This window comes from Sceloporus occidentalis, unplaced genomic scaffold (assembly GCF_023333645.1).
Source record: "Sceloporus occidentalis isolate IW3139 unplaced genomic scaffold, rSceOcc1.0.p SCAF_2, whole genome shotgun sequence".
Taxonomy (NCBI): domain Eukaryota; kingdom Metazoa; phylum Chordata; class Lepidosauria; order Squamata; family Phrynosomatidae; genus Sceloporus; species Sceloporus occidentalis.
Window position 1 is genome coordinate 249,248,777 of NW_028316982.1, and position 60,948 is coordinate 249,309,724.

Consider the following 60,948-nt stretch of genomic DNA (forward strand, 5'->3'; position numbering starts at 1 on the left):
TAATCTGTTGAACATAAACGTTATTCACAAATTGGTTATATTTACAGCTTCTATAGGTGAGTGAGGATTTAAACTTTGATCTCCAGATTCCTAATCCAAGAATCAAACCACTAAAATGACTCTCAGTAATGAAATATTTTATTATTTCTTCATTTTATTATGTTTATTAATTAGTTTTATTGCACTTTGTTGTTGTCATTTCATTATTGTAAATTGTTTTAATAAAATAATAAATAAATAATAATAAAACTTTTATTTATATACCGCCGTTCCATTGATCAGGGCGGTGAACAACATGGTAAAAACAATACATACATAAGACAAATTAAAAACAATATAAAAACCCCCGGTCAGCCGTCCATCTTGCCGTCAGCGGAGAGAGGGAGGCCATCTGGGACTTCACTCGGGGAATGCAGTTTGAAATAGAAGAGTTTTTAAATCCCTTCTAAACTGGGCCAGGGAGGTGGCCGAGCGGAGCTCTGTGGGCAGCGTGTTCCAAAGGGTCAGGGCAACGATGGAGTATGTCCTCCTCATAGTAGAGGAGAGTTTGGCCCCAGGGACCCTAAGTAATTGCTGCCCAGAAGTTCTGAGGGTGCGGGGCGGAATGTATGGGGAGAGGCGGTCCTTCAGGTATCCTGGGCCCAAGCCATGTAGGGCTTTATAGGTAATCACCAACACCTTGTACTGTGCCCGGAAGCGAATAGGCAGCCAGTGCAGCTCTTTAAGCACTGGTGTAATATGGCTGGTCCTGGAAGTACCAGTGACCAGCCTGGCCGCCATATTCTGTACCAACTGTAGCTTCCGAGTGTGATACAAGGGTTGCCCCATGTAGAGCGCATTGCAGAAATTCAATCTAGAGGTTACCAGAGCATGAACCACCGTTTCAAGGTCCCTCTGGGCCAGGTATGGGCGCAGCTGGCGAATGAGCCGAAGCTGATAACAGGTGTTCCTGACCGTCGCATTCACCTGAGATGTTAGGTGAAGCGACGAATCAAGAAGCACCCCCAGACTGCGCATGGAGTCCTTCACAGGAAGCGTGATCCCGTTCAGGACAGGTGGAACCACCGCCATTCCTGGACCAGGGGAACCTATCACGAGTACCTCCGTTTTCTCTGGATTCAGGCTGAGTCGGTTTTTCCTCATCCAGCCCATTACTGACTCCAGGCATGCCACGAGAGGAGAGACGCCATCCTCGGTCACTGCATCAGTCGGAGACATAGAGAAGACTATCTGGGTATCATCAGCGTACTGATAACCCCGCGCCCCATGTCTCCGGATGATCTCTCCCAGCGGTTTCATGTAAATGTTAAATAGCATGGGAGACAGAATGGCTCCTTGAGGGACCCCGGTTGTGAGGGCCCTTTTATCGGAGCACACGTCTCCCAGCTGCACCATCTGGAACCTCCCAGAGAGGTGGGACCGGAACCACTGGAGCGCAGTGCCCCCGATTCCCACCTCTGCCAGGCGTTCCAGAAGGATACCATGGTCTATGGTATCGAAAGCCGCTGAGATGTCCAAGAGCACCAACAGGGACACGCTTCCCCTGTCGATGCCCAGACGGAGATCATCGAGCAAGGCGACCATGGTCGTCTCAACCCCGTAACCCGCCCGAAAGCCAGTTTGAAATGGGTCCAGATAATCCGTTTCATCCAAGACCGACTGAAGCTGGATTGCAACCGCCCTCTCGATCACCTTCCCCAAAAATGGCAGCAGCGAGACTGGCCGATAATTGTTATATACCAGGGGGTCGAGGGAGGGCTTTTTTAATAAAGGTTTTACAATGGCCAATTTTAACTCAGATGGAAATTGCCCTTCCCTCAGAGATGTATTAATAATCCGTCGCAGTAACAAAGTTACTGCCGGTCCCCCCTGCGCTGCTAGCCATGAGGGACAGAGATCGAGAGAGCAGGTTGTCTTCCGAACACTTCCGAGGATCTTGTCCACATCATTGGTACTTACCAACTCAAACTGATCCAGTTTAATGGAGTCCACGGAGGCTCTGGATGCCTCTACCCTAGGTTCTGCTCCAATGCCAGCGTTAAGACCTTCGCTTATCCGAGAGATTTTATCCGTGAAGAAGTTGTTAAATTGGTCACAGCAGGCCTTAGAAGGTTCAAGGATCTGGTTCGGGGCGGGAGGGAGCTGAGTTAGCTCCCTGACCACCCTGAACAACTCTGCTGGACGCGACTCCGCGGACGCGACACGAGCAGCATAGAGCGAGTTCTTAGCTGCTCGTATCACCTCTCCGTAGTCCTCCAAAAGGCGGTCTAGGAGAGTCTTGTCGGCTAAGCGTAGGTGTTTCCGCCAGCGGTGCTCTAGCCGTCGCAGAACCCGCTTTTGGGATTTTTTTTGTTATAAAATGATATGAATCAATCAAACAAAATGACCTAAATGTATACTGGGAGGATATCCTCTTAGCGATCAGGATGCTAACTTTGCATCTGAAATGCAGCTGTCAAAATAAACTAATTTTCTGTTGAAATAAAGGCTGAAGCCCTCTGGCTTGTACTGTTTTGGCTGGTCCAGGGATTCTTCATATTGCCTGTCAACTGAAAGACTAATGTTGCATATCCCTTTTCCCATTGTGTCTCAGAAGGATTCTGATTCTTCACTGCACAAAAGCTACAGTTGCCTATTTAGGTCAATTTTTAGTTTGAAAGTCTCAGATTCCTGGCTCAAATCCTTGGGAGTTTTCTGACAGCCTATAATTGGAAGCAGTGAGAGTGGTGAGCAAAGTAGTTTGATGGGCACCAAGATATATAAAAATAAAGAAGAGAATGAAGGGTACTGATCCAAATGGTGGGATATACCAAAGCAGATGGTTGTCTAGAGCTGACAAGAAGATTTGTCCCACCGTTCTTTTAACAGTTGCCTATTACACTATTTTTGTTTCACTAACATTTTCTCCATTGGGCCAACCAAAATGCAGAATTACATGCTGCAAGCTTTCGAACTTCCACTGGCTTCTTCATCAGGCAAGGTATTTAAAACCATACAGGAGGGGAAAAATTGAAGCTGTGTCATAGGCCTGCATTTTGCTGGGGGTTTTTTTGTCCTCAGTTCAGATGGTACAGAGGGGTATGACTTGCAGACTGGAAAACACCACCGAAAGTTCTCGTGATGCAAGCATGATAAATTCAGTGTCCTCCACCTGACATAAGGGGCCTGAGCATCACAAAGGATGGAGACATGTTGGGTTGAAAAGAAGCATCTTTTTTGTTTTGCAAATGGATGTTAAGTTTCCTGGACTTTGAGAATCTCCCAGTGACCACATGACCAGAAGGAGGAAGTTCCAGCCTTCAAGTAATACCCCTCAGTACCATCTGAACTGAGAACAAAAAACAACAGAATGTAGGCCTATGACTACCATCTTCACTCCCCCCCCCCAGTATGGTTTTTAACACCTTGCCTGATGAAGAAGCCAGTGGAGCTTTAAAAGCTTGCAGCATGTAATTGTGCATTTTGGTTGGTCCAATAAATGTGTGATTGTTTGGTGGATTTTTTATTTGCTATATGTCCATCCTTCTGGTAGAATGGTAGAAGATGAACTAGAGCAGTGATTCCCAATCTGTGGGTCAGGACCCCTTTGGGGGTTGAACAACCCTTTCACAGGGGTCACCTAAGACCATTGGAAAACACATATTTGCATGTAGCAATGAAAATAATTTTATGGTTGGGGGTCACCACAACATGAGCAACTATATTAAAGGGTTGCGGCATTAGGAAGGTTGGGAACCACTGAACTAGAGCTTTTTGGGACTGGATGTTTCCCAGAAAACAGTCCCCTTCATGGGACCCTGGGACATACCAAGAAGATCTGGGTACCCTGCAGGAAGCCCACTTCTGCTCCTTCTCTTGAGGCATGAAGAGTTCTGGTTCTGATTCAGAGGTGAATTTTGAGCAGATGCCTAGCCTTTTAGGGGCGACAGTATCTGGCATCCCATCAAAGAAGTGCCTGTTTATAGAAAAGCAGTCCTGACAGATAAAACAAGGACTCATGAACACGTCCACTCTTGCATTTAGAATTTCTTTTAGATGACTGAGGAGCTGTGGGAGCTCTGGTTTATAAGCCTCATTGTCAAACCAAAGAGCTGGCTGTTGGAACAATATTTGAATGTCACTTCCAGACCCTGTATGTATCTGGTACATCTATGTTTGCCTTCATACTTCCATTTCCTGGAAGTATCTCTAGATCTTGGTTTTGGATGACTTCTTGCCTGCTCAGTCCTTAAACTGTCTTTAGAACCGACTCTTTCTGCCTTCTTTTGGCTCTGTTTGAATCCTGCCTGCCCAGAGTGGACTGATACTGAGCTTCCTCCTCTTGAAGTCTAAACTTTGCATATGGCTTTCTTCTCCTCTGTTAGCAAACTATTCTTATGAAAACCTATGCTGGCCTTTCTCTCCTAAGCCAATATACTTATTTATTGCCTTTCTCCAAAAGCAGGAGCTGAAGGCTGCTCACACCAAGATTGACTTTAAAAAGAGATGCAGATGGGCCAAGAGGTTTTTCATTCTTGCTCTGTTTGAAGGGATGTCCAGTTTTAAGGATAAACAACCTTGAGAAGGAAGAGCATCAGGGATCTTAACTGTTCACAGCCTTCACTGATCACTTAGTCAGAACCATTCTGGTAATAATGTGTTGTATTTCTTTTAAAATTATCATAATGGTGTCTCACTTTGCATCTAGCAGATGCCAATTTTAAACCCACAGCCTCTTTTTTGTTGTTAGTATTCTTTCTTTGGGAGCACATTTTTCATTCTTCTTCTTCTTCAGTTCATAAGTGACCACCATAGCAGTCACTGATTCTGAGAAAAACCTTGGAACAGTTTTCTGGAAGACATGAAAACGAGTTCCTTGAATCCTTAGGGCTTTAGCTTGGTTGCCTAGGAAAGCAGTACTATGTGGGCAGGAGTCCAGGTTTCAAAGATCATCCTCCCTTCTTTTTTAGAGCTAGCTGAAAAGAGCCTGCCTTGAAGTTCTAGGAAATATGACTGGCCAGCTGTTTGTGCCTGTACTTAGGATTCAGAAGAAACTACCAGGGCAGTTCAAGTGCATTTTGGGCCAAAGCCACCCCAAACTGTTGTAATAGCTCTGATACCTAAGGTGGGGGTGGGAAATGGGTGTGTGGAGTTGTAGAATAAAGTAGCTCTCCAGGTGCTGATCCTTATGCTGCTTAAAAACCTAATCTGTCCATAAAAGAGAGGTAGTAGTAGGACTGAGGAAATCTCAAGGCTTGCAGAACTTTAGGTGGCAAAACTAAATGGTTGTAGTCCCAATTCTCCTCCTGCCCACCAAAACCAAAGGGAGTAAATTATGAGCAGTGGCAACTCTCAGAATGGTCTAACTATCATGGTCATGCTGGCTTGGGGATTTTGGAAACTATAGTTCAAAAAGTAACTTTTACAAGCTGTGGTGTGTTTTGGAGGATAGGTCAGAAAACTGCTGGGGAGCAATTTAAATGGACCCGAGTTTTCTGAGAGAATGCATAGTTAGATAAATGGGACCCTGAACAGGAGGTCTTTAGATCACATCATTTTGCTGCAGTTACCACATGGGCTGGACAGATATTCAGTACTCAGATATTTTAAAAGCAGCATGGCAAGAGCATAAAGATGGTAAATTCGTCAGTTTTGATTTCTTCTATTTGATTTTTTTTAATCTTAATTTTGTTCCATCCTGAACATGAAGACATTTGCAGTGGGTTTCCATGACCAACCAGGATTGACATGGTCGCCCCCAGCAAGTGTCACCTGAGGTAGATGCCTCACTCTGCCTAATGTTAGAGCTAGTCCTGGAGTATTTGCATGATTAGCTACACTCCTGCACAATAGCTACACCGACTAATAGTCCCTTTTCTGCACCAGTTACTTTTAACCTCCACCTGATGTTCTGGACTTCTGCTCCAAGGATCCATGCGGCTTCTAGAAGTTGAAGTTCAGAATATCCAAAGACCAATTAAATGTGCTTTGAGGGTTGGACTACCAATCTGGAGACAGGATTCAATTGCTTGGCCATGAAACCCACTGGGTGACCTTGGGCATGCCACATGCTCTCGGCTTCAAGGGAAAGCAATGAAAAATCTCCTCTGAACAAACCTTGCCAGGAAAACCCCATGATGGGGTTTCATATAGCAAGGCTTGTTTCATATAACCAAAATTCATGTATGAGAAAGGGAAGTGCAGTCCCCAAAGGTCTCCCAATACCACTAATTTTTTCTGGTCAAACAATTTATTTATTTATTTATTTATTTATTTCATTTTTAAACAAACAAAAAATCTCAGCAAAGTACATAAAGAGTGACTACAGTAGCATCTCAACCAAATGGCCGTACTATCACAGTGCCACTTGCTACTTTAGCTGGCACCATTCCCAAACATTTATTGACTCTAGTTTGTTTTACTTTGTTTATACAGTTGAATTTTTATAGTCTTGCAGAAAAGGCAAGTGGCAGTGGGCAGGACGGGTGGTGATCCAAGTCAGATAAAGAAGTTCATTATTTACATTATTTCCTTTTAACACAGCTTTAAATATGTTTTATTGACTCAGGAGATTAGATTAGTTTAAGTGTGCAGATTAAAAAAAAAAAGACAACCCAGCCAAACAAATATTAAAAATGAATGGCAGTGTTCAATACGTTACTTGAAAAATGCTGACCTGTTATAAACAGAAGCCTTACTCTGTGCATTACAATTCTGAATAAAAAGAGTACTTCTGAATGTCACACTAGTGTTTTAAGTCACAGGTCTACTTATGAGAGTGGGACAGGTATGTGGAAATATGGGACCAGTCAGCTTTGCTGACAATATTATTCAGATGAAAGAAACCCACATGAAGCAAGTAGTGATCCATTACCAAAACAGTTAAGCACTTTGACAGTCTCTCCATCATATAGTATTCTGGGATTAGTAGTTTGGTGAGGAATTTTCAATTCTCTTCTAGTCGACTCAACTGCACTCCTCTGAACCACAACATTAAAGCTCTCTATTAGAGGATTCAAGTCCCTCATAAGAATACATATCCCAGGATTTCATAGCACTGGAACCAAGGTAACTGAAGTGGTACCAGTGTGCTACAATGGGTTAGTGTGCCTAATACCACAATTGTGTTTTCTTGCCCTTAATATTAAAATCCCCCCATTAATTGTTTAGTGGAGAAGGTCTTTAGTGAATCCAGCTTCTGTTCCTTCCAAAACATTTGAATATTCATATTAAACTTTTCAAAATGGGCACACATAGTGGCAATTGTCTGAACAGAGAAGAGCCATACACGCAAGATCTATTTGCTCATGCAGTTCCTAGATAAATTGTATGTGCTTTTAAAGATGTATTGAGAAATCTTTTAGCGTGGCCTCCGTATCTTACGATTCACAAAGCTGTATACACCCACCTTCCATTCTTGGCACTTTTGCCAGATGTTTGGCAGTCCAGAACTGGACACAGCATTCTGCTTTATTATAGAAATAAAAAGACCTATTAAGATGTTTGATGGATTTGCTCTTTCTCCCTGTTTTGATCAGATTATAGTATATCTATCCACAATTTGCCCTGACTAATTTGATTACTTTAATTACAAAGCACCCACTACCTCTTAAAGAGACACATGCTTCCTTACAATGAATTTTTTCCCTTCTTGTCTCACAATTTGCTCTTCTTCCTGTTTGTTTTAATTGGAAATTCCTCTCTATTCTTCCTCCAGCTCTTAGAAGATGGCTAGGAGCATGTTATATTAATAACTCTTACATGACTCAGAACTGGTAACTCAGTTATTTCCTGGCCCTTCATGTTAAACTCGGCCTCCCTCCCTCCCATTGTACTGTGGCTTGAACTGTATTTTATCCAAAACAAAAAGGGAAAAACTTGGCCTCCCTCTGTGCGATGCTTCTCTCTGGTTGTTACCCGTGGGAAGGCAGGGAAACAATACACAAAGGACAACATTCAACTCTAGTTGAGTAACAAGTCTGAATTTCTCTTGCAGACAGTGAGTGTAGATGGCAGGGGAGAGGAACGACACTCAAAAGAAACCCAACGTATATCAAACATACTAGTAGAAGCATTCAGTTTTGCTTCAGCAAAAAACCCTTTTTGTTTCATCCATATCTTAGTGTTTTGTTTTCTATCCCTCCATTGCCAACTCTTTTTCTTTCTTACTGGTCCCTCTTTCCTTCCAACCTAGTATTGTCAGCCTTCCATATCCACAGATTCTGTATCCATGGATTGAACCATCCACAGCTTGAAAATAATTCCAAAATGTCGATCTTGATTTTGCCATTTTATATAAGGGACACCATTTTAGCTTGCCATTATATGTAATAGGACATGAGCATCCACAGATTTTGGTATCCATGGCGGGTCCTAGAGCAAACCCAGCAGATGCCAAGGGCCCACTGTACTTGATCAGCCCAGAGTAGATATCATTTTATGTACAGTTTCTCCTCTCTCATCCAACTCTCTTTTTCATCCTGGCTGAGCCTTTTCTTTCTCCTCTGGTGCGCATTCAAGCTCTCCCTCTCCTCAGTTCCCTATTCTTACCAAGCACCGGGAGTTTCTCTTCTTCCCTAGAGCTGCCACATACTAGTTCTTCAAACCCAAGCTAATTATCCAATGTTCTGGGTCACAAAGGTACTAACAAGAGTGTCACTGTTTTCTTTAGGGACCAGAGTACACCTGTCCCTCCAAATTTGGATTTGATTATTCACGGATTTTACTAGTATGTTCTCTCTAGGCATACCTAGCTCCCTGGGTGCAACTCTGGTGAACTCTAACCAACAGCCTGACCGAAGGACCTAGAGGTTCCTAGGGAGAACGCTCCACTAGGCCTTTGCAGCTCCTCCATGGCAGTTCCATGGCCAGTGTCTGCAGATGCTGACCAGAGTCGCATGTGGGGACCAATGTGTTTTATGTTGCCTTGGGTCTCTTTTGGGGAGAAAGGCAGGCTAGAAATGAAATAAAGTATCTAATTCGTGACCGCTTTGACTGCCCTGACTCAGTGCTAGGGAATTCTGGGAACTGTAGTTTTGGGAGACATTTAAGCCTTCTCTGTCAGAGAGAGCGCTCTGGTGCCACAATAACCTACAATTCCCATGATTCCATAGTGTTGCACCATGGCAACTGCAGTGGTATCAAACTGGACGACCGCCCTTTCCACCCCGCCATCGCCTCCCGCTCCTTTTTATAGCCGGGGCCCAACCACGTGACCGACCCTTGCCAAAGCTCCTCCCCTCCCTTTGCCCAAACATAACTAAGGGCAGCGGCGGCTTCGTCCGCCGTGGAGCGCCTGCGCCCCTTTCCGTGTCGCGCATGCGCAGTCGAGGAAAACCCACCGGAGGCGCCAACCATTCCCGACAGGGGCGGCGGAAAGAAATAAACCATAACACTCTGGGAAGCGGCCGCCATATTGCGGAGCTGTCAGCGCGTCTCGGAGGAGGAGAAGCGGAGGAGGCCCCGCAGCGCCTCCGGGCGAGGAACCGACGAGGAGCGGGGGCCCAGCGCTTCCCAGGTAGGAAGGGAAGAAGGGAGGAAGGAATTACGAGGGAAGGAGCCCAGGCAGAGGATGACTGGCCGCCGCCTCCTCCTCCTCCCACTTTGAGACCGCTTTAGCTGCCCTGGCTGCTCGGTGCAATGGGAATCCTGGGAATTGTAGTTTGTAAACGCCTCACAAAACTACAGTTCCCACAATTCCCTACTATTGAACCAGGGCAGCTAGAGCGCTCTCAAACTGGTTTATTTCTGCAGTGTGTTTGGGTCCTCCTTCGCTCTTGATTTGGGGTTTCGTGGAAGACGGACAGTAATAATAATAATAATAATAGGTATTATTATTATTATTATATTATTATATATTATTATATTACTATTAAATTGTTATAATATATATAATTTAATAATTATAATAATAACGTTTTATTATTATATTTTATTATTGAATTATTTTTAATTTTATATATATATATAATTTAATATTATTGTTATATTTTATTATATATTATTATATTATTATTAAATTATTATAATATATATAATTTAATAATTATAATAATATTTTATTTTTATATTTTTATTATAAAATTATTATTATAATATATATATATATCATTTAATATTATTATTATATTTTATTATTATTATTATTATTATTATTATTAAATTATATATATATATATAGTATCCTGCTCTTTCCCCCAAAACTGGGACTCAGAGCGGCTTCACAAAATTAAAAAATATATGATTAAAAACATAGAAAAAAAAGTACATTTAAAAAAAGAAATTAAGTTATTACAATATTAAAACAGATAGTTGTTAAAAGCATAAAACACATTTTAAAAAGATAAATCTTTCATATATTTACATACCATAACAAATATCTGAAATGATACAACAACATGGCGCAGCGGTTTGAGTGCTGGGACTCTGGAGGCCTGGGTTCGAATCCCGGCTCGGCCCTGGGGCCTCCCCACTGACCTTAGGCCAGTCACACTCTCTCAGCCTCAGAGAGCATGGTCATGGCAAACTCTCTGAAGAAGACATTCGGGGTAGCCGTGTTGGCCATTTGACAAACACAAACAAAAACCCATCAGTGATACCTTTATCGACTGACTGAAATGCACAATGTACTTGTATTGATGGCAATAGATTGAAATATTTAACATGCTCAGGAACAGCAAAATTATAGTACTGAAATATATTGAGAGCAATATGGTCGCCCGGATGACTTGAATGCACACATCAACAACAACAAAGTGGTTTGAGTGTTGGGATGTGACTCTGGAGACCAAGGTTCGATTCTTCACTCATGCCTAAAAGTGCTTTGGGTGACCTTGGGTGAGTCACGCTTTCTCAGCTTACAGCCATGGCAAACCCCCTCTGAAGAAAACTTGCCAAGGAAATTGCATGATAGGTTTGCCTTAGGGTCGCCAGGGGATGGAAACAACTTGAAGGCACACGAAACACATGGTTTTCAGTACAATTTAATTTTTAATGTGTCATGTTTTTAATTTTAAAATTTTAAATGTTTTTCCTTTACATTTTATATTTTCAAGCCCCTGTCATGGGTTTTCTTGGCAGGTTTCCTCTGAGAGGGTTTGCCATGGCCATCCTCCCTGAGGCTAAGGGTGTGAGACTTGCCCCAGGTCCCCCAGTGGGTTAGGGGTGCATCTGCATTGTAGAAATAATACTTTGTGTGCTTTCAAGTCATTTCCAGTGTATGACAACCCTAAGGCGGTGAACCTTTTGTGGGGTTTTCTTACATTTGCATTTTTAATGTTTTTATGTCATTTTTTTGTATGTACTCTTTTAAATTGGTTGGTAGTTGCCTTGAGTCCCTAAATCAGAAGAAAGGTGGGATAATAACAACAACAACAGGCCAGGCGTCATCTACTTTTATGCTTCACTCCCCTCACTTTCTCTTCTTTGGATTTCTTGGATGATTAAATTGAGGCTGACGTACTTTGGCCATGTAATGAGAAGACATGGATCACTGGCAAAGACAATAATGCTCGGGAAGGTGGAGGGTCGAAGAAGGAGTGGAAGAGCGCATGCCAGTTGGATGGATTCAATCAGGGGGAACATGGACCTGAGCTTGCAGGAACTAAGCAGAAAAGTGGAAGATAGGGGTTCTTGGAGATGTCTCTTCCACAGGGTCTCCATGAGTCAAGGTTGACTCAAGGGCAGATAACAACAGCAAACAAATGTGGGCTTAAAAAAACAAGCAGAAGGAAAGGTCTTAAGGCTGTCAGTGGGTTTATTCAGAAGCCCATTCACCTTGCCCAAGCAGAGTGGGACTTGCCTGTAAATTGAGGCTGGCTGAAGATGATGGGAGCAGTAGTCCACATCTCAAAGGTAGAACACTGGGAAAGATGGTGGTAGCTTTCCAGTACATCTTCTGTCATTGGAAGACAACTTGATAGTTTTTCAGAGATAAATTCCTCCAAGATGAGAAGATGATTTATAGGTGTGTTCCTCACCAGAGGTTCCTAACCTTTTCTATACCCCACACCCCTAGGAGATGTTTGATTAATGTTCACGCCCCCTACAAAAGGAAGCACCTTTGAGACTCACTGAAAGAAAGTAGTGGGTAGTATAAACTTCCTTGGACTTGAGCCTACTTCCTTGAGATGTATCTGAGAAAGTAGGCTCAAATCTATGAAAGCTCATGCTACCCACTTTCTTTCAGTAAGTCTCAAAGGTGCTACAAGATCCCTGTGCATACTGATTTTCCAGACTAAAATGGCTATGTATTTGACTCCCATTTGAAGAGGTAGAAGTCTGATTTCTAGTTTTTTTGAACCACCTGCAATACTTGCAGGTGAACAAATTTAATTTTTTTAAAAATAAGCTTTTGGCTCCGTTCCTAAAATGCAAATCTAAATTGAGCCATTATATACTGATTTTCCAGGCTAGCTTGGCTGTGTATTTGAATTCTCTGCAGGTGTAGTAAAAGTTTTATGGGTGGAGGGGAAGCAGTGCCAAGTGGGAGAAGGGGGAGGATGGACTACAAAAAGCATCTCCACCATGTGGCTTGTCTACTTGTTGCAAATGGGGACAAGTACACTGTTAACACGTTCTGCGTGTCAGCAGCTGCCAAACGTCTGCCCAGCCCCCTCCATCACATCTCTGGAGCTGGGAAGAGTCCAGAGATGCCGCTGGTAAGGGAGGAAGCAGTAAATGCTTGTGCTTTGGGGTCAAAAATGGCTGTTCAGGCTCCCTTCCCCCCCCCCCCCCTTTTTCCCCCCCCTTCTTCTTAATGTTTTGCTGGGTGGAGGCTGACATTTGAATAATACATCAAGGAGGCAGAGGATTTCTGAACTTGCTTCATGGTAGAATAAAAATCAAAAGCAATTGAATTAGAGCTGACTTGCATCCTGATATCCATATTAGTGTACTACATCAGTTGGCTAAGTAAAAGAGCTCTTTGTGGTTGCATGCTTTCATGGGTCCAAAACACATTGCAGAAATAATCCAGTTTGGAACCGCTTTAACTTCCCTGGCTCAATGCGTGGGAATTCTGAGAACTGCAGTTCTGTGAGGCATTGGGCCTTCTCTGTCAAAGAGCTTGGGTGCCACAATAAACTGGAATTCCTAGAATTGTGTGGCCCTAAGCCAGGGCAGTTAAAGCGGTCTCAAACTGGATTATTTCTGCAGTGTGTTTTGGACCATGGTCTTCATCCCTTTTCACCAGTTGGGAAGACACCAAAAGGTGGTTAGTGGGCAAAGCAAGGTGGGGAGGAAGCTGCACATACTTTTGTATTCTTTTTGCTGGCCTAATAATTGGTGAGCCAACGGTGTGGTGTAGTGGTTTGAGTGCTGGACTAGGACTCCAGGGGACTGATCCCTACTCAGACATGGTAACCCATTGGGTGACCTTGGGCAAATCATATTCTCTCAGCCCAGAGGGAGGCAATGGCAAAACCCCTCTGAACAAATCTTGCCAAGAAAACCTTGTGATAGGTTCACTTTAGGGTCACCATAAGCCATTCATTCATTCATTCATTCATTCATTCATTCATTCATTCATTCATTCAGAGTTTTTATTATTATTATTATTATTATTATTATTATTAACCTTTATTTATAAAGCACTGTAAATTTACAAGTTTTTGCTTGAGAGCAATTTACAAATTGTTAATTAGACAGTTCCATGCCCTCAGTCTTACAATCTAACAAAGGCATGAAACAAATGGCAGGGGGGAAGGTGATTGAGTCCAGCAATTCATCTTTCCCTCTGAGGACATGGCCATGGAAGATGAATGGAGCGAGGACCCTTCTTCTGTTTCTGGGCTAGGCATGATGGAGCTCTCAAATGAAAAATAATTTGAAGGCACACAACAACAACAACAACAACAACAACAACAACAACAACACTACATGAGCCAAGAATGTTGATTATGGTCAACTTGTCTACCTTTCCTTTTTGTATAACATTAAAATAATATATTTGGTTTGATGTTTTTATTTAAAACTTGTACACTTCTGAAAAATGCAATACAACAGAATATTAGCCTTTAGTATGCTTGAACACCCATTGGTTTAATCATGTGTTTATGATAAAAGCATCCAGAATAGACAAAGAATGTCTTTATGTGAAATGGCTCCAAAGATTGGTGCTGTCTATTGTTCAAAACAAATCTAGGTTTTATTGGTGTTTGGCTTAGTGAACACAATTACACGATTGTAAATTATTTGTCACTGCTTTCTGCAAATCTCATTATTATTATTATTATTATTATTATTATTATTATTAAGCTTTATTTATATAGCGCTGTAAATGTACACAGCACTGTACATGCAATCTTTTAATTAGTCGGTTCCCTGCCCTCAGGGTTACAATCTAAGAAGACATGATACAAAAGGGGAAGGGAGTGGAGGATGCAGCCAGATGCCTTCAGGGAAAGGCTCAGTTCCTTTGGGGAGGCCTGATGGGATTGGCCCACCCCTCTCTCCCTCAGAAGCCAGGATAGAGCCAGATGCCTTCTGGGATGGGCCCAGTTCCCTAGTGATAAGCTTCTCAACAAAGTAATTAAACTAAAAAAGTTAAGACTTGAGAACTTTGGCTGCAGTTTTCCACACAGGCTGCTTAAATCCAGTTGACTTCAGTGGCATTTAAGCAGCCTCTAGACATACAGCACTGTAATGTTAGAAACCAGGAACTCTGTAAGAACAACTCTGCAGCTTCAAACCATGGTCCAAAATAAATTACGTGTTACATGTGTAAATTTATTTAATATGTTAGAAACAGGAGCATGAATGGAGAAGTGTTCAAAAATTTCTGCAAGCTGTTTTTTCTCTCAAGGCAAAACACACCAACTGCAGTCTGCAGCGTCTCTTCTGGGAAGAAAACGGGGTTTGGGGATTTTTATTTTTCAAAGACCACAGTAAGGAGGGTTCCCTGCCTCCCAAATATTTAAAAACAAAAAACAGGCATATTAATATGCACTTTGTCTGCTAACATCCAGTAATTTGGAAAGGGTCTTCTGTCCAACTGTGGCCAGCAAGCTGCTTTTGGGAAGTCTACATGATGAGTATGGAGGCAGTAATCTTTTTATTGTTGTTTTCCCATTAGCAATTGATACTAAGAGTTATAGTGTCTCAAGTTATGGAGAACCTTGTTAGCTCTAATGCTGTTCGTAGACTATATTTTTTCTGATCCCTCTTAAATTCTTCAGTATATTCTGTGATAGTGAGTTTCTCACTGCTTTCAAAAGTTACCTGTACTATTTGTGTGTAAACGTAAGAGGAAGCTCTCTGATCACCTTTTCCATCGTGTTTATCAACCATAGCAAGTACATTAGCAATAGCAAGTACATTTCTGTACCACGTATCAGTGCACTTAAGCACTCCCTAAGCGGTTTACAATGTGTAAGCTAAATTCATATGAAACTATGTATTCCACACAATCATTTTTTAAGACAAAAAGCCTCATAGAATCCTAGAATCGAAAGAGACCAGAAGGATCATCCAGTCTAACCTCCTGCCATGCAGGAACTCTCACTCAAAGCATCCCCAACTGCTCAAATGCAGTAGCCAAGCTTTGTCCAGTCTAGGGCATTCCAGATATATTGGATAGTGCAGAAAGGTGGTAGAAGGAAAATCAAATCAGTTGAGTTGTGTTGGAGAAGAGTTCAAGGATACCATGGATGGCCAAAAAGATAAATATGGGTTCTAGAACAGATCAGGCCTGAATCCTCACTGGAAGCCAAAATTTAGGTTGTCATATTTTGGCCACATCATGAGATGAAATGACTCACTAGAAAGGACAATAATGCTAGGAAAAATGGAGGGCTGTAGAAAGAGAGAATGACCACGTACCATGTGGATAGATTCAGGTCCAAAATACACAGTAGAAATAATCTGGTTTGAAACTGCTTTAACTGCCTTGGCTCAGTGCTTGGGAATTCTAGGAACTGTAATTTTGTGAGACATTCAGTATTCTCTATCAGAGAGCTCTGGTGCTACAATAAACTACAATTCCCAGGATTCCTTAACATTGAGGCAGGACAGTTAACGTGGTCTCAAACTGGATTATTTCTGCAGTGTGTTTTGGACGTTAATGAAGGAGGCACGGTCAAGGAAATGACTGAAAGGCACACAACAACTTCTCATGACCATTTCGGTTTCAGTCTTTTTTCCTAATAGTATCTATCATGATTTCTTTTTTATTGGCATTTTGCAGTGAATTTATTGATCTGTTCACAAAGTTATTTACAGTCTTTTATATACATTAGAATGTTTTTGGGAAAAAATGATGTGCACAGCCTTCTAAGTATCTGAAAGACTTGTATGGTTATATTGGAGTTTTAACTTAGCTCAGTGTGAAGTTAATACTAAAGAATCTGAAGTCTTTTATTTCTGGTTCAAAGATTTTGATTTGGCATTAGGGATGAATTGCTGTCAATCTAAGTGACATCCTGTCCAACCGCGCTGCCATGCAGGAGTACACAGTCAAAGCATTACTGAAAGATAGTGATCTAGCCTCTGTTTAAAAACCCATAGAGAAGAAGACGCCACCACACTCTGAGGGATTGTGTTCCACTGTCAAACAGCTCTTTGTGTATGTCATAGAGTTGTGTTGCTTAATGCTTGTGATGATGGGTAGGTGACTTATTCTGACTATGTGTTTGACCGAACTTGGAAGAATCAATAGCATAACTACACATTTAAACTTCTGAAGTACTGTATACATATTTCAGTTCTTGCTACCTGAAGTTTTTGTGTTACTTCTAAACTTGCAGCTGTCAAGGGAGTACTGCTTCATAACTTCATTACTAGTAGCAGCTTTATTTGTAATGATGCAGTATTGATTTTATTTTTAAAGACATAATTTGCAAGCTCAAGGTTGACTGTTCTCCTCACATAAGCTGGAATCCTACCTGAAATCATAATAGAAAAATATAGAGAGGCAAATGGCACATCTCCTTGAAAATGCATTCCAGTGAGATACCTTAGTCTATTGCAGTCTTTTTCAACCTTGTTGCCCTGGAGGAATCCTTGAAATAATTTTCAGGGCTCAGGGAATCCCCTGCATAAAAATTATTATAGTTACATTGTTGTTTTCAAACACAATCTCTCAAGAAACACCAAGCAACCTCTTGTGGAATCCTAAGGTTCTAGTGAAACCCTGGTCTTCTGCATCAAAAGAACATATTGCAGTACCATAATTTAGTTTATGGAGAAAGTTACCATAAATTATGGTTCATTTTGTTTGAGGCCTGAAGTTTTCTTCCTCAGTTTATAAGTGAATGTATCTTTGAGTATGCAAGTCTGTATCCACTGATGTCATTGTGCTTGTTGCACTTGGTGATGGTCCAAGTGCAAGGACTGTTGTGTGAGACTGAAGTTGTGGTTTGTGGTGGTGGCGTAATGAAGTACAACTACAGTAGCAGAAACTTTTACTGTGGTAGCGTTGTCCTGGATTTAGGCCAAGGAGAGAAGTTGTGAATAGTAAGGCCAGGTGTAAAAATGTACAGAGCAGTTGCAGAACATATCCTTTGGCCATCTGGTTCCACCATTTACATTTTTTTTCATTATCTCTGTGTATTTACCAGCTGAGGATAACACTTCATGTATCTGATGAAGTGATGCATAGTTCATGAAAATTCAATAACTCTTTTAGTCTCCAAGGTACCAGAATACAGTACTGTATTTTTTTGGTTCAGATAATAAAATTAACTACTCCTTTGAAACTCTTTTTAAAGAAGGTGTGTGTATTTTGGAGTTCTAAACCCACTCTCTTAGGTACTGGTAAATCAATTTATGGCCTCTCAGAGTTTCTTAGTTCTATATGTATTTTTATTATAGAGGTTTTGGATGGTATCCTGCTTTCAGGAAAATTAATCTAGGCTAGGTGAAGCAATCTTTCATCAATTACTGTAATTGCCTTGTGGGTTTGGAGGTCTTAGCAAAACAAATTGACACTTGCTAATGTAAACAGAAACTGGAACACTTGAAGTATAAAGCATCCTGTGTTATCTTTTGTATACAATTGGTTCTTGATAAATTATACTCTGGAAACCTCTCTGAGAAACTAGCTTTTTGTTCTATCTTGTATTTAATACTTAAATAAGTGTGAAATATGAAGGAATGAGATAGGCAAGGTAGTTAATACTGGGTTTTATTTGTTATTATGATTAAGTGGAAGCAGCCCTGTGAATTTTTAAAGGGAAAAATAAAGTTTATACATGTTAAGAATAATATTATACTTATTGCTGAAGTAATCAGTGTAGATTTCCTGATGTTTAAACTTCCATGGCCTTTGCATTTAACCCAGGGATGGACAATTTTGTGAGCAGAATAGGTTTGTAGTGGTTCCCTCCCTGAACTATACCTACTCCTGTTATGTCACTAAATTTCAGCAAAAAAGTCAACCGTGCAGCAGCAGCAAAAAAAGGCCCCAATATACCTTTAAGTACAGTGTTTAGGGAACTTTATCCCTGATCTTAAGTTGTTTAGAATTTGTGAGTCTATTGATATACTTGAAAACAAGGCATATGCATCTGTACATGTTATTCAGATAAAAATATGGCTTCGTGGGGTTGTCATATTGTCATTGGAGAGGGCAATTGTCACAGTAACAGACAGGGGCGGCATGTTGCCAGCCTATTATTTAATGTTTATATAGACATTTCTACATTTAAACGAACTTTTAGTATGGTACTGTTTCTTCACTTAATTGACACTGACATCAAAGCAAAAATTTAGGGCCAGGTGGTAAGTGACAGACCTGGCATTTCTCCTAAGACGCTTAATTTGGAGAGGTACATGTTTCTGAATGTTTTATACTAGTTGAGTCTCTCCTTCATTTGGAATCCCCAAATCCGAAATATTCCAGCAGGCAAAACCTGTTTTATGGGTGGCTGAGATAGTGACAACTTTGCTTTTTGATGGTTCAGTGTAAACAAACTTTGTTTCAGGCACACAATTATTACAAATACAGGTTGAGTCTCCCTTATCCAGAATCCCAAAACCCAGAATGTTCCAAAAGCCAAAGGGTTTTGTTTTTTTGTTGTTTTTTTTTGCATCTGTGGCTAAGATTTCTGAAAATTTTACATTTCTATTAATATCTATTAGTATATGTCATTGTTACTGCCATTTACTGATTACTGTAACATAGCTTATGTAGGGTTGCCTTTGAAGAGTACTTGGAAAGTCAATTGGTCCGAAATGCTGTGGCTGGACTGTTGACTGGGTCTGTTTACAGAAACAAATGACTTCCTTGTTATGACAGCTTAACTGTCCAGTGGTGTATTTCCAGGCAAAATTTCAAAGTTCAAACTCCCTATAAACCTCATTACAGCTTAAATCCAGGCTATCTGAAGGACTCTATTATTAAATATGAGCCGGCCCTAGCTTTGTGATCTTTCAAAGATATGAGATGTGTTTTCTTGGTGATTGCTCCCTGGTTCTGACAGTCTCTAAAAAGGGTGCCTATGTTGTCTTCCTTCTGGCTGTCATAGGTTGTTGTGTGCATTCAAGTGATTTTTGACTTATGGTGACCCTGGAGTGGAGTTTCTTGGCAAGATTTGTTCAAGGGAGGTTTGCCTGTGTCTTCTTCTCAGGTTGAGAGAGTGTCACTTGCCCAAGGTCACCCATTGGGTATCCATGTTCTCCAGAGTCATAGTCCCATGCTCAAATACTACATAGTGCTGGTAAAGGGGTGTGTGTGTGTGTGTGTGTGTGTGTGTGTGTGTTTGTGTGTTGTTGTTTTTAAATCAGCCAGGCTTTTAGCAGTGATCTGGCTGCTGAGAAAATACTTGCTACTAAAAAGGTATGAGATTTTCTTTAATTATTTTAAATGGGCTTCTTAAATGTATTACATTTTTATAGTTAATCTTGTTTTTATTTTAATTTTGTTCCTTTAATATCATTGTGAACTGCCTTGGATTCCTGCTTCAGGAAAAAGCTGGGCTATAGATCTAATAAATAAATAAATAAAGTATAAATGAGTCAGTTACCTGACAAGTAGAAGGTAAAACAGATGTATTTATGAAAAATTACTGTTTTTACAGAACTGAACAAGATTGAGTCCTGCTGATGATTTAACTGAGCAAGAAGCACAGAAGAGGGGGGGAAAATGCCGAAACCAGTAAGTAGTCCCTTTTGAATCCTTGAAGTACCTTCAGATCATCCTGTGTACTAGTAGTAGAGATAACTAGATCTGGATATCTCTTCTCTAAATAGACTGATATGTCAATGATATAACACTTCCCAAACAAGATTGCGGTTTCAAACCTCTGAATTGGGAGTTGGGTAGGGCAGTGGTACTCATAGCTTTTACCCTTGGAAACCCCTTTAGATTTACATGCGGACATAGCTCCCCCCCACGTAGTACAGCCTGCCCTCCCCAACAATGGGCTTGCCATCTGTGGATTTAAGCATCCCTGGGCTGCAAGCCCCATTGCTCTTAATGGCTGTGCATGCATGTGCAGAGCAGCCGCGTACACATGATGCCTTTCAAAATCTGCAGGATTTAAGGTCCAGCTGTTCTTTTCATCTGCTGGGGTGTGTGTGGTGGAATGGAAACTCTGTGGGTAGTAAGGGCCAACAGTATACCAATAAAAATATTTTGTTTATTTAGGTGTGTATTTTCATTCGCACATTCATGTACATTCATATTTGTATTTTATAATGAAATAAGGTCATTTAAATAAATTCAATATTTAATTCAATGCAAGTTTAAATTTTACACACAAAAAAGTTTGGAAAGAGGGGGAGGAAGAGGGATCAGGGCCTACTGGTCTCACGCTTCCATTGAGCAACTCTGACTCTGGGGTCCAGCCCCATAGTTTGAGAACCACTGGGGTAGGGCATGAAGATACTGTTTTCTTGAAGACAGAAATGCAGAAACCTAATGGGGATAAACGAAGCATATTGAGCGGTTAGGCTAGTCTAGTGACCCAGGTCTTTGCATGGAACTACATCATCTTTTACTTTGTTTAGCCTGCATTGATAGTACTTGGACACTGATTGCACACTGGTGAGGAATGCATTATTTAGTGCTGCAGCTGAGAAGTACATTATTCAGTGCTGTTGCTAAATGGCAAAAAAGAGATGTATAAGTAAGGGGAGCAGCCTCTGGCTGCTCCAGCCTCACTTGGCCCTGGTCATCTTGGGACTGCAATAACCGGACAGCGTGGTCCTGAAGCTGGCCACTGCTGCGGTTCTCAACAGGCCACCGGCAAGAAGCGGCTTTTTGCTGCTCTTTTTCTGGCTGGCTTCCATCTGCTTTAGAAGGCCGCGGAACAGATTCTGGCTGATCTGGGAGCATGTGTCATGTGTGTGCCATACCCCTGAAGTGACAGGAAGCTGCACTTTTTGGCCTGCGTATTTTGGGCCAAAATAGCCTGTGCACTACCTCTCCCTTGAACTCATCAAATGATTTTATCCTTTGAGTCTTTCCGTCTTACTGGTATTATAGGAAGGGGCTGGGCTGTAGCCAGAGACACAAATGAACTTCAAGAACTGGCACTAACTCCCAAGGCATAGGGTAGAGGGAAGGTGTTATTTAGCAGCCTTATTCCAAAGAAATAGTGAGAGAGGAAACATGACTTAGGCCCGTTACAAACGGGCCAAAAGTATGTGCCACGCACGTACTAGGGTTAGAAAGGGGCGTCCTTTCTGGATGCCCCTAAACCTAGTACGCGCTCGGCGCATACAAAATAGTGGCGCCTGTTCTACACGGGCACCGCCATTTTGACGCTGCGGATGCCTAGCGTCCGCACGTAGTGGCGCGGTAATAACGTCACGAGTGTGTCATTGGCGCCTTGAAATGTCTTTACCGCGTCGCAAAAAGAAGCCCCTTTGGGGGGCTTCTTTTTTGGCCGCTGGGAAGCCTCGCCGTCTGCAGGCTGAGGCTTCCCGATGGCAGAAACGGAGATGCCGACAGACTGCCCTTTTTGGGCGGTCTGTAAAGCACCTTAGAATATTACTTTTCCTCATCCTTCTGGGACTCATTCAGATGGTGGAGATGATGTGTGATGTCTCCACATCAGGGGACAGATACATCACCTACTGAGAAAAAGAACTGGAAGTATGAAACTGGAATATGTAGCCATGCTACTGCTTCTATGAAGTTTCAGAAGTAGTCATAGGGAAAGCAGCCAAGCAGTTTTTTTTAAAGAAGTAGATGAAGACATTGCTAATATATTTGTCAGGAGTATTGTTAACATTTCCATCTTAGCATGGTGAGAACCATAGAATTATCTAATAAATAAATATGAAGATAGCTGTGTGGTAAGTGTATGTTTTGCATAATTTTCTAATTCAAGTTCTCAATTTTTGATCCTACACATGTTTTGCACTACAACTCCCAGAAGGCCTAGTCAAGCCTAGTCAGTGGTCAGGAATTTTGAAGTCTGAAACATTTCAAAGACCGAAGTTTGAGAATCACTATTTTGCATTATTCCCCTCTGCCAAGGTTTTCATAGGAGATGAAGCTATCCCTTATAGAGACTCCGTGCATGTTCTGTAACTCTTACTGAAAAACTGGTATTCTGTCACTGCTGTACTTCTTTGGAGTGCTCACCCCTGCACTGTTTCCCAAGATGCATTTTTGTTACTCTGCTGGTTCCATGCCCATGTGGCTTAAAAAAAGAATATACCATGCCTATGGCCTTGAATCACCCTGTCTGACTACTGCAGTTTCATTTTCTATATATTTAAAAGACATCTGAACAATATTATTGTCTGGCTGTATAAAGATACATTTGTTCTCCCTGTAGAAATAAAGAACTCTTGCTGTCAGAGAGAGGACAGGCTTGTTTTGTTTTTTCTTATTTAAGTGCATATCCAAAAATAATGAGGTAGTCTGAGGACACAAAATAGAGTACTAACCCTATTTAGAGAAAAGCATGCATTCAACATGATGAACTGCAACAAGATCTATGAATGCAGATTCTTGATTCCAATAAAACTTGTAGTTAAGAGCAACAGTACTAAGAATGCCAGAGGGCAATGGCATCTTTAACTTCCATGAGTTTGATGTGCGGGGCAGCTACAGTATATACATGGGGCACGTTTTACAGTGCTGGCATCAAATTTACAGTATTTTTCTGCTTTGTCCTTTATTTATAATTTTACCTAGCCTTTTACTAGCATTTTTAGTGCTTAGCCTATCACCTTCAGTATAGTTTTACCTCTTCATTGTTATCACCACCATAGACTGTAATATATTTTTCGAAATATTAAGGATTCAATTCTTCCACATACTGATTACCATTATACTCAGAAATATTTTTAACTGGCAGAGTTCAGTCTGCTGGTTTCAAACATATAGTATGGATTTTAACTTCTATTTCTTGTTCTTTATTTTCATTTCCCTGAGACAAAGGCTTGGATTATTAGATAAACTAAAGAAGTCCAGAGAGGGAAATTATCCCCTTCCTGACCATCTGCACTCCAAGAAAGCCCCTCTAGAACAATGTGGGATGGATCAAGTGAATCTGCTGGGTAAAGGAGGGCTGGTTACAGACCGCCTCTTTGGGGTGGGCTGCACCCGCCCCTTTCCCTGGTGTATCGGGGCCTTAGCTGCCAGAACGGCAGCTGCTGAGGCCCCAATCCGCCGCTTTTCAGGCTGCGGGGAAGCGGCAAAAGGCTCCTTCCCCGCAGCCTGAAAAGGGGTGTCCTTGGGGCTTCAAGCCCCAAGGACACCCTGCGGTGGTGGGGAGGAGGAGAAAGGGGCCGCTTAGCCCCTTTCTCCTTTGGTCCGTCTGAAGGCTGCGCCCAGCGGACCAAACCAGGAAGGAACTCCGAAGCGGAGCTCCTTCCTGCTCTGCGCTAAGGGCGCATTATGCGCCCTGGTGCGGAGCGAGAACGTCACATCCGCGCCGCCCCATATAGAGGAGGCACGGTCGTGACGTCCTCATGGCGGCGGCTGTGCGGAATGGCCGCTGCCATTTTGTGCGCGCAGAGCGCGCACTAGGGTTAGGGGGGTGCAGAAGCACCGCCCCTTTCTAACCCTAGTACGCGCTCCGCGTGTACTTTCGTGCCCGTCTGTAACGGGCCGAGGATTGCTCCAAACTGGGCAGACTTTCCTGGATTTGGGGCAGTTCCTTGCCTCTCATTGGATGCTACATTCTGTAACAGAGCTCTCTCCCCCCCCCCCCGGGCTTTGGGCAGCACAGGTGGGCATGAGTGGAAGAGGGGAACTGAATTTTTTTTTGGGGGGGGGGGTTTAGATAGTTTAGGATTCTTGCTACTGAATCTTCTGTACCAGTACAGACATCAAGGCACCAGGGTAAGCACTGATGAAGAGCCAGACCCAGCAATCAATGATGTTTGTAGCAATCTATTCCATTATTCATAAGCAAATTATATAAAATGTTCTCTTAATTATATTTTGGAGATTTTCAGGCTGTTGCTCAAATGACATACTTTAACAGTATTCTCAGAACCACAGGAATACTAACAACTAAGTCAGTTGAATTTAGGAACAGGCATCTGAATTCAACAAAACTGTATTCAATAACAGATGCAAAACAGTGGGTCCAGTATCTTTCTTTGCCTCTGCCCAATTTGGGACATCCCCCTTTACTGAGGACCACACTTCATCCACTCTACAAGGCCCCCTAATTCTTTGTAGCATTTTCAGTGGGAGGATGTCAGAAGGAGGGGATGAGGAAGTCTAGCCTTGTTGCATGCATCTAAATCAGAGTCCAGTCCTGTATTTTGCATAGTTCATTGATATCAATCAGACCAGATAAGAATTGCCCTTTTGTTAGGCCTCTCTAAACTTTGGAGAACATAGTTGTTTAGAAAAGTACATGCATATATATTTGAAAATATGAAAATTATGGCCCATGGTTGATTGTGCTAGATCTAGTAGTTCTAGTTAAAAGAGAAAACCATTGGCAAATATAAGGGGTGGAAATATTTACTTAATCAAATTGACTAGATGCTCATGGATTTCTATTGTTTTCAGTGTAATACTGTAGAAACAAAAGCTAACAATGGAACAGCTGAGATTCTTGTTCAGTTCTGGTTCTTTCTGCATCCTTTTTGTGATACATTCTAGACTAGTCATCACATATGTATAGTTTGGTTATAAATCCAGGCTGGTGCAGACTCCTTTAATGAAAAACAAATCTCCTAATTGTAGTTGAATAGACACGGTGTCATAATTAGCAAACACTGCAGTATTGATGTTCTACAAAATAAACTTTCTGATTGCATGCTTAATCTCTGCCAACTTAAATTTCTTATTCAGATCAAGTCTGAAGCTTATTTGCCTCCAGTAATGAGATCTGCTGTTTTAATATGGCATTTTGTGGTTGCATTTTAGAGCTGTTGCATTAGCATGCAAATCTAAAGCAGTATGACTAAAATTCAAAGGAGTTCAGTTGTACAGCAGGCATCTAAATCTTTCCCTGGGCAAAATGGGTAGGAGGGTCAGCTGAACACAGCCTGACAAGCAGAATTTTCAATTAGAGAATTTAAAGAGCAGTCTCTAATATACCATGAGTGTTGCATTTGGGGGAAACAAGGGAGGCTTTCAAATCTTAGGTCCCTTAGGGGTCGCTTAGGACGTATATGGATGGGCACTATAAGACCAGCAGGCTATATGTCTAATTCCTGTGGTCTGGTTAGAACCATGCAAAGTGTTTGCATCTTCCATTGCTGTGTGTAATTCTGGCAGGAAGGGGGTTTGCCTCCTATGCGTATACAAGATCTTTTTTTCTATGATTATTTAAGCCACCTGGAGTCCCTGTTGTGGGAGAAAGGCAAGGTAACCATAATAATGATGGAAACATGTGTTTCCAATAGATAATAGTTGAAACAGATCATGTAGATACAAAATCATACGTGTTTCCAGCAGAGTGGCTAGAGAAAGAGGGATCTTACTATATTTACAAGTGGGGCAGAACCTTGATACTTCATGTAGAGCACTGGTGATATGAGGCCGTATATTTGACTTCTGCATTTATAAAGCAAGCCTTTATTCCCAACAAACTCTGAGGCAAGTAAACTCTAGTGGACTATGGCTAATTTGGACTCTGCCACTAGTCATGAGGTGTAATATTTGAATCCTGCTGAGAAGAATTTTCCCATCTCATTCTTACTAGGCTTTCTCATTTACTGGTCTGGGTTCACTTGGTATTCTGACAAAAAATAATGAAATTGTACATAGATTTTTTTTGTTTGTCTATTCTTATAGGGATGAGACATCCTTTTTCAGTGTATTCATAAGACATAAACATGATCCTTTTTAGTGCCATCTCCACTTTATGGATTAAAATTACATGCAACTTTTCTCAGAGGTAAAGCAGAGCTGTTGTTTGAAGATGAGAGTGCTAAGTACAAAATCATGTCTCCAGTGCATGTAGGAGCACAAGGGTTAGAACAGCAAGTAGAATCGGTGGAAGCTAATGCAGCAGTAAATGTAAAATCTATTTTATATGCTGCCTTTATTTTACAAGCATTCTGATGATGAAATTAGGCCATTGTTTAAACTGGCTTACATCATATCTGAAGTGGCATAACCGTATTAAGGTAGATCTTGAACAGAAGAAAATTTCTGTGTGGCAAAAGACCTCCTAACTCTTAAGGTTGCTAGAAGATATATACAGGGCTGTTGATTTTCTTTTCAAAACTGTTTTTTTAGTTAGAATGTACAAGATTAATGGAAGCTATATTTTTATAGCCTGTAAGGAAGAGAGACTCTCTGGCCTGTTACAGACTGCCAAAATAAAGCTGCTTCGGGTCTCTTTGGAGGTATGCTGTTTAAATGATGCATGCATCCTAAGAATCCGGAAGCTGCACCAAAGCTGCACTCCAGTGCTTATGAATGGAGTGTGGCTTTGGCGCGACTGCTGGACTCTTAGGACCCATGCACCATTTAAATAGCATACCGCCAAAGAGACCCGAAGCAGCTTTATTTTGGCAGTCTGTACCAGGCCTCTCTCTCTCTCTCTCTCTCTCTCTCTCTCTCTCTCTCTCCTGTATAAGCTCTCAGAAGAATAATGTGCTTTTTCAGAGGTTTATAGTTCTGCGTTGGTTTTTGAAGATTTTCAGGCAACATTAGGACACAAAATTGGAGAAATGGAGGCACTTGGTGAATTTGACTGAAAGGAGTTTTGCAATTTGGGTGCCACCACAGAGAAAGAGTGTGTGTGTGTGTGTGTGCGTGCCTTTTTAAATGATACTTTCTTTTGAACTTCAGATGGCAGAGGCACCTGTGTTGAAAGCTCTGTAACAAATGGGCACGATCATTCATATTCCACAATATAGCAATAAATACTATGGTTCCTATCCATTTAGGGCTTCAAAGAATGAGGTGTAAAACACACTGCAGAAATACCGTCACCCCTCTGTTTTTGTGGGGGATCTGTTCTGCCCCCCCTGCAAAAATAAAAAAATTGCCAATATTCACGGCCCATTGCTTGAATGGCAGCCCGTACTCTGGGGCATGTGTTCCATTTTGTCCCCCTCCATTTGCTGCCCATGAACGGGTGAGGGACGTGGATTCCATGTCCACGAAAACAGGGGCGACTGTAATCCAGTTTGAGAGTGCTTTAACCGCCCTGCCTCAATGCTAGGGAATTCTGGGAACTGTAGTTTTATGAAACATTTAGCCTTCTCTATCAGAGAGTTCTGGTGTCACAATAAACTACAATTATCCATAATTGTGGCGCAGAACACCTTGTTAACCAGATCTACTCTTATGCAATTGAATGCTTGTCCTTTGGTGAAAACATAAGCAATCCCTCTGAAGAATCCTGACAATCCAAATAGAGCATAAGGGTAACCTGCATTGTAGCACATTTTGCTGTTATAGTCGATCCTCCATATCCATGGATTCTGCTTCCATGGATTCAACCATCCATTGCTTGAAAACAGTTTTTTAAAATCCCCCAAAACAAACCATTTTGCTATTTCGTATAAGGGACATCATTTTACTACATCATTTTATATAATGAGACTTGAGCATTCAGGCATTTTGGTATCCACGGAGGGCTCTGGAACCAAGCCTCAGTGAATTGAAAGGCCCCACTGCATTCACTTTGCTAAAAAAACAATTATAGTTTCTTCTCTATGAATATTATGCAGTTGTTTCATTTTATTTGGTTTAATATAACAAAAAGTGTGTGTGTAGGGGGGGAGTGCGTTTAAATTGTCAATGTTTAGGTGACCACTGTGTAGAAATGTGATCAGCCAAAGAGTCTATGTGTGTTTTTATATAAAAATGTTGCAAGAATAGTGTGTATATACCGTACTTATCAAAAGAAAAAATAATATAGAAAGAAATTAAGATCGAACACTGTGGTTTAACTGCTGCGAAAGCAGAATTTGCTAGAGTTTTTGGATTTCTACCGTCTACTAAATTGACAAATACTTCTAATTTCTTAGTTTACTAAAGAGGTTTGTTATTTGTATTTTTAAAACTAACCCACTATAATATGTTGTGGGTAGTTCTTCTACTGACTCATCCACACAAAAACAATGGCATATGTTTGAGGCACCTTCTTGTATCACAAAGGGTATTAATTACAAATACAAAAGACTTGAGGCGCTCCTTAGAGAGATCTTGGATAGATCAATTAAATAAGTTTCCAGATGGTGGTGACATTTAATCATTGTATACAAGGTTGCAATTTAGTTGCCAGCAAATATAAATCTTTGTGCAAAAACTACCAGTTTTAATTAGATTAGTTTCCTTTTAGTTACAGGGAATGTAAGAAAAGCAGTGCCATTAGCTATAGCTTGTTATTTCATTCTGCATGAAGAAAAAAGATTCATTTTTATATTTTATATTTTTGTTTTGTGCAGATTAATGTGAGGGTTACCACGATGGATGCAGAGTTGGAATTTGCCATCCAGCCCAACACTACAGGAAAACAACTTTTTGATCAGGTAACTTCTTTTTACTGTGGCATAATTCAGATATAACAGCAAACCATGGTTAGGAGGAAAAACAAATACAGACATGTATGGTTTCCTCTTTAAGCAGCAACAAACTGCAATTTTACATTTTAACCATTAGTTTAACATTTTTTACAGCGTAGTATGGCTTTTGAAAACTAATCTGCGATAAATCCTGGTTTGTGAAAAGACTATTTTGCCCAATATAAACAAAATGTAAAACTGTTATTTATTGTATTATGTATCATTTTAATGATGTAATCCTGCCTCGATCCATGGGAGAGGCAGAGATATAAATAAACTTTATTATTTATTTATTTATTTATTTATTTATTTATTTATTTATTTATTTATTGCAAATTGAGACCAGAACTTTCCTATCTCTTTCATTATACATGAAATGTGCGAGAAAGGAGTGTGTGGGCCCAAGGGAGTCTAAGCTTACCTATTTGTCCTTGTAATAGCAAACCACAGTTTGTCTTATTTATATTAATAATGACTGTGTGTGTGTGACATGAACCATGGGGATGCACACCTGATGGTGTTTAGATTTGTCAAATGGGTTAATTGTATTGAGGTGACAGTGACTACATAGCAGACATTGTTAATCATCATGGACAAAGCCATGTCACATCTGACATACTCATTTTTCCAGAGGGCTTTTAGGAAATTTCATGTGGATCAGGGGCACAGTGAGGAAAACATACCAGGCACCTGGGCACTACTGCCATCATACTGACTAGGAATGTATACGTGTGTGTGTCACTTTTGTATGTTTTCAGTTGCAAATCCATTCTGTCCCAGTTTTGGTTGTGTTTGAAAGTAAAGTTCACAAAAAATGTTTAAATAATATATATTTCCCAAAAATATGAAGGCTTTGAAATGAGAATTGATTTTTCAGAATCATATAGCGTAAAGGTTAACTAGATACCAGCCCAGAAAGTGCAGATTAGCTTGGTTAGCCCGACAAAAACTTCCACTTCTGATATCCATTAACATCAAAAGAAAATTAAACAAATTTATGGAGAACAGGCTGTTAATAGCTAATAGTGGTTAGTAGTTACGATAGTTATACATTACATCTGGGATCAGAGGTATTAAAATTCTGAATACGAGTTTCTTGGAAAAGAAAAGGGGAGGAGAACTATTGCCCTTCTGCTGCACATGAAAAGGCCTTCAGGGGAAGCCCTTCTCCTGATTTCACAACCCTGACAGACATTTAGTGGGAATGAGAGAGGGGGTCTTCTGCATGGCTGCTCCCAGAATCTGGAACTCTTTCCTTACAGAGGCTAGGTTGTCTACTACTATGCTTTTAGTGTGCTGTACTACTTTTATTCTTTGCTTTTAAATGAATTTTATTCTGTTGACAGTTTAATGCTGTTCTGTATGTTTTTAGCCACCTGTGTTTTTAATTTGTAATTCTCTCTATTTGGAAGCTTCCTTGAGCCCCAGCTTTGGGGAAAAGGTGAGATGTAAATAAAGGGATGGATGGATTGGATGGATGGACAAGCAAACATCTGGTTGCTCACTGTGGGAAATGGCATACTGGAATAGGTGGGTTTTTCATCTAATCCAGCAGGGCTGCTTTTGTGCTAAAAAGAGGTGGAGAAGAAAAACATTTATTAGTTCTGTTACATGATTAATAGTGGTGTATTTCTTCTTTTTAAGGTTGTAAAAACAGTTGGTCTACGGGAAGTCTGGTTTTTTGGACTACAATATGTGGATAGCAAAGGATATACAACTTGGTTGAAGTTGAATAAAAAGGTAATATATGGTGTGTATTCAGTTCATACATTCTCTGGCTAGCTGAAGGAGCAATCCATAACTACTTGGTTACTCCCTCATCCCAGTTGAACAAGGCAGGCAACTCAAGGTTCTCATTCAGTCCATTGATTCCTCTCTTTCATCAAAGGTTTTTATTTTCGTGCCTTGCCAGCTGGTCAAGTTTTCTATCTCGGTTCTTCTTTCTTAATATCCTTCTCTAAAATAAAATATAAAATATGGTTAGTGTTTTGGTTATCTGATGTAAAGATTTGATTTTATATGGTATTATTTTTTTTTTCATTTCTGAAAATGTACAGTAATTGCAAAATTTAGATTTTACTTTTACTTAGAAGCAGAGACACTGTACCAGGCTAGGCTGGGTGCACAAGTTGTTTGATTCAAGATAATGGTGAAGTTACTTCCATCTTAGTTCCATGTTTCAGTCTTAACAGTTATATTGGGTTGGAATTTCATCCATGCATTTTTCATTTAAGCAATACTTTGCTTTAGAACTGCCATGTCACAAGTCAAGCTAGTTTAGATACAGATATGGGCCCATTTTTGTATTTTAGGTTTTATGGTGACCAGCAGTTGTTGTTTTTAATTTTCTGCACAGTTAAATATATTTCCAGGGTGACTGATCCTGTTTCAATGTTGCTTCCCCCGATTGATATTCTTATATTTACGGAAAATACATTCAGCTGATACTTGAAATTGTTTGATTCTTCTGGATTGCCTTCCTTTGGGGAACTCAGTAATATTTGGTACTGGATATTGTCCTATGTTCTATCATTGCCCAAAAAGATGATCTGTGCAGAAAGGGGTGTAGGCAGTGGTGGGCATGCTTCAGATCTTTTCTGTGTATTGGAAGGAAAAGAAGCAACATATGAGCAGATGCTCAGTCTACTTTCCTGGGGGACAGGTATCTTTGTCAGCCCTTTACTTGCTGTGAGTGGATGAGTTATGGAAAGAAGGGTGTGCGAAAATATCCTTCATTAATACTCTATAAATTGTTCCCTCTAATAACAATGTTATCTGGCAGGTGTAGCTGAAATGGGCCGACCAAGAATAATAATAATAAAATTTATTTATGTTTCCCCGCCTCTCCTGGTGCATCGAAGCGGGGTTACAGACTAAATAAAAACACAGAGTGTTTACATAAAAATTCAATTAAAAACAGCTAAAAACAATAAAATATCCAACATCATACAATAACAAGAGCATCATACACCGACAGGGCATGTCATTCATATCAGGGGGGTATTCATATCAGGTGGGGTATGCTCGGCTAAAAAGCTCGGTTTTAACCGCTTTTCTAAATGTCTCTAGCAAGGTCGCTGAGCGGATCTCCTCAGGAAGACTGTTCTAGAGTCTCGGAGCCATTGTTGAAAATGCTCTTTGTGAAGTAGCAACATACTTAGAGGTTGCTATCTCCAATAGGTTCTTACCTGATGTTCTAAGAGTGCAGGGCGGATTATATAGGGAGATGCGGTCCCATAGGTAACTCGGGCCCAAGCCATGTAGGGCTTTATAGGTAATAACCAACACCTTGTACTCTGCCCGGAAGCAAATAAGGAGCCAGTGAAGATCTTTTTAAGATAGGTGTAATATGGTTGAACCTTGATGAGCCGGTGACCAATCTGGCTCCCATATTCTGCACTAACTGAAGCTTCCGAGCTTGGTGCAAGGGTAGCCCCATGTAAAGCGCATTACAGAAATCTAGACGAGAGGTTACCAGAGCGTGTACCACCGTTTCAAGGTCCCTTTGACCCAGGTAGGGTTGCAGTTGGCGTATCAACCGAAGTTGATAGCAAGCACTTCTGGCTGTCGCATCTCCCTGAGATGTCAATTGCAGGGACGAGTCCAGAAGTACTCCTAAACTGTGAACTTTGTCCTTCAGGGGAAATATGACCCTGTCCAGGACAGGTTGGCAAATTTCCTTCCTTAGGCCCGAGGAACCTATCACAAGTACTTCCGTTTTCTCTGGGTTCAGTCTGAATTTGTTTTCCCTCATCCAGCCCATTAGTGGGGTGTATCCACATGCTCAGCCCCCCTCCCCAAGCTTTGCAAAGGTATAACAAGTATGGAGAGGAGTAAGGACACCCCTCCTTTAAAAAAAAATCAATAGTCAACTTAGGAGCCCTAGCGCTAAGGTCTGATGAAAATAAAAAAGTGCCGGGGGTGGTGGAATGGAATAACTTATAAGACATTTTCTTTGAAGAGTGCATAACTGTTTGGAACCCTGAAGAGAAGCCCTCCATATGGTAACATTTTGTTGCAAGTTCCTTTTGGTGTGCCGTCATGAGAAAATATTTTACTACAGTCTTAAATACAACTATTTCCTTGTTTGTAGGGCTAGTAAACACTTTGGTACAGAATTAGTTTTTATCTCTTAGCACTGTTCTTCATTAACATCTCAATGCTGTATAAATGGGAGCTTGCCAGATGTATGTTAATACACTTGAAAAGTCTGGTATATGTAATGCTCATTAGCTCAGCAGTGTTTGACAAGCCCATGCAAAAATTATTTCTTCTAGTAACTTTTAGAAGTGGACTGTGTTTCTGGTATATCGTTATGAATTCGTGTTTGACTTCATGAAAAAAATCTAATACATATCCCATCTTCTAGGTAGAGTCAAGGCTTCAGGACTGCATTTGTATAATGAAAAATTGGAGTGACACAAGAATACAATAAAGACTTTAAGTGGTTTTATGTAGCCTCTGAAACCTGTCATGTTTTCCTAATTCCTAATTAATTATTTAGATGTCTGTGTGAATCACAAGTCCTTCAATGTTGTGCCTTCTAGAGTTGAATTACATGTAATAACCAGTAACTAGATTGCTTTTTCTGATACTCTTATATGTTCTTTACCTTTCTAAAATTCCTATTTCAGGTAACACAGCAAGATGTAAGGAAAGAAAATCCACTTCAGTTCAAGTTCAGGGCCAAGTTTTTTCCTGAGGACGTATCTGAAGAATTGATTCAAGAAATAACTCAGAGACTTTTTTTCCTGCAAGTCAAAGAAGCCATTTTAAATGATGAAATTTATTGTCCACCTGAAACTGCTGTTCTGCTAGCTTCTTATGCTGTACAAGCTAAGTATGGTGATTACAATAAGGAAATACATAAGCTAGGATATTTGGCCAATGACAGACTTCTTCCCCAACGGTAAGCACAAGTTTGTCAAAGTCTGTGGGGTTCATCAGTTGAATGTTAAAGCATGCTTAATGGTCTAAGTAAAACAAGGTTAATGTTAACATGTCACAACAAGACAGATTTCAATACACCATTACTATATCTTTAAGAGCATACCTTGTTAACTGAGGCAGCTTCACACATAACTACAAGTCATATTTTAGCACTTCATGGCTTGTTGTGAGATGTAAAGCTGCTTCCATTAACAAGTCACAAACTGCAATCTGAACCTGTGTTTCGTTGCTGTCTTACAAACTCTGGCTTGTTTAAGCAGTGGCTTGTCATGACTTCTCAACCTGCAACTATGGCTTATCCGTGCCATGTTTGTCCAGCTACCCTCCCCAAAACAAAAGGAGTAGAAGAGAAATAGGGAAGATAAGCCACCATTTGGTTGTCTGCCATATAGTTGGTGGCTTAAAGAACAAATAATGGTTAACAGAAAGCATAGTTGATTGTAACAAAGGAATGTCTACATAGTCTGTTGGTAATTAAACCAAGGAAAAAACTCAAGCTACTCAGTGTTAAAGCAAAATTTCCTGTTTATAACATTTTATTTGATAATTGGCAGTAAGTACAAAAACATCATTCATTCTCTTGATGACTAAATGAGTAATCCACTCACAGGTGGGTTATTCCCCATGCCAGTTGGCCAGGGCAGGATTCCAAAATTCTGGTACAAACATTACAAATGGGCTGTTAAAACTGATGCATGCATCTGTTGAAGTACACTGGAGTCAGTGGAAATGTTTGCCATATAAATGTGTTAGTCCTTAGGATGCTAATGTTGCAAATGTTTTTACTGCAACTAATTAACATGGGTACATGCTACAAATTTAACTGATGGTGTCATGATAATTCCAACTGTTGTGGCCACAAAGAATATAAGCATAGTTGATCTCAAATATAAGCCGTTGTTGTTGGCTACACAGTCTCTTTGTTCAAGGAGCTATTTTCTTTAATAATGAGATAAAATTAGCCCTTTTGACTAGAAACTTAAATGGAAGGTGAAAAGAGTATCAATCCAGTTATCAGGAGGCAATCCCATTCCAGTGTTGCACCTTAAGCAAAGAACTAAGGGTAATGGCTTCTGTTGCAATCACTGGTAGCATTATTTTTATCATTCTTATGTCATTAAATTTCTTTGCATTTCTGAAGGAAAGTTTGACAATCAGTTATATAGATCAGCAGCATTTACTTTTATTTACCGGTTCTATTATTGTTTGTGGTATTAATTTTGTTTAAACAGTTGTAAGTACCCTGTTGTAGAATGTGATATGACAACTTCCTAATTAAAATAGTTAAGATAGGATGGATGAGAAGTCCAGAGTCTCATTGTAGCTGAAACCATAAAATAGACTAGGCAGAGGTTTATTTCATCAGTACCATTTTCCAAGGTTTAAAAGCCAGCTAATGTCCTTCAAGACTATTTGCAGCTGTTTATTGAAATGGTTTTTTTAAAAAAAAACACACAACTATTTCAACTTCTCCTTTTATTTCTTGCTTTAAATGCTACTGTTCCAGTTTACTACTGGGTTCCATATACTCTGAAAGCTCTTCCACATCCCTCTATTGGTCATGTTGTCGCAGACTAGGTTTTGCATAAAACTCAGCATATACTTTTAATGATGACCTTTATTTTCCCAGTGTGCTGGAACAACATAAATTGACAAAAGAACAGTGGGAAGAGAGGATACAGAACTGGCATGAAGAACATAGGGGAATGTTAAGGTAAAGACATTTTGTGAATTTATTAGGGAAGTGAGCACCACTAAAACTAGTGGAACTTATTTTTAAACAAACATGCATGGGATTGCCTTGGAGATCCCATTGAAATTGGTGGATGTTTGTATCTAGGTTGTCAGTGTGCATTCATTAATTTTCATTTGGACTTAGTGCATGCAGTTTTGAGCTCATGGCCACTTCTGTTATTACAATAAAGGTAGACTTGTGCTTTATCTTTGTGTTCTCTTCATTATCAGGGAAGATTCCATGATGGAATATCTAAAAATTGCACAAGATTTGGAAATGTATGGAGTCAACTATTTTGAAATTAAGAACAAAAAGGGAACTGAGTTATGGCTTGGTGTCGATGCATTGGGTTTAAATATTTATGAGCATGAGGACAAGTAAGTAGAGCAGAACATATTTCAATACCCTCAAATACTTTTCAGAGATCTCCCTCCTCAATAATATTTTTCTTAGTAGTAAGGCCAGCATGTTGTTTTTAAAATTTGACCTAGGAAGAGAATCTGAGGTGAAGAAATTAATCTAATGGTGGAGACGGCCCTGGTTTTTTCCCTTCCATTCTTGTTTAGTTTGTGTTTTAAAAAATCAGTTGATGAGCAAGGCATCTGTCTTTTTATCCTTAATACTATATTTGTACCGTTGGGTTTTTTTTTTTTTTTTTTTTTTTTGACAAAGTGTATGTATGTGTGCTGTTTTACTAAGAATCTTCTGTCCTTACTAAAGGTTGACACCCAAGATCGGCTTCCCTTGGAGTGAAATCAGAAATATTTCATTTAATGACAAAAAATTTGTGATAAAGCCCATCGACAAAAAAGCACCTGTAAGTAAATCTTGTTTAAGCCAGAGAGTGACATAGGTTTGCCCGTTATGCACTTCTCTGATTCTTACTATTCTCAAGTATTTCATGCCTGTCTTTCCTAGTAGGTTTGGAAATAGTTCCATGCCACCCTTTCCCACACTCTTTTGTTGATTGCCAGTCTATTTTGAATTAAAATATTAAAACATAAGTTTGCTTCTTTGAAGCAGAAAATTGTAGGCTGGTGCAAATTCTAATTTGAGCTTCATTTAGTCTTGAAATAAAGAAAGGAAGCATTGAAGGTGAGTCTAGGCTAAGTTTAGTCCACCATCCTCTTTTCAAGGTTGTCTCTGAAATGCCTCTGGGAGAGCTTAAATAGGCATGGAAATGGTGCTCATTCTGTGTTTCTCCCAAGTATCAGGAGCTTTTGTGCAAGCTATTTCTACAAAGGGGAATACTGTTTATTAACGGTGGCTTTAAAAAAAGAGTTATACAGATTCATAGATGGCAAATGGAGCAATCCACCACGTACTGATTGGCACATGGGAATAACCCCCTATGTTGTGGATTGCTCTTCCTGCCATTCCAGAATGAACCTCTCCTTCTCAGTCAGAAGGACAGGAAAACAGAGAAAGGATATTTGATTAAGTGAATGTGTGCATGCATGGTGGGAATTAAAAGAAGGGACCTGCAGCTACTGTGGTCATTTGACCAGGCATGAACTGATATGGTGAACATGTGCATACATAGAAATACCCCATTGCACTGATTTGACTATGTGATAGAAGTCCCATGTGGCTTTCCAAGGGATCAATAAAGGAATCAAACTGGGGCAGGATACTACACTGTGGAGCTGGGATACAGCCCTCGTGTAGATTCAGTACAACTGATTAGCAAACTAAAAATCCTGAATTGTAGTATTATATGGGGGTAAAAGTTCTCCACATGCTAAACATTTAAAATGTGTTTACTCTTACTACCTTTAATTGAAATTCCCCAAACACTTTGGCCAGGTGCTCTTGATCCCAACCTAGTTGTCCCTTTCTGTATGCATATTACCTATTTCCACATTTCTTTCTGAAATGGGATGAATAACTGCAGCTGATATTTTAAAACATAGTGTACACCATAATTTATCAGTGCTTCTTTTAATTCTTTACATTCAACTTGCTTTTCCATTGTCGCTATGTTGATATTTTTGAGAACTTTCCACTATGACTTTAGATTTTTTTTGGTACATAGTTACACATCTAATTTAAATTTTGCAGTATATGAGAATGGGGTTTCTTTTTCTCTACATAACTTCCCAGTTTTGTTTAGAGATTTGTTTGGACCTTTCCCCAATCTGGTTGGACCCTTGTTATACGCTGGGGTTTGGTTCCAAGATCCCTGTGTATAACAAAATCCGTGGATGCTCAAGTCCCATTAAATATAATGGCATAGCAAAATGGCGTCCCTTATAAAAAATGGAAAATCAAGGTTTGATATTTGAAATTTATACTTGTTTGAAACATTTTCAAACCATGGATGCTTGAATCCGTCTATAAAAAATCTGTGTATAAGAAGGGCCGACTGTAATTTGATGTCTTCTGTAAACTTGACCATGCATCTCATCATAGCTAATTCCAGATGATTTGAGTTATTTCATTAGTGAGTGGCTAATGAAGATTGTTTCATTAGTGGGTGGCTAGCATGTCAGATATTGGAATCTCATTTAGCAAGCTAGAGTATCAGCGTTATTTGTAAATCTGTGTATTTTTAGAACATAAATGGGATTTCAATAACTTCAAATATTTTTTATTAGGATTTTGTTTTTTATGCACCACGCCTGAGAATTAATAAGCGGATATTGGCACTGTGTATGGGAAACCACGAGCTATACATGAGGAGGAGAAAGCCAGATACAATTGAAGTACAACAGATGAAGGCCCAAGCTAGAGAAGAAAAACACCAAAAACAGTTGGAGAGGTATGATATTGACATTGGTCTGTGAACAGGGACTGGAAAATTATTGGATTTTAGAACTGGTTTTATAGTCCTGTTCTCCCAAAAATAGTACAACATAGGAATTTGAAGTAGACCTAAGGAGGAAAAATATGACAGTCTTTGACTGTTTTTAGAGACAATGCACTGAAAACAGTACCCGCAGTGCAAAATATTGTTGTGTTGTGTTGTATATATAGAGAGAAGGAATATTCGTTAAGGTTCCTTGGTTTTCTTTGACCCTGGCACAACAAAATCTGTCCTCCTGTAAAGTTCAGCAAGAGCAAGTTACTCGCTTTAATTGGAATCTGGACGCTTTTGGATGAAACAAAATGCTTGTACTGGTTATTATTATCATTATTATTAACATTTATTTATAGAGCGCTGTAAAATTTGCACAGCGCTTTACGTAGTAAAGATCAAATCAAATTAAAAAAAGCCTCCTAAGTGGTGCACAGTCTAATACAGCAACATTACAAGATTAAAAACATCTCTAAAATAATACTAACTAGTATAAAAGGAAGACAAAGAAACAACAAATTAACAGCCAGTGATTTGGAATGCCTCCTGGAACAAAAGTGTCTTCAACTCAGCCTTGAAATTAGCCAAAGAAATAATGGTATTCACACACTTTGTCTCAGAGAATGGCGGTGGCAAACCCTCTCTGAAGAAACTTGCCAAGAAAGCCCCATTATAGGCTTGCCTTACGATCGCCATAAGTCAGAAAGAACTTGAAGGCCCACAACAACAAGCTGGCATGTTAGCCACAGTGATTTCAGATGAACCTGTACTAGATAAACTGAATATTAATCCTAGAATTACCAACTGTCAATGTGCAAACAGTTTACTAGTTCAGCTTCACAGCTGAATCAGGCCATTTGGTGATCTTCAACTAAAATGTTTATTATTCCCTTTTGTTTTGGTTTCTACCTTGGTATTTATCTTAGTGGCTTGTATTTTTTAGAATAAATTTGGATATTTGGATAAGTGGATTTACTCAGGGACTGTAATTTAAAATGAATATAACTTGTACCACTGCTTCGTATATATCTATTTCTCTTTAATTTAGAGCACAGCTAGAGAATGAGAAAAAGAAAAGGGAAATAGCAGAAAAAGAAAAGGAAAGAATAGAACGTGAAAAAGAGGAATTGATGGAACGGCTAAGACAAATTGAAGAACAGACAATGAAGGCGCAAAAAGGTGAGTCCTTGCTTCATGTTTATTTGTCTTAATAACGTGTAGAATGCATTGAAGAGGGGAAAAACATTGTGTGTTATGTGTCTAATGAATTTATACCTAAATTGAATTGCTAGTTCCAACTAGAGTAGATACTGAATTAATTTGCTGAATGTTAAATTAACACTTATGTAAATCCCATTGCTTTGATGGATCGATTCTAGTTTGGATCAGACTTCGATATCGTTCTGCATGATAGAAGGCTGACTGCCAGTTTAATAACACAGATTTGATGTGCATTCATTTTTTTTAAATTACAGCCTTTTGTCTTTGTGTCTGAGCTCAGTTTGTGCACAATGGTCTAAACTAAGGCTTCATGTGATTTTGAGGAAAATGTGAATTTTCAGTGTCTAATTGTAATTTTGGATGTAATTGTAATTTTCTACTTCTAACAAAAGTAGAAACACAGACCAAAATCAAATTTTGTTGGGCAATGGTAAATATGACATCATGTTCTGCTACTAGGTGTGCATTAAATTTTAATTTTTGAACTACAGTCAACCCTCCTTTTTCTTTGGGGATCCGTTCTGGACCCCCTTGCAAAAACGTAGTTTCGCCTATTGGCTTGAATATAGATGTGGGGGTGTGCAGGTGCTTGCTATGGGATGCAGCCTATTCTCCATCTATTCGTCTTTTAATCTCGTTTGTACAGGTCAGATATTTAAAATAAGAATAGAAATCTATATGGAAAAATCACCTCCAAGAGAAAGAAAAGGAATGACAAAGCATGAAAGAAATGTAATGAATATAAACCCACGTGCTCCATATTCCAGTGCTCTGGAAAAGTACCATTAAATTTACTCCCAGGGCATTTCTAATCTTTAAAAATAAAGGGTTCACATTGTTAAATGCAGTGACTTCTGGCTTCTTTGTAGGATTTCATACCTAGTTTTAGTGATACACCTGTTTTTTAAAATTTTAGTTTCTGAATTATAGCCCAACCTATGATATGACTTATCAAGAGTTGCTTTAAAAACAGTGTCATTTTAAAGACATTAGAATTGGACAAAGGACTGTTTGATATATTTAAAAAATGATTCTTTAGATCAAACTTAGGGGGGGATACCCAACCGCACCTTGAGGCACCGACGCACTCCCTAAAAAGAAGCCGCGTAGAGCGGCTTCTTTTTAGGAGCACCATAATGGGGTCATGTGCCATGACAATGATGCTTCCGGTGAGTGCTGTTTGGGTGCATGGACACTCACGTGTCATTGTCGTGTACCCTGTGTGGGCGGGGCTGTGGCAAGATGGTACATAGGCGCCACTAGTAGGGCTGGGCCCGTATGGACACCCAGCCCTCTGGAGCCTTAATTTTGGCTTCAGGCCACCGCAAAGCGGTGGTCTGTACCGGGCCTTATTCTCAAGATTTAGAAATCTCTTTAATAATTTGCTTTAAAGCACCGAGGGTAGTAATTGTCTAATCTGTGCTGATTTTGTGATGTGCTACTGTGCTGCAAGAAATAGGCAATGTAATTAAAGGTACTTGCAGACCCAAAGCACTTGCCCATAGAGGTCAAACACAAGAAGGCAAATGCAAAACCATACTTCGCTGATACAGACTTACTGGCTAGCTGTAGTTTTGCCCAAATCAGGCAATCTCGGAAGCAACTGGAGTGGTTGAAGTGAAACAACTGAAACAATCTATCAAGGTTCCAAAAACATGTAGCAGTGGGAAAGCGTAGGTATCTGAACACGCTTTCTCACCACCACCACCCTGATGTAAGTGCATAGTTACTGACTTTAAAACTAGGTACAGTTCTCTGAAAACTGGAAATATTTATACATTTATTCTTCTGAAGGAAACATAACTTGGAAAAATTATTCCCAAACTGCCAGGACTCCCAAGCCACCATTGTTGCTGGCTACGCTGAGGGAGTGGTGTGGTAGTAAGCAATTCTGGGGCTTGTAGTCCAAAACTGCAAGGAACAGGAGAAGGTGTCTTATATTTGATCACTATATATATCCATTTAGCTTATTCCTGTCTACTGAGTGACAGTGGCTGTTCTGGCTCACAAGCAAATTACCTATCCTATCCTTGGCCCACTGATCCTTTTAACTGGACATGCTGGGGAACCTGAAACTTCGTGTCTGGAAAGCTTATGCTGTATTGCTGAGGGTTTTTTTCCCCTCATAAGCTATCTTTGCTGTCCATGTGCATTTACCTCACATTCAGCCACCTTGAATGTCATTTGTTTGGTGACTTGACTTGCCCTTGGGCTCTCTGTTGGTTTTATACCTCCCCTTCAGATATAATTTTTAACAGTGGGAGATCTGTCTGTGCAAAATTTATGGCAAGCCAAGCAGAAAATTGTTTTAAGGGCTGTGCCTGTGGCATTATTTCAGATGAACAAAATCACTAGCAGAAGAATAAAGAAGTCACACACTAAAATAGTCAACTGTACTGCAGTGCAAAACTGGCATTAAATTATAATCTTATGTATTTCAGTTGCTGTACAAACAGGTCTTAGCTAATCTTATTGAATCAAAATTTGCTCTTTATCTTGGAAAGTAACGTGAGACTCTTAATCTATGCCGTCTTGGTAATCTGCAATTGCTGATAATGTTAGAAAGCAATGTGAGACTCTTAAATTATGTCTTCTTGAATTTTTTCAATCTATTTTATTGAAAATTTAGGCCATTCCTTGGCAGTTGTAGCTCTTTGTCTTTATATACCACAGTTTGCAAGATTAATCTGCATAAATTGAAAATATGGTTTTGTCTTTGAGATTTTTGGGTCATCATGTATAAATATCTGTACAGAACTAGAAGAGCAAACTAGAAGAGCTCTTGAGCTGGACCAAGAACGAAAGAAAGCAAAAGAGGAAGCAGAACGCCTGGAGAAAGACCGTAGAGCTGCAGAAGAAGCAAAAGCTGCTCTGGCAAAACAGGCTGCTGATCAGATGAAGAATCAGGAGCAGCTAGTAAGAAGTTACACACAAAATTTGAATATGTAGTATCTAGGAGAGCTGGTTAAAACTGATATATCCAAGATGCAAACCAGTTGATTAACTGGTTCAAGTCCATAATGCTATGGTGTCACCTGAGCAGGAAAATACAGTATAGTGTCATTATTGAATCGGATACTGAGATGTACACTGGGCAGCAAAGGGTGAAAAAGGAGTGCTATTTTTCCTCATATTTGAATCTATAATCTCCTGTGTAGCAATATGAGATTCATAACCTTAATTTATGTTAGACCACTATCTCAGTGATGGTATCCTTAGTATGTGCTAGTGACATTTCCCTGGGTCCATTGGGAAGCTCTTCCCAGTGAAACATTCCTAGCTCTTTTTCTTCTGAGCTAGTCAGAAAAGTTATTATTTTGCAAATAAATGTTAAACTTTAATCTTTATCTTATTTGCTGAGTGATTCTACACATTATACACAGCTTCTTTGAAAATAGTCACTTCATATTTTGTTAAAATGGGTAAATTAAATGACTTATACAGATATCATGCCAAATAAAAACATTCAGCAACCAGCAAAATAAAAACACCTGCCCAAACACCTGAGAAAATAGTCCATTCTATTTAATGTTATGTTATTTTTAAATAAAAGAAAATAATACCACATAATAATATTTTATAGCACAAAATATTATTATGTGGTATTATTTTCTTTTATTTAAAAAATAACATACCATAAAATAGAATGGATTATTTTCTCAGGTGTTTGGGCAGGTGTTTTCATTTTGCTGGTTGCTGAATGTTTTTATTTGGCATGATATCTGTATAAGTCATTTAATTTACCCATTTTAACAAAATATGAAGTGACTATTTTCAAAGAAGCTGTGTATAATGTGTAGAATCACTCAGCAAAATTATGGATCCTTCCATTTAATGCAGATGTAAGGTTGGCACAAAGCTGTTAACTTTTTCTTCTTGTTTCTTAGGCAGCAGAGCTTGCTGAATTCACTGCTAAGATTGCACTTTTGGAAGAGGCCAAGAAAAAGAAGGAAGAAGAAGCCTCAGAATGGCAACACAAAGTAATCCCTCTGTGCATGAAAACTGGGTTTTATGAACCGTATGCCAGAATTTTCAACAAGGCATTTCTCAGCAATACTGAGATACTGAGCTCAATCCAGAGTTAGTCATACATACGAGTTGGTCTGTTGAAATCAAAATGACTTAAGTTGGTTGTCAGCTTGACAATAGATATAATTAAAGTTGGACTGAATCCTTGGTATACTGGGGGGGGGGGGGGAGATAACGTAATACATGAGATAGTCAATTGCTAGGATTGAAGTATGCCTCTCCCCACTGTGCCCCAATTTTCCTTCACTTTTTTGTGAGGAAGGAAATTACTAAAAATACCCTCTGTACAGACCACTGAAGGCAAATTTCGCCATGTTTGGAGCCTCGCTGGATTGTTTTAGGTTTAGGGGAAGCTTAAAAAACCAACAACCCAGTGAGTAAACAAGAGATTGCCTAGTTTATTTCTTGATAGAAAAAAAATGCCTCTCCAGGGCTTAAAACATCTTGTGGTTGGGGGCAAAGGCATCCTAGGGGGGACATCTTAAATTTCAAAATAAATTCTCCCAAATAATGGAGGGCCCTGATAGTATCACAAAAACCTTGGACTGAGCTTTCCTATCCCTGGTTCAAAATTTCTGCTGCCCTGTTTTTACTTACACTACTTATCCCCCTTAACAGAAGTACCATATTAGGGTCTGCATCTTCTTCTCAAGCAGCAAGTAGTATGACCAAGTGCATTATGGATTCAGAATCCAGTTCAAAGACATGCTTGGGTACCTTCAGGAGCTTATACGTACCCAAATAATTGCCTATTCTTTGTTTCTCTGAAATCCCAGAAAAGTGTTACCCCCCCTCCAAAAAAAAAAAGCCCACTGTTTTTTTAAGTTATTTTGATAGGCCAGAGGAAGGGGGAGGTGCAGCATAGAGCAGTAATATCTGTTGGCCTCTGCTGAACTAATATTTTACAAAGGGCTTTTTGAGGTGAAGAGCTGCTCAGGTTGGCATCTGATTTATTCTTGAGACTGCTTGTCAAAGTGATCATATGCGTATAGTCTATATAGCCAGCAAATGTGTTAGAAGTTCAAGTCTAGTCACTCCATTCTAAATGTACAGCTTCTTGGTCAGCTTTTAGTTGTTTGTGATGCATGGGTATTAAATAATCTTTATTACTACTCTTAGGCTTTTGCAGCACAAGAAGATCTAGAAAAGACCAAAGAAGAACTGAAGACTGTGATGTCAGCTCCTCCCCCACCTCCTCCTCCCCCTCCCCCTCCTCCGCCTGTTGTTCCACCAACAGAAAATGAACATGATGAACAGGATGAGAATCATGCCGAAGCTAGTGCAGAATTGGCCTCTGATGATGCTGTGAATCACAGAACCGAGGAAGAGCGTGTAACGGAAACACAGAAGAATGAACGTGTTAAAAAACAGCTCCAGGTATTGAAGGCTTACTGTCACCTATCATAATAGGTGGCAGATAATTGTGCTCCTATTGGGGTGTGGTATACCCTCCTCAGGAGGATCTTCTTTTCAATTCTTGCATATAGGATCCTAGATAGGCTTACATATATTTCCCAGAACTACCATCTAGGGGTGGTGTGTGTGTGTGTGTGTGTGTGTGTGTGTGTGTGTGTGTGTGTGTGTGTTAGAGAGAGAGAGAGAGAGAGAGAGAGAGAGAGAGAATGTGTTCCTGTTGAGTATGCAGAAGAAGTTCTTCAGTTCATTGGGTTGGGGCTGTAACACATGCAGATAATAGTATGTACTTTCACACATCTGAACATCTCTCTTATAATTAAAAAATAATTTCATGTGGTGGTCACGGTTAAAACAAAATGCAATGGGAGATCTTAATTCAGTTTATCACTAGTGCTGTATTATGAAATGGAATTATTTGGGGATTGTATGGTAGTCTAGGAATATGGCAGTCCATGCAATTTGGCATTTAGTGCAGCATGCTCAGTGGAACATTACATGAAAATTCATATTACAAGTTGTACTTGTTCTATCTGAACAGTGCCCACTAAGTCAACACTTTGAAATCTAAGATCAAATTATATTTTTATTGACTCTCTTAGACTATACTGTTTTGCTGACTTTACTTTTTAAAGGTCTTTAGGCCTTTTAAATAATGCATGTAAAAGCACTGTTTATTTTGGAAGGGCATCAAAACCAATAAGTGAGTTTTCTGGAAATGTTGTATGAACAAGCATTTTGTTCTCAAGTTGTAGTCTGTACTGAGAAATAGAGCATTATTTCATATTGCATATAGAAGTTAATTGATCCACCCCAACAGGGAAATTACCTCCCCCCCCCAACAAACCCCAAATAACTTAGTGCTCCCATTATTATTATTATTATTATTATTATTATTATTATTATGTTCTACCACAGAATTACTTGAGCCATGGATTTGGCAAGCTGACAGAGTACAAAGAATTAATACAAACTCTGCTTTTTGTTTTACACCATCAGTTCCTTTTGGCTAGTAAAGCCTCCATAGAATATGTAAAAGAGGAATTATATAACCATAGGTGACTCTTCAAAAACAGCATAAGGTTAAAAACAGCCTTAGACTGACTTGTTAAAATCCTTGAATAGCTAGGGAGTTACTATCCTTTTCCCCTCTGCATAAATGTATTTGTTTTATGTATAAATTCAGGCTGTATGGTTGGATGCTTTTAGGGCAGTGGTAGACATCATTTGGCCCTCATGTCGGACTGCAATTCCCAGCATTCCTTACTATTGACTAAGCTGGTTGGGGCTGCTGAAACCTTTAGTACAACAACATGTGGAGGGTTTCATGATTCCCACCCCTGCATAAGGGTATAGACCAAGTTAACTTTGTTTAGCAAATAAAATGTTGAACATCACGGCTAGAAGAGGCAATATCTAAATTCCCACCAATCTTGCTCAACAGGCCCTGAGTTCTGAGTTGGCCCAAGCCAGAGATGAAACGAAGAAAACCCAGAATGATGTCCTTCATGCAGAGAATGTTAAAGCAGGCCGTGATAAATACAAGACTCTTCGACAGATCCGACAAGGCAATACAAAGCAACGCATTGATGAATTTGAAGCAATGTGAGAGCTGTTACTTTGCATATATGTTCATTAAGCTTGAACCACCAGCAGAGAAACACAGGCCTTTCCACTTGTGAAAGGAACACACCCCACCTTGCCAAAGCACTTATACCAGTTTGTGGTTAAAAACACATTTCATGAAAGCCGTTCAACAATAAGGCAGCCTGCCCGCTATGACTCTTGGGGATGGGGTTAGCAGTTTCTATTATCTCATATCATATATTCTTATTCTTTGTCCTCTGAAGGACTACAGTGGTATCATGCTGACAAAAGCTGTTAACCTAAGCATTGACCATTTCAAAGAACACTAGATTTTACTTTATAAAATTGGCCATAGATTTGGCATGGTGCACTTTGTAACGTTCTTTTTAGTTTAGCAAATTTGCAAGAATTTTGATAATGCTGATTTATCATGGGTTTTATGGTCCTCCCTTCCCGAAAGGAGAAATTATCTGGTGTTTCATGCCCTGTCATCATTGATGGTTTTCTTTGCCTACCTGTCACAAAGGTCTAGAGGATGACAGGTAGCTAGCTGTTCAGTATACTTTTTTTCTTGTAAAAAAAGTGGAACGTTACCTGTGATCTCTTATATAGTTCTCTTTTACCAGAGTTTTTAGTGTTTCTAGTAGGAATAGGAAAAAGTGAAGTTCTTTTGGTTCTCTCCCCTTGCATTCTTTTAGTATGAATTGCAGTATGAGAAACATGGACCTTTCTGGCAAGGGAGCATATGAAAACATCAGTCCCAAAGAGGGGACAGTATCCTACCTCACTACTATTGACATGATGACTTGGTCCTTCAAACACCATGTTGAGATGCTAACTGTGCTAAGCTGGGTTCTCCATAGCTGAACACTACACAAATCTAGGAGCCTTTACTTTTGAATATTATGTTCTATTGCAGATAGATTTATAGTACGCAAAATGTGTTCAGCTGCCTTTTTGTCGAGTAAAACTGTGCATCTTGAACTTCACCTTTTTAAATAATGTAACCTGTCACTATATACTATCCAGTGGGAGTGTATGAACTGTATGAGTACATTTCCTGGATTCCTCTATACCAAATTAATATTGCTGCGGGGCTCATTTCTTAATGAAGTCTGTGCATAAAACACCATCTAAGAGTGCACTCTAAGGCCCTTTCAACATGTTCTTCTTGTTCTTTCCTGATAACTGAAGATACAAGGGAGGAAACAGTCTTCATTTGTTCGGAATATAGTGACAGGAATTGTGGCACAACCAGGAGCAGATGAGTTTCATGAACAACTATTCAGTTGAAGTTCAGCATGCATTCAATGAATATAGAATGTATGTGTAGAATCCAAGTTGAATCACTCTTATCTAGAATGTCTTGGAATGACTAATCAAAATTGGGCATCTTGAGGATCATGTTGATAGAAAATAAACTGAAATATGAACCGTGTTTCTAGGTCTTTAAGTAGAAGATGGGAGAAAGAAGCCCTGCTTTCTCTGAGGATGGTTCAGCTATCTTCCAAGTATTATGCACTCAGAATTTACATTTATCTATTACAATTGCCATTTTATTGAAATTCAACACACAAGTTCCTTATGAACCTGGTTGAAGGGTTTTCCCTTGAATTTAAATGAGATCCATCAAAGGGAATGGGGTGGAAATATTATGAAAAGGAAAGACATACATACACAAATTTATTATTTTTGGATAAAGGTAGCTGGCTAACCTTGTATAGACTAGCGTGCAAATGTTGTGCACATGCCCAAAAACACTGTTTGGTTGTCCTGGGCGTTTCTGCTTCCTGTTGCAGAAAATGGGTCAAACATTTTGCATTTTTTTCATGCAGTGAATTACAAAACCTGTATTTCTGAAGTGTTCAAAAACTTTGCCATAGATGGCATGCAGTGCATCGGTTTCCCCTGAAATGTATGCACATGCATTGACATGCTAGTCTATAAGTGTGAGGGCTGGGGGAGTACCAATCAGATTTGCTGTTCATTCTCTACAATGTATAGCTAGTATTTAAATGGATCTAATTCATTTATAAAACTGTGTGAATTTTTCTAAGCAATCAGGAATTAACCTCTATAGCAGGGTTTTTCACCATGAACAAAATTATGGTGATGCTTGTCACCAGCTGTTGGGGGAAACACTTCCACATGCTTCCCCTCTTCTTCCCCCTCCCTTCCTTAGCATCATGTTTTGTGTTGTAAAATTAAGCTACAGTAAATAACACCTATTATTTTGGATAACATTCATTGGCTAACAATAAAGAGAATACAGTTCATTTTTCTGAGGTCCACTGTTGTTATTTAATCCCACGTAGAATTACCTGGTTCTTCTGTGTAAACTTAACTTTCTTAGAACCAGTAAATAAATATCGAAAACATGCATGATAACAATGTTGGGACAGAAGTGCAATTCAAATGGAAGCAGAAATTTGGGAGGGAAATGAGCAGTAGCATGTCACCCATGCCTTGTGTGTGAGGAAGGAGTAATTGTGGAATCAATAAGATGAATCATTAGCACAAAATTGCTCTCAGGGACAAAGAGCTAGGTGAAGCCACAGATGCGCATGTGGCAGAGTTTAGACCTTTCTCCCTGATGCCTTTTGTGAGGTGACCTGCTTGCATAGATGTGCCTGCATGCTTGAATCCACCTGGTTTAGCCACATGAAGGTACGTGGGTTGTAAAAGATGTTGCTGCAGAACTATATATAGACTTTAGAGAAAGTTCATTTGAATATTATCAACAAAGGTTGCACATGAAGTAATTTAGTTTTTTTTAAATGGCAAAACTGTGCTGCCTAGTTTGTAAAATTTAGAATATCTAAAACATATTCCATGTGTACACCAGTTTATGCTCAACTGCTACCAAGTTTGTGATACAGGTTATGCACAACTTCCTGCACTCATATAAATATATGACAGTTCATGCAAATAAAAACTGCTCAGCTGAGCCCCTACTTACTTCTGTTTTAGTACTGTCCTTCCTTTTCTGTCTGTTTTAGATTCGCAACTTAATAATTCTGGTTCGGTAGCAGTGTTCCATCCAATAAGTGAAGGAATGTTGGCTGGACTGTCAGATTGGAAAAAAAATCTTGTTCAGCATGATCTTTGCATGTCCTTGGGTTGAGATTGACTATCTTATGTATGTTACAAGGTTGATGATGAGAGGGTAAAATGGAAAAACTCAGTGTCACGCACTCTGAGCTTTTTGGAAGAAATGTGAAACTAAGCAGGATTCCATCCATACACGTGACAGTCTTTGTAACCACTAGAAATTCCGGTCTTTGCTTCCTGTAGCATGCTGTTATCCCACTGCCTGTTATGCATGCATCTGAGAAAAATGGGTCAAACTGTTTTTTGTTGAAGAATGAATCAGAAAAAAATGCTATGCTCACTATTCCCATACACCAGTGGTGCTAATTTAAGAGATACTTGCGAGAGACTTGCAGTACTCAATGGAAGTTGCCTGTTGTAGCGCTGTCTTTTCCAGAGATAATAATGGGAGCCCAAACCATGCCCCTAACGATCTGCAGAACATCTACATTTCTTTGTGCATAACATTGCCATCTGCTGTTTTGAACCAGTTTTTTCCCCCACATGGAGGTTTATGTTGTCCAGAACCTGCCTCCCCAAGAATAGTGCTTTTCATAACAAGTTTACTGCATATTGGGTTCCGTTAGGATGCATGTTCTTCCTTTCCCATGGTAAAAAAGTAGATTTTTACAAGAAGTGTAATACATGTCATCTCTCCAGAGGCTCAGAAATAATTTCTTGGAGCTGAATAAAATTTTGAATCCACTAGGCTCTTTCAGATAGATATTTTTTTAGGTTGAAAAGTCACCTGGAATGGATGTCTCTGTTTCAATATCTATTTATAGAGATGCTTAGATTTTTTGTTTCTCCTACTGCATTTCAAATAACACTGTGCCAGAAACAGTGTGGTCATTTTCCTCTCCTGAGTTGTAAGCCTTTTAAAGGACCTTGCCATTATGTAAGGTTTCATCATTGATTTTCATCCTAGAGTGAGTGCCCCCCTACCAGGTTTTTGCAGAATAGACAGCAGTGTAACTTCCCATAGGAAGAGAGGCTTGCTTCTGTTGAGAGGATTGCATGGATCTCTGTGGGTGTGCTTTTAAAACCACTTGTATCAAAAACTGTAATAAAACCCTATATTACCACCACTCCCTTTTCTTTCTTTTTTAAAAAATAAGCATTTTGTGCAGTATCCAGATTCATTGTACTTCAACCTGGGGCAGAATCTTTGAGCAGTTTTGCAGGGAGAGTCTGTGGAAGTATCACCCTACTACTATTGTGGTTTTCTAGGTGTATTTAAGAGTTCAGCTTCACTGTTTGCTGGGCTTATTGGAAGTTATAAGCCAAAAAACACTTGGAAGCCACATTGGCAATTGCTAACCTAGAAAATGTAGTTCTCCTCAATCACCTTCACTCTTTAGCATTGGAGATCTCCAGTTGAAGTCTCCCGAGAAACCCAGATCTTGCTGTTGTGAGCAGGGCATAGTGGGGTTTCTGCTTTTTTTTCCTTCCAGTTTTATTACTTTTTAATTTCCCTCTCATTGAAACCAGTGAGAGGAGATTGACAAACATCAGCTCCTAACACTTGCATAGATGAAGAACCAATTTGGAGCAGGCTTGGAGGCCAGGGGAATTGTAGATCCACAACCCATCCTAGCCTGCTCCTTCTTTTGTACAATATCAAAGGGTAAGCACTACAGAGATTTCTGTGGGGAGACATTCGAGTATTCCCCTCGTCCCATTCCCTTGGTGGGCGAAAACTGAAAATATTTCATCTCGGATGTCTCTCGCAGCCCATGGAATTGCAGGTTAAACTTTCAGGTGGAGAAGAAGTATATCAATTTCTGTAAATTTTGTGTAACCCAACTTTTTAATGTTTAAAATGTTACATCCCACTTTTTAATTTGATGCCTTTCTCGACAGCTAATAAAACATTAAAACATAACAAATCCACAACCACTATACAGCAAAGCTAAAACCAGCAGGTCCTGAAACGCCACAGTTAAGGAGAGAGTTCCCTTCCACACTCACAAGGGTGCCAAATGCCCTTGAAATAAACAATACTGGTAGCTGGAAGGCTGCTGACAAATGGATGGGGGAATTTCTCACTGTGTTACAGAATTGCAGGGACACCGTTTAGAAGCCATAAAGAAGCTGTTTGCGCCTTTGGCTGGGACACCTCCTGGCTTAAGAGGTAGGTTTTGAGAGGCCACATTAAGTTATTGACAAATATAAACATGAATCCCAAAAGTGATGAGATGATAAATCTGGGTTACAGTCTCACAAATACAGAACAGAATGCCAGCCCTCATTTTAAAAGCATTAGACTTCAGCAGTTAGCATTAAATATGATGGGTCGTCAAAACTTTTTAAATGGTTTTATATAAGGCAAAGAAAAACATTTTATCATTTCATTGTGATGGCAAAGCATAAGACTGAGGCACAGTGGCCATGGCATTTTGTGCATGGACATGATTTATGGAGTGCTGAAGTGGCCATCTCGCTGTGCTCCTTTACCAGCAACAACAGAGTGGTGCGTTTGAGATATATATGGGCAGAGTGATACACCATGACAAACGATTTAATAGATTGCTGAATTATGACTACAGTAATGCTATCTAAACTGGCATAGGAACATAGAAAGCTAGCTTGTGCCAGAAATTAAGGCCAAGAGGTCCTTAATCCGGGATTTAAATGAAGCATAGTAATACAGAATATTTTCAGAGTTGATGGTGATAATGTCAAAGAAAGAATGTTTTAATATAGCATGTAATCTTATTTAATGGAGGGGGCAGGGAGTAAAATTGGTTCTATTCTTGGCTTTAATAGCAACTGGATCTGCAGAAACCTGTAGAAAAGGCAGACTTTTCATGGCATGGAGTTACAGCCTACTAAAGTTGCAATAGAGCTGTTATGAAAAGATAAGACAGAATTTTTATTTATTTTTTTTAGAAAAGGGAAATCCTCACTTTAGCTTAGTTCAGGAAAATGACACAGATAGATTGCATATTAGACTGGAGGCTTTTACCCTTGTGTCAGGAAACTGAGTATCAGTGCTGTGCTTTGGAAAGTTGTTTTTCAGTAGGCTAGAACATGTACCAATGTATGTAAGTTACAAGAAAAGAGATTCCACCTAAATATTGGTAAGAACCTATGAGACCTCTTTGACAGGGTGGTGGGCTCCTCTTTTAGAAGTTTTTAAACAAAGGTGGTATAGCTTAGGCGGGTTGGACTGGATGCTGTCCTTTCCAAATCTGTGATACTAATGAAATGAATTGTAAAGAAGTAGAACTTAGTTCTCAGGGAGGCAGTGCACATAAGAAGAGCCATGCTCAGCTAGTGGCCCATCTTCTGTACCTTGGCCCCTGCTTGTCTGGTTTTATTGGATACATTTCATTTTGTGCAACCTAAGGATGTGGACAGGATCCTCACTACAGCAAGGCAGGTTTCCATCTTGTCTAAAAGAGGCTGTGGTGAGGCCCTTATTGAAAAATTTCTTCCTGGACCCCACAATACCTAAGAACTATTTGCTAGTCTCTAATATCCATTCTTTGGGCAAGGTTCTAGAACATGTGGTAGTCTTCTAGCCCCATGGGTTCCTGGATGAGATGGATTATGTAGATCCATTTAAATCTGTCTTCAGGCCTGGCTATAGAACAGCAATAGCTTTGGTCACCTTGATGGATGACCCGCATGTAGACAGGGGGAGTGTGTCCCTGTGGTTCTGCTGGACTCTACTGAGCTTCCAAGATCTGACAGGATTTGATACCTTTAGGATGGCACCAAATGGGATGCCAGATGGGAGACCAACGAATACCAGGTGCTGTAGGCTATATTTCAGAGTAAAGAACTGGCAACGACCTCTGAAGATTTGTTACTTAAGAAAACCCAGCAAATTTCATGGGATCACCATAAGTGAACAGGCAACTTGAAGGCCCATGCACACACATACACAGAGATCTAAAAAAGAATGAGTAGGATAGTGCCATTATGCTCACATCCTGCTTTTGATCTGGGATTTATTGGATGGCAGGTTTTATTTTGATTGTTTTTTGTATTAAATTGTTTTGATTTGTTTTAAAATGGTTTTATTGACTGGAGGCTGCCTGGAGAATCTGATATATAAGGAAGGCTAGACATCTCTCTAATAAATAAAATAGGCATCTGGCTGACATCCGTGCAAACAGAATGCTGGACTAGAAAGGCCTTTGGTCTGATCTAGGGTGGCTCTTATTACTACTACTACTACTATCCTCACTATTAGGCTGAGGAGGAGGATAGGGTGAAGCATAAAGGAGGTGGAACCTCAAAGACACCTTTCTGAAAGTCTGGTTCATTATGATTAATATTGCTAATGTTTGAATATGTATTGTAATATTCATTTGAAATAATAAATAAATATTTGCATGCCTTGCCAAGTTTAACATGACACCCATGTGTGTATAACTGTACAGGGAATAGTAATGCTTTCACATTTCTGTTGGGAGACACACTGCTCATTATGATTCTCTATGCTAGCCCTGGGGGACCTGGGACCCTCTAGATGATGGTGAACTTCCCATCTTCCTGGTCTGTTGGCCAAAATGATTGGAACAGATGGGAACTGAGAGTCTAACATCTGGAGGTCCACAGGTTCTGCACGCCACCTCTGATCCTTTGACAGCTGTATCCATGCTTGTGCAGGTATGGTTCTTTTCTGTTTTCTTAATCTGCTTGGTTTTTCTTCTTCTTCTTCTTCTTCTGTGTCTTTATGCAGGTTACAAAAGTACGATCTCTTGCAACCCTTAGGATAGAAACTTATTAAGGAGCAACAGAAGAACCTGAGGTCTACCCAGGCCTGCCTCTGTGCTTCTATTATTTGGGAAAAGTTTATTATCTTTTTAACAAACAAAAGGTGCTAAGTGGTTTTCAGCTTTCTTGAAGGAGTCCATCATGGCTGTAGGTGATCTCTCTTTCAACTCAGTTTTCCAATGTTTGTCTAAGCATTGCTTGAAGGGGTTGGTGGTTATGTGAAAAGATATACATAGTTTGGAAATGTGTGGTGTGGCTTTCCCACCAATATACAAGAAACAACTTTTTACTTTTGTAGGTAAAATGGAAAGCAATATAGCAACAAACAACCTGTTCTGTAAGAATGGATTGTTCATAAATTCCCTGCATGGAGCCTGGGCAGAAACAGATGTATATGAGTAATTGCTGTTTCACTTGCCATTATGTTCTTCATTTTACAAATTTTATATTATGCCTTGATGGCACATCTGGAGCAAAACAACGGAGGACTTGTCAGCAGCAAATGATTTTTTTCCCAGTTTTTTAAAGATGCTGCAGCTGATTTTTTTTTTTTTGTCTAGTATAAATGACAATCTTACCTGTATATAGACCTATTGTAAATTGTCTTTGCATATGTATTTGAATAAATGGATCCAAAATGTTCCTGAGACCGCTTTGTGACTCAGCTCTTCCTTAGCTTTAGCTGCTGTACATAATTGTCCCAGCATCTGCAATGAGAGCCTCTTCAGAGATTGTCAGTGCATGGGTGATGTCTATTGCAATATATGCTGGCTTCCCCTAACTCGTGTCCCTCCCCAGATGTACTGGACTGCAGTTCCCATAATCTCCAGAAGACTAGACTGTGAATGGGAAAGCACATGACTCTCTAGATGTTGTTAGACTGCCACTCCTGTTAGCATTAGCCAACATCACCAATCATGAAAGGTGATGAGAGTTTCAGCTCAGCAACATCTTCAGAGTGACCTATTCCCTAGACTTGCCCTGGGTTAAACCTAAAAACAAAAATTACAAATTGAGCCATCTCTTTACCTCCCTTGGGGATATTTGAACGATTTCCATGGTCATGCATTTCAAAACCGGTACTCTTGAGAACATTGTTCTTTAGCAGTTTCTTCCAGTTTGAATTATCTAGTTTGCACAATAGCTCTGAGGGTTAGCGATTCATGCTATGATACATCAGTCAATCTATGGATTTTTGCTAGAGGTTAAGACTGTGAGTGGGCCATAATTAGAGGAGTAGAGGAGCTGCTCAATTGATTTCTAACACTAACAAATCAACACTAGTGTCAACACTATTTGTATTCAAATCACTTTCTGTGATATTAGACAGAGGAGGAGAGGACTGCTATCTCTTCAAGATGCTGATAAACCTAATGATGTTGCAACTGGGGTTGTAATTACACTTTCCTTTGGGTGTGGTTGGGTTGCAACCATCCGTATTCCCCACTGTTGGCTATGCTAATTAGGGCTGCTGGGAGCTGCAGCTCAGCAACATGATTCTTGCTCTCATGTCCAGTATTAGTTTGGCCTCAGCAGACTCAACTACAGATGACTGTTTTTTCAGTTGGACGGGAGCAGAAAGTGCACATGGAAGTTCTGAACCATTCTCTGCATTCAGTGAAAGGTATTTGAATAAATGGTGGTTTAAACCAGACAGATCCTATTATTTAGTGGCAAGGGCAACCTAGGACTGGGAGGACAATCTGCTCTCCATAGGGTTGGATCTACCACTGTTCCTGCCTGGGAAGGTAATGCCCAATGGCAAGCTGGACCTTTGTCCAGCTTCAGCTGCTGCATGTACAGCATCCCTTCCTTGTGAAGGTGGCCTCTAGGTACACTCTCCATGCCTTCATCACGTTGAGTTCAGGTTACCTTCATGCAACCTATTGGGTGAAACACACAGCCAAAATAAAGTGGCTTCCAGCCACTATGGAGGCATGGTGTTTAGATGGTGCACACCTCTAAAGTGGCTGGAAACTGCTCCAAACCTGCGCACTGGTCCTTAGGACTGTAGCAAAAAGGAACTGGGATAATCTGGCTTCTGGCAGCACAGTTCAGCCACTGTGTGCATGGCCTGCCTTGGGAGCGGTCTGTGTGATCAGTGGGGTTCCAACCCACCTCTGGTCAGAGAGGACTTAGGCCATTCTTTCATGCCCATCTGCACTAGTCCTCTGTAAACTTTCCTTTCAGTGTGTTCATAAAGTAGTAGTAGCGCAGGATACTGTGCCCAGATTTCTTTTTGGTGTATTCTAGAGAGACAATACAACACTAGTCTTGAAACAGCTCTGCTGGCTTCCTATTTGTTTCCAAGCCCAGTTCAAGATGTTGGTTCTCACCTTAAAAGCCCCAACTGGCTTAAGGGCAAGATATCTCTACGACCACTCCTTCCCATGAGAACCTGTCTGGTAGAAGACATTATCTCCTGGAGGGATAAGGGGATGGGGGCTCTAGATGGGGCCTTCTTTGTAGCAGTAATTTTGTTACAGAATTTTGTTCTTGAAGGCTAGGTGGGCTGTCTCCATACTGGCCTCGAAGTGGCTGGTAAAAGCCAAGTTGTTGGTGGTTTCACTGATTAAAGATGCTCTTTGCTTTTGATAGGTTCTTGTTTTATTATGTTATTTCTTAAGTAGTTGTTAGTTTCTGTTAGGGATAGTTGCATTTTATTGTGCTTAATTCATCTTAAGCTGTAAGGGAATTGAGAGGAAATTCAGAAATATTTTAAATAAAATTAGTTAAATGCTCAAAACGTTATCTAGCTGAAGAATGACTTGGTTTACTTATGGCCCTTCCCTATATGATGAAAATGGCTAGTGCATGTATTCATACACAGAAGGTGGCAGCCCTCCAAGCATCACTGCCTACTAGCTATGCCAGCTGAGCTATTCTCCATAAACCTTCTGCCTTCTCCTACATCCACTTTCAATACATGAGATGGCAGGGGTTGAACGGAGTCTGAACTTAAAGATCCCTTCCCTTCCCTCCCATGGGCCCATTACAGACGGGCACCCTAGGACGGACTCAGTCCATGCTAGGGTTAGAAAGGGGTGTCTCTTACAGACGCCCCTAACTCTAGCACGGACTGAGTCCATACGAAATGGCGGCGGCCGTTCCACATGGCCGCCGCCATCTTGACATAGCAGATGCTCTGCGTCCACACGTTGCGCCCCGGATATGACGCCGCGAGTGCGTGACTAGCGCCTCGCAGCGTCACATCCGGGGCCCAGGAAGGAGTGTGATTTTCGCGCTCCTTCCTTGCAGCATCTGGGAACTGCGCCGTTTGGCTGCTGTGGTTCCCAGATGCTGCAACCGGCGGTGGCAGCAGACCGCCGCTTTTCGGCGGTCTGTAACCCGCCTTCCTTTTTATGATATAGTGCAGGGATTGATCAGCCACCTTGATCTTAATGGAGAGGCGGAGTATAAATTATTATTATTATTATTATTATTATTATTACTATTACTATTACTATTGATAAAGTGTAGGCATCCATGTGTCATTGGACTGCACCTTCTAGTAGCCCAGAGCAGCATAGCTAATGATGAAAAATGCTAGGAGTTCAAATCCAAATCCAAGGTCCTGGGCTGATGGAATCAGGGGGGAGCTAGTTCAAATGACCATGGCTTGATGGTCTGCGAATTGCATATACGTTTGTCATTAGGGCACAGTTGCACCAAATCCCATGTTTTTTGATCTAGGGACAGCAGGTAGAGGGCATGTGTGCCAGCCATTATCACAACAAACTGATCACAGACATTTTTTATGCAGCAAAATTACCTCAAATTTCATCTCAATACTGGTTTGCCAGTTGCAAGTGCAGATGGCACTTGTTATTCCTTCTCTCAGCTCTACAGGCCCAGGTGACTGAGGCAAGTAGCAGATGATGGATGTCTATATATAAAGCCTGCCTCAAGCTCCACAAATTAAAGGCCTCTTGTGAAGGTTCCTGGGCTCCTGCAAGATCTCTAATGGGAATCTGGAACTCTAATGGGAATCATGAGATGTCCTCCTCTCAAAATACTTAGGTGGGGTTTATGTAGGCATGTCACATGTACAGTATATCAACCAACTTTGAACTGATATGGCGCAAGAGATATGTCCCATATTGTTGTTTGGAAAACCTGGCAAACTTACAAGAGAGGGTAGACAGAAGTTTTTAAGGCAGCTGCTTGTTACAAACTTTCAGATTTTTGGGAAGTGGATCCAAAGAACGAGAACAAAAGATAAAGTTCTTGTCTGATGAATCAATTCTGCATTTATTTGTCACAGGAGTATGGCAGGGGCATTCAAACCATTTATTCACACATATGTCCTCTAGTATTAGAGAGGAATACTATTTAAAGGTTATTAGGGAAACAAAACAGTAGCTATTCATGGGAGGATGTGGAAATAATTTATGTTGAGAAGTACAAGGTTGGTGTTAAAAGGGGGGAAAACATTTGCCACACTGGACTGACAATTCTCCCCCCTGCATCATGAAATACCTTTCAAAGTTTTTGTGGGGGCAGCCGTGTCAGTCTTTTGCAGCAAAACCAACAGTTTTTCAATTTACCCTTGTCAAGCCAATGGTATCTACTTTAAAAGACTAACAATTTTATATGGTAGGATTTAGTGATATCCCTATGCATTCCTAATTATTATAGGGTAGACTAGCAGCTTCATTTGATAGAATTCAAAGACATCCCTATGCACCTGAGGAAGTAGGCTCAACCCTACGAAAGCTCATGCTACTAGCTTCTCCCTTTGCATACACCTTTCAATGGATAAGCTTTTGTGGACTCCTGCCCATTTATCAGCGGCACAGGCTGTTGTTTTAGTTATTTTTATATCCATGGTTGGGATGGGAGGATGTAATTAGTGAGATAAGTGGAAATGGAAATATAAAAAACTAGATAGATAATATTATCTTAACTGGCATAGTTGTTAACTGCCCTTGAGTTGGTCGTGACTCATGGCAACACTGTGGATGAGACATCTCCAAGACCCCCAGTCCTCCACTGCTCTGCTTAGGTTCTGTAAATTCATGCCTAGAGCCCCCAGTTAAGTCTATCCATCTAGCATGTTGTCTTCCTCTTTTTCTGCTGCCTTCTACTCCCTAACTCCCTAACATTGTTATCATTTCTAATGAGTTGTGCCTTCTCAGGATGCGGCCAAAGTCCCACAGCCTCAGTTTTGTCATCTTGGTTTCAGAGAGAGTTCAAGCCTGATCTGATCAAGGACCCATTTTATTCCTGATGTTTCGCCAGCATGTTTCTCTGAAGATGCCAGCCACAGATGGCCCACAAAAAACTATGGATACTGGCCATGAAAGCCTTCGACTTCACAAAGGACCCATTTGTTTGTCTTTTTGGCTGTCCACAGTATTCTCAGCATTCCTTTCCAGTACATCATCTCAAATGATTTTGTTTTTTGTTTGTTTGTTTGTTTTCCTGATGGCTTTTTTCACTGTTCAGCTCTCACATCTATACATGGTAATGGGGAATATAATGGCTTGGACTATTCTGCCTTAAATGCTCAGTGTATATCTTTTCACTTTAGGATTTTTTCTAGTTCTTTCAAGGCTGCCCTTTCCATTCTTAGTCTTCTTCTGGTTTCTTGACTGCAATCTCCATTCTGATCAGTGTTTGATCCCAATTAACTGACATTAACAAGCAACAAACAGGCGAGAGAACAAACATCCTAGCATAGATGAACATAAATGTATCACTGAAGGAAATTAGACCATGGTCATATGCATGCTTCCATGACCCAGAAGAATTAAGTCCAGCACTTTATAAACATTATACTGGTTGTTCTGCCTCATGCCATTTGCCCTCAACAACCTCCTAGCATTGAATACCAGTCAAATGGGGAGGTTGGAGGAGAACACCAATGAATGTAGTTGTAGCTCAGGCTTTTTACAGTGCTGAAATAGAATTACTGGCTTGGAGAATCTAAAAGTCATCTTAAAAGGAAAATAAAAATAAGCAGAATGCATACCTTTCTGTTTCTTGTGCAGATCGCCCCCTAATACTCAGAACTTCAATTTGGCTCCATTAGACATTTTTTAAACAGCTGGTCATGCTTGCCCTCAAGGCAAACTTGCACCAAAGCTAAGAAACTGACCTGACGGAAACAGACCCGCTTGCTTGACCTTGTTGCCTAGAACAAGGACAGGCCAGATGGCTTGACCGCCCCCCTTCTGCACAAGCCAGAAAGCCAAAAGCATCTGTGGACTTGAGCCCTTTTGTCAGCGTATGAAATGGCCTGCAGTGAACTCGCTGGCTCCTAGAGGCCATGGCAGTAGCAATTTGGGGCTGTATCTGGGATGTGCACCCGCTTTCTCTCTTAAAAAACTGTCACACAGCAGGAAAGGGCATTCTTTAGTGGTTTTCCAGGAGCTCTCTTTCGTCTTATATTTGTTGGCAAGTCCATGGTTTTGCTCGAACCTGACAGCATGGTTCTGCAGTCAATATTACTGAATGAATCGTCTCAGAGAGTGGAGAAAAGCACCTTGTGAAATATTCACGCTCCTTCCAGACATTCATAGGAAAG

At 40.2% G+C, this 60,948-nt stretch overlaps 1 protein-coding gene across 7 annotated transcripts; it reads left to right on the forward strand.

Annotated features, from left to right (window-relative positions):
* Positions 1–9,316: 9,316 nt before the first annotated feature.
* RDX (radixin) lies at positions 9,317–59,641 on the forward strand. Of its 7 annotated transcripts, XR_016280264.1 has the most exons (17): positions 9,317–9,496; positions 19,995–20,071; positions 28,750–28,833; positions 30,511–30,606; positions 33,501–33,775; positions 35,447–35,530; positions 35,782–35,928; positions 36,272–36,368; positions 38,149–38,312; positions 39,397–39,527; positions 42,325–42,485; positions 43,457–43,549; positions 44,718–44,975; positions 46,456–46,616; positions 51,748–51,822; positions 54,147–54,311; positions 54,718–55,058. XR_016280264.1 is itself a non-coding variant. In XM_089512680.1 (16 exons), the coding sequence occupies exons 2-16, from the start codon at positions 20,060–20,062 to the stop codon at positions 54,419–54,421; spliced, it is 1,875 nt and encodes a 624-aa protein (XP_089368806.1). In that variant the 5' UTR covers positions 9,317–9,496; positions 19,995–20,059; the 3' UTR covers positions 54,422–55,059. The 7 variants fall into 7 exon arrangements, 6 of the variants coding, with proteins under 6 accessions (XP_089368806.1, XP_089368807.1, XP_089368811.1 ...); XM_089512680.1 differs by lacking the exon at positions 54,147–54,311 and having other exon boundaries at positions 54,385–55,059; XM_089512681.1 differs by lacking the exon at positions 54,718–55,058 and having other exon boundaries at positions 54,147–54,369.
* Positions 59,642–60,948: the final 1,307 nt, after the last annotated feature.

What these genes read in the sequence shown, in the direction of transcription:
- RDX (XM_089512680.1), top strand. An exon ending in GACAGACTTCTTCCCCAACG is followed by an intron (nt 33,776 to 35,446) that starts GTAAGCACAAGT and finishes TTATTTTCCCAG; the next exon opens with TGTGCTGGAACAACATAAAT. An exon ending in ATTTATGAGCATGAGGACAA is followed by an intron (nt 35,929 to 36,271) that starts GTAAGTAGAGCA and finishes TCCTTACTAAAG; the next exon opens with GTTGACACCCAAGATCGGCT.